The sequence below is a fragment of the Bicyclus anynana genome, chromosome 17, assembly GCF_947172395.1.
Source record: "Bicyclus anynana chromosome 17, ilBicAnyn1.1, whole genome shotgun sequence".
Lineage (NCBI taxonomy): Eukaryota > Metazoa > Arthropoda > Insecta > Lepidoptera > Nymphalidae > Bicyclus > Bicyclus anynana.
The window spans coordinates 9,971,295-10,043,383 of record NC_069099.1 but is presented as its reverse complement, the minus strand read 5'-3'; the positions used below and the strand labels follow the sequence as shown (position 1 = coordinate 10,043,383).

The following is a 72,089-nucleotide window of genomic DNA, read 5'->3' as shown; positions in this document are numbered from 1 at the left end:
AGTCCACTACACTGGCCCAATGCGGATTGGCAGACTTCACACACAGAGAATTAATAGCTCACCGTTTGAGACACGTGATATTTAATTTCTTAAAATGCACACAGCTGGAAAGTTGGAGGTGCATGCCCCGAACCGGACCTACACCCTCCGGAATCGAAGGCACAGGTCATATCCACTGGGCTATCACGATATACTCAAATCCATACCCTCTCAGTATTAAGTCTGTTCCTATAACCGCGGAGGCTTTCTGGGTAATCTAAAGTGTACGTATCTTATTTTACAACCACACAATGATTATATTTTGTTATCAAAAAACACAAATGGACTTTATTTTACTTAATATTGACGTAAACAGTTAACTTCAGTAGCAACAAAGCATATTATGAAAAGTAAGATGAACAGTTTTCTCCTTGATAAAAGAGTGTAAAGCGACGCTCCAGCCGCGAGAAATCCCTAATGTCTGAAGTTTGGTAGGTGAAAAGTTTAAGAACCTGCCTGATCAGGGAGATTGAGACTCGTTTGAGGTAAAATATTTTGGCTTCACCTTTTTACTTTTACAAAAGATTAAATGTTTAGGGCTGTTTCAAAGTCATTTTAATTTTTTTGCGAGTTTTCTAAATCTCTTCAATAGGATACAAATGGTTAACTTATTTTGAAATCTGTGGTAGTATTTCCATGACTTATTGTAGAGCTCCTCTTTTGGAGAGGAGATTTGACCCACCACACTACTCCAATGCTGTTAGCTTTGGGTGATAATGGGTGATAAAATCGATATTCCTTTTTTTATATAATTTACAAGTTAGCCCTTGATTACAATCTCACCTGATGGTAAGGGATAATGCAATCTAAGATGGAAGCGGGCTAACTTATTAGGAGGAGAATGAATATCCACACCCCTTTCGGTTTCTACACGACATCGTACAGGAACGCTAAATCGTTTGGCGGTACGTCTTTTTCGGTAGGGTGGTAACTAGCCACGGCCAAAGCCTCCCACCAACCAGACCTGGACCAATTAAGAAAACCTCAATCAGCCCAGTTGGGGATCGAACCCAGGACCTCCGTCTTGTAAATCCACCGCGCACACCACTGTGCCACGGAGGCCGTCAATAGTCGGCCCGTCAAATCGAGGATTATTATCCATGCATTTCGAGGCAAGGGTGTAGCAACATTACCTTCAATCATTTAGGCTGCTACTAATACCTTCATTAACAACCCATATTCGACTCACTGTTGGGCACCAGTCTCCTCTCAGAGTGATAGGAGTTAGGTTAGTCCACTACGCTAGTCCAATGCGGATACAGCATTAGCAATAGCATAATTCACACACGTAGAGAGTTAAGAAAATTCTTAGATATGCAGGTTTCCTCAGAATGTTTTCCTTTACCGTTTGAGACACGTGATATTTAATTTCTCAAATGCGCAACTGAAAAGTCTGAGGTGCATGCCCCGAAACGGATTAGAATCTACGTCTTCCGAAATCTGAATCGAAGGCAGAAGTTATATCCACTGGGCGCTGGCTATCAATCAAAAAATTACTCATCTTACTAATATTATAAACGCGAAAGTTTGTATGGATGTTTGGATGTTTGTTAGGTACTCCTTAACGCCGCAACTACTGAACCGATTTGGATGAAATTTGGAATAGAGATTTTACTTTGGATTAACTTAAAGGCTTAATCCATGGTTTCCGAGGGATTTGTGAAAAACTAAATTTCACGCAGACGAAGTTGCGGGCATCCGCTATTTAATTCATAGTCCAATCCAAGGAATAAGACCTCTTGCCACGAAATCTTATAGGCTAATTGATCAACGAAGCAGTTGCTATTGAATAAACTGATTTATTTTCCTTTAAATTACAAACATTAATTAGCGTCCGCAGTAGTTAGGTCTCTAGAGAATAAAACAACAATTAATTTTGTTTGAGAGTTGTTGTTACGAAAATTCAATATAAATTAGAACTTGTTAAACGGACCAATGTACCTCGTATATACTCATAGTTTGATGTTAAACTTGCTTCATGAATATTAATAGCTCACTTTGTGGACATAACAGACAATTATAAAACACTTCAACCGAATTGTAATGAATAAAGCATTGGAACTCCATTTTCATAAGTTTCTTGGGCGTATTCTCTTGGTGATTTCATAGCTACATTATAATAATAATGGCTAGTAGAAGCACTCTGCGGCTAAAATATTATAATCGTTATTGTCAATCATCAATCATTTAATCAACCCATATTTGGCTCACTGCTGAGCTCAAGTCTCCTCTCAGAATGAGAAGGGTTAGGCCAATAGTCCACCACGCTGGCCCAATGGGGGTTGGCAGTCTTCACACACGCAGAGAATTAAGAAAATTCTCTGGTATGTAATTCCTATCACTTTCTGCGGTAATTTTGTTGGCACGTAACATGTCTATAGTATAAAATATCCTTAGCCTGTAACACTCACAATTATGGTGGCTTTCCATGGGTAAAAGAATATTTAAAATCAGGTTAGTAGATCCAGAGAGTGAGATTACCCACTACAACCTTACAAAATCATAAGCGCATAAAGTTTGCCTCTTTGTAATAATATTATAGAGCACAGATTATAAATGCAATAGTGTGTTTGCAAAAAAACAAAAGCTCAATTATTATTAGTAAGTAACACAGACGAAAGTTAGTGAGCAAATGTTTTATAGTCCTTCACACCGGAACTACTTGACCGATTTATAATGGAGAACACATTTTATCTGGGCAGATTGAGATTTTCTTAATTGGTCCAGGTCTGGCTAGTAGGAGGCTTCGGTTCTACCACCCTACCGGCAAAGACGTACCGAAAAAGCGATTTAGCGTTCCGGTATGATGTCATGTAGAAACCGAAAGGAGTTTGGTTTTTCATCCTCCTTCTAAGTTAGCCCGCTTCCACCTTAGACTGCGTCATCACTTACCATCAGGTGAGATTTTAATCAAGGGCTAACTTGTAAAGAATAAAAAAAAATCTTGTAAGATTTGTGCAATACAGCATTTCACGCGAACGGAGTCGAAGGCGTCCTATAGTTAAATAATATAAACTCCCGCATCTAAAGACGAACATACATTTTAAATGACTTTCTTATTCGCGCCCTGAATACGTTATCAGAGATCAGTCGTTTCGCGTATTATGCGAATAGAGATGATGTTTTATTTCACCCTCTTCATCACATACTAAATTGGCGTATGTAAAAAGATCCCCAAAAGACTAGCCATGCTGTCTTTTGACGTCCTTTTTATATTCTAATCTTTTAGAAATTACCAATATCTGGATGCAGGCGGCTCGTATCGTGATGTTTGGAAGTCCCTACAAAAGCCCTATATCTTGCAGTGAACGTCATCATCATCATCATGTCGGCTGACATGATGTTGATGATGATGATGATGATGACAAGCGGACGCCTGCGACTTCGTCCGCGTGGAAATTAATGTAAACTTTAAACCATTTTAGGCTTGAATTTTAAAAATTCCTGAATATTTTTTTTTTAAGATTTATGAACACATTTTCAAAACTGTAACTATAAAACTGAAAGACTTTCCATACCAACTTCTAAACCCATATTTCACCCCTTCTGTTTTTATTTTAGGGTCAAAAAGTACCTTTATGTATTTATTTACTTAGTTTTTTAATTATATATTTACTTTATTAATGTAATTAAATCTTAAAAAGTAGGAGCTCTGAAATTCGGGAAAAGCTCGGCAAGAACTGCGCGATTCGATTCCTGAACTACATATTTATAACTAGCGGACGCCCGCGACTTCGTCTGCCCTTAGACCTCCTTAATGCGGCCCTTTTGCTATATCCGTGCCGTAAATAAATAGTATACGTCTACTAACTATAAAATACCTCCCTGCCAAATTTGAACTTTATACATCAATCGATTTTCGATCTTTCGCTTTTATAAATAAAGATGATGTTACATACGGAACCCTCGGGAGAGTCTGACTCACTCTTTACCAGTTTTTATCATAGCTATTTTTAGTTTTTAATAATGAACGTATGATTGATCGTTTATTTATAATCTTAATATTACTATAGTATGTATTTATAATATATTATTTACACGTGGTTACACTGTGTTCGTAAGTGCCATAAAAAAGACGATGACAAAAATATTGTATCAACACAATTTCTAATAAATCAAAGTTTATGTATGATTTTCAAAGTTTTGAATTTCGAAAGGTTTACGACTACTGGCGAAACATATTTTACGAGCGCAGTAAATCATGAGGTATATTTCCTCTTATAGACATATAAACACGGTGACGCGTAGTTGAATAGAAATGACGAACTACGATCAAAAAGTCCGTCCATATCAATACACTAGTAGATGCCGTGCGGTTTCACTCGCGTAGTTCCCATTCTCGTAAGAATACGGGGGTAATATATAGCTTATAGCCGTCCTCGATAAATGGACTATCTAACAGTGAAAGAATTATTCAAATCGGGCCAGTAGTTCCTGAGATTAGCGCGTTCAAACAAACAAACAAACTCTTCAGCTTTATAATATTAATACAGATATAAATAGAATTGAAGTGTATGTCTGTGATTTCATAATAACTATGTTTTCTCAAGTGCTTATAGTTATTTACACGGTACCAAACAACAAACAAGCATTTTAAATTTTTGTTTGATGCAAGTTGCATGCATTTTTAATTTTTGTTGTTTGGAACGGCTGGGCCGTGAATGGGATATTTAACTGGACGATAGAGGAGGTCATTGTATAACATACAAGAGTACTTTTTATCCCTGAAAAAACAATGGTTCCCGAGGGATAGAAGATAGGAAGAAGAGGTAGAGTTTGTAAGGTTGTAGGGGGAATGAGTAATCTCTATCTAGTATCCACAGGAACTAGGCGTGTGAAACCGCGGGGCTTCTGCTGTATTTCAATATTTTCACATTTATTTTTGTATTTGTGGGAGCTTTATGGTGAGAGTAACTGATGGGCGTCGATCGCTCAATAGATAATACTCACTTTACTATCCTATGTTAAATCTTACTTAGCATTTTTACTGATTAAGGATTTTCAAGGATCTCCAATTTTTATTAATCTCACTTTATGGTAAAACTAACAGACGCCGCGCGGTTTCACTCGTGTGGTTACCGTTCCCGTAGGAATACGAGGATAAAATATCTATAATATAAAAATTAATCGCAAAATGCGTTGGTAAGCGCATAACTCAACAACGCCTGGACCAATTTGGTCAATTCTTTTTTTAAAATGTTCTAGGATGATTTTTACGGCGAGAAAAATTCGAATAATTGCTGGAAAAAACCATAAAAATAAGCCCTTTTTTTCCCATACCATTGTTTTCTAACTAAAACGTAGTCAATTTGAGCTTTATTGTGAGGTAGGGTATGGTAGGGTAGGGTAGGGGGTAGGGTAGGGGTAGGGTAGGGGTAGTTGAAAGTTTACATCGAGTTTCACGCGGACGAAGTCGCGGGCGTCCGCTAGTAGCCTATAAAACTCGGAGATAGCGTAGCTTCCGAACAGTGAAAGAATTTTTCAAATCGGTTCAATTATTTCAGAGCCTATTTAATGCAAGCGACCAGGTCTGGACCAGGACCTGTAATAAAAAAAAAACAGTTAAGAACCAATACAGGGCCCTTGATCCCAAAATTTGTATCGTGCCGCAAGAACCAATAACTAAGGGCCGTGTGGGTTCGAAACTAGTAAGGCATATTCCTGGTATCACTTGAGTTTTAGCCGTATTTCAGAATACATTAATAAAAATAACACTCACGATAGTTTAAATTCTAAAATATGTTTTACTTTATTTATTTAGTTTTTATGGATTGACATATTAAACGGATTTTTAAATAACACCACAAAAATTCATGCATCAGGAATTCATCCAGTAGTTTCATTAAAAAAATGCTTGTATTTAATTTTTTTGTTTTTTTTTTTAATAAATTACCTATTAGTGTGATTATGTCATGAAATTGGATATTCTAAAACAAGAAATAAAACTGATACAAAGCATATTTGTTCAGTACAACAAACAAACAATAAACCTATTGGCATCATATCGAATCTTAATATGCATGATTTTCTGAGTTCAAAACTGAAAACAGAATGCTGTCCTCGAATTATGCATACTCAACACATCACAGCATCTGGTCAAGAAAGCTTAAAAATAATTAGTCTCGAATTATAATCTTTATTTATAGTTTTCTGTAAAAATATATTATACTAGGCTTAAAAAAGAACTGGAATACAGACCCGTAAATGCACCTAAGTCTGTGTATAAAAATATGCAAGCAGTCATATGTTGGTACACCAATTTATGAGATTGAAGTAAAAATAGAAAAAACGTTACGAGTTTTCTATAAAATATAAACTTCAGTGTAAGCCTCGTAAAAAATTATCATAATTTTAAATATTAAACTTTGAACCATCCTTCCGCGGTCGTAATTTTGTTACATAGTAACAAAATTACGACCGCGGAATATACGTTGGCGTAGTGAAAAGAAATTTTTAAATTTAATTTCAAAGAGCCGAATATCGTTGACGAAAATGATGAAAAATCTCTCCGGTGGGGGAACTTTTGTCTTTATACCTGTGAACGTACTTTTATGTCTTTGAACTCGGGGGAAATCTCCAACGAGTAAGCCCACGCATATTGCCGGCTGGCAGCTTAAAATGAATATTTTCAGTAACTGAAACAAAGTAAGGAAAAAATACTAATTGTACGTGGAAGATAATATTACTGAGAGATTTAAAAATACGAATCGTCATGTTTGATGTGAATTTTCATAATTTGATCGAACCTACGCCTTCGAAATCGAAGGCAGGAGTCACTAGCAATCACGACACGGAATTATTGTTAATTATTTTTTTGATGAACTGGGCAATTTTAATAAGAAATTGGTAAGAAAAACAAAGTAAGTAAAGATAATATTACTGAGAGATTTAAAAATACGAATCGCCATTTGTTTCATGTGAATTTTCAAAGTTTGATCGAACCTACGCCTTGAAATCAAAGGTAGGAGTCATATTCACTAGCCAATCACGACACGGAATTATTATTAACTAGCGGACGCCCGCGACTTCGTCCGCGTTGAATTCAGTTTTTCACAAATCCCGCAGGAACCATGGATTTTTCCGGGGTGAAAAGTAGCCTATGTGTTAATCCAGAGAAAAATCTATTTCCATTCCAAATTTAAGCCAAATCGCTTTAGTGAGTGCAGCGTAAAAGGGGAAAAAACATACTTACACACTTTCACACAAACTTTCGCCTTTATAATATTAGTGTGATTATTGTTTTTAATGAACTTGGCAATTTTAATAAGAAATTGGTAACAAAAACGAGGCAGAGATAACTGAAGATCTAACTGTAACTGTAACTTTCATTCGTTGTGGTTAAGATCTAACTTTCACCAGGTTGCTTTCTAAGTTCTACTTAATTATAAATTAAAGTACCCCGCCACGGAGAGATTGTGTTTGTTTCGGATAATCTCAAAACTATTGTATAGACTTCTTTCGGCATGAACTATTAAAAAATAGACTATCTTGGTAAATAATCACTATATTATCTGGATTAACATATAGGCTACTTTTCATCCCGGAAAAATCCATGGTTCCCGCGGGATTTGTGAAAAACTGAATTCTACGCGGACGAATTCGCTGGTGTCCGCTAGTAAGCTATCACCAACGACCTACACCATGACAAGTAAGCCTAACATGCGACTGAAAACATTTTATCGTGACTAGAAATAGACAAAATGTCAACCAACAGCGGCGGAATCGGAAATATCGCTATCTATTTCAATGCGTTGACACGAAAGAGATTGGGGCATTTTATCTATTTCTCTTCACGAAATATGTCGTTGGTCGCAAGTTAGGCCTACAATTGCGGAAAAGGCCCAGATAAAAGAAGAACAGTAAGAGAGGCAAAACATTATTCCTGTATTAACACGGGTACGAGCACCGAGTGAGTGAAACCATAGGGATCCGCTAGTATCGATGAAGAGGAAAGATTTGATTGTTTGTTTGCATTGAATGAACTCTGAAACCACTGAACCGATTTCAATAATTCTGGGAAAGCTACACTATCCCCGAAAGTTATAGGCTAAATTTTATCTCCGTATTCCTGCGGGAACGGGAACCACGAGGGTGAAACTGCGCGGCCTCTGCTAGTTATTTTATAATTTATATTTTGATTTAACTTATAAATTATACATTTTATTAATATTATATACCTATTTATTATTATAATAGCTATTATTACTTTGGATTTAGCAGATATATGGAGCAACAAAACAAACTAAATGGTTAATTATTACTGTATACTGTATATATGAGATAATGGAAGTATCAACAAACAATGTATTTGAACACAGATTAATCCAGTTTTGTTTAATTTTCATATATGGAGTGTGTTATAATAATATTGATAGTTTATTACTGTTATCATCTGAATTTTGTACATATTAATGTTTAAAATATGGATGGAATAACAAGCGTACCTGTTTTCGTTAAACATTGGTTGTATAATCGAGTTATATCTATTTTGTATGCGTTTGGAAAGCTAAATATCAAGCAATCCATTTAGCTAGATTCACACTGCATTGATCTGAAGTTTCTTTTTAAAAATACATATAAACTTATGTGCGGTGTACGTTTTTATAAGTATAGATAATTATGAAAAACTAGCGAACGCCCGCGGCTTCAGAATTCAGTTTTTCACAAATCCCGGAGGAACCATGGATTTTCCGGGATTAAAAGAAGTGTTAATCTAGAGTAAAATCTATTTCTATTCCAAATTTCAGCGAAATCGGTTCAGTAGCCGCAGCTTAAAAGAGAAACAAACATAATTCACACTTACACACAAACTTTCGCCTTTATAATATTAGTGTGATGTGATGATATTAGTGTGATATCTTCTTATAAAGAGGTACACTTTTTGGTGTTGTAGGCGGTAATCTCTGAATCTATAAAACCGATTATGAAAATGGCTATATTTTATCTCCGTATTCTCATGGAATTGAGAACAACACGAGTAAAACCGCGGGCATATTTTAACAAGTAATATTGGAATGGGTATACGTAGGTTTCTTTCTGTTCCAGTCCAGTCTACTCTTGTTACGAAATAAGTGTCCATAAAAATTCACTCCAAATCCTCTGCTATTCAGTGATTATCGAATCATCGCCTAATGACTCCTCAAAAGCAACATCGGTCTAATTGAATGGAGAAAAGAATTCTAATTCGGTTTTATATTACGAAACTTTTTAAGTGCTTGAGTATATTTTAGAATTTAAGAATTTAATCTATTTATATTAATTGATTATGAAAAACGGCTAAGACTCACGTGATATTAGGTCGGAGTATGCCCGACTAGTTTGGAACCCATACGGGCACTTATTCATGAGCTGGTTCTTGCAACGCGGCACGATCCAAACTGCAAAGCGGCGGCACAGCGCGCAGCTGCTCGCATCGCGCGCTGGGAGAGTGGTTGAGTGGTGGGGAGTGAAGGTTCCGTTACACTCTCCAATGGTCATGAATGTCATCTTGAGTATATTCTCCTCTGATATGAAATGTAGCTCAGATCGGGTGGCAGGTATTAGAACATTAAACAGATATAATATACACATGCCAGGTTAGCGACCGAAACCTCAAGCCGACCCTTAGAAGACTTATGAATACTCGTACATCAGAAAAGTTTTTAAATTATAATTAGCTTTAATAGTGAATAGACCCAAAACTCATAATGGCTTTTTTTCGTTCAGCAATACCAACCTAACATGGCTTATTCACTAATTGGGTCTTTTTAACAACCTATTAAAGTAAACATCAATTTAACTGAGAAGTACCATATACCTACTGTATGATATCCACGAAGGGCACCGCATGACATTTGTTACATAGAATTTCAATTTTGTATATGTCAACTAACAAACGTCAATGTTAGTGAATTAACCTGCAGGTCGTCAAGGCTCTTTTATTTGGTATTTCCCATTAGGTGTATTTCCATACAGTTTTCATTTCTTTGTGCAGCTTATGTTAAAGCTTTATATAAATTTGACGGTGCCCTACTTTATGAGGTGCAAGTAATACTTCTTCCCATGTCCCATAAAAAACCGAAAAGGGGTCTAGATTTCATCCTTCTCCTAACAAGTTAGCCCGCTTCCATCTTATATTGCATCATCACTTACCATCAGGTGAGATTTTAGTCAATGGCTAGCTTGTAAAGAATAAAAAAAAAAACTGCTGAGCAGCTGTTGAGTTTCTTGCCGGTTTCTTCTCAGCAGAACCTGCCTTCCAAACTGGTGGAAGAATCTATACAAATAGTCAAATGACGTGTTAAAAGTGCTAATAAACTGAGCCTTTTTTATACTTTACAAGTTTGCGCTTGACTACAATCTCACCAGATGGTAAATGATGATGCAATCTAAGGTGGAAGCGGGCTAACTTATTAGGAGGAGGATGAAACCTCACACTCCTTTCGGTTTCTACACGGCATCGTATCGATACGCTAAATCGCTTGGCGGTACGTCTTTAGCCTAATAAATGTTTTTTTTAATTTAATTTTGAAAAAAAAATTAACGGCCCACCACAGAGCCAGGCTTATTATATAAGTGAAGATATGGCCTCACCAGACTATTGTAATGCGGGCTAGCGGTCTATGACAATAGGAGTGTGTATTTGTGGTATAACCAAAGTACAATTACGATATTGTCCAAAAGGGGAATTGTCTGCTTTGAGTGCATTAATGCAATAAGTACGCACGACCGCTGACAGTTCGTGCCGATGCGCCGCAACTAGCCGTAACGATTGTTGCAGTCATGACAGACCAACTTTTATACAGCTACGTCAAAAACACGTGCTGTTAGTTTTGACCTTTTTGCATCTATAGGGGGATAGTTTTTTAAATTTAGTATACATTAGGAGTATGCAATTTGTAGAAGTAAAGGGTCAATTTTACGGTGCTGCCATGAATCGCTAAAAACGCTCCATTCTAAATGACACGAAAGACTTACTGGACATATAACAAGCTTAAGCTTTATGTTTATATATAATGAAAAATGGCACATTGATACATTCAATGTGACATTTTTTATATGCAGATAAAAATGTAAGAATTTTCATCTAATTATACATTAAAAGATTTTTAAATTTTGTATTCTTATTTATTTTATAAATATTTGGATGTATTAATTTGTTAATATTATTATACCTTATATACTTAGTCATAATTCCTACTGTGGATGCAGTTTTCTAAATCTTGTCATAAAGAGTGAGGCTTTTAGCTTACTACGAGTATCATAATAATAGGATGTCCAGCGCCGGACCGAGGTAAATTTTAGAATGGAGCGAGATCCAATTATGGCGCCTTTCCTGTTTGCTCCTAACATTATATACTAGGGACGTTTGAAAAGTTCGTAGCCATACATACATACATTTTTAACCGACTTCAAAAAAAGGAGGAGGTTTCTCAATTCGACTGTTCGATTTCGATTCGATTTAAGCCGTTTAAATCATAAAGATTTTAATTGGATTTTCAGACACTTCTTTCAGATACGGCTTCAATTAACACAGCACTAACTTGGTACCGCCTTTAAACTGATCAGAAGATAGCACATACGATGTTATGTTTCGCTTTTAATTTAATGAAAACTTTTTTATGATATAGTAGTATATTATAAAGTGCGCGGCCGAAGGTCGCGCGTTTTTTGCGCTTAGGTAAAGTGCCCAGCCATAGTCACAGTCGGAAGCCCTATTACAAACCCCCGGCCGAAGACCGGGGCAGAATAAAGTTCGCGGCCCAAGGCCGCGCGTTTTTTGCGCTTGGGTAAAATACCCAGCCATAGCCACGGTCGAAAGCCCTATTACAAACCCCCCGCCGAAGGCCGGTGTATAATAAAGTTCGCGTTTTTTGCTATATATCCGATCTTAATGAAACAAAGCCTATATGTTGCCCTGGACTATGCTTAATCTATTTGTGAAATCCGCATCAAAATCCGTCCAGTAGAACCAGAGAATAGCGCGAACATTCAGACAGAAGGACAGACAGACAGACAAGAAAATTAAAAAAAATGTTTTCGTATTCAATTGCTCATTTCTAATTGCCCTAACTTGATTTTAGTTAAATTTGGGGAAAGTACAGACACTCGATTTCTACTCTTTTATTATAGTATAGATAGATAGATAGATTGACTTTTAGGAAGATAGCTGACACTATTGGCATCTCAACAAAAGGCAAACATCACATAATCGCCTTGGCTTCTTTGAGTTGAACAAATACGTGATCGACTGACGAATTTTCGCAACTGCTTGGAGTTGTTTGAGGCGGATACTTTTTTGTATGTTTTGTGACCATGGTTAAAACCTGAGTATATTACTTTAACTCCAGAAACAAAAGTACAGTCTAAAAAGTGGACACGACCAGGATCCAATGTTCCAAAGTAGTACCTATAGAACCCGCGCGGCGAGTGGCGCTTGGGCGCCCCTGAGATCGCGGCACCCGGGTGTAACGCACCCCATGCACTACAGGTAAAGACTCTAGCTCACGTAGCGCCCGGGTGCAATCATCACCGTAGCGCCCCCTAGTACCTATAAAACCCGCGCGGCGAGTGGCGCTTGGGCGCCCCTGAGATCGCGACATCCGGGTGTAACGCACCCCATGCACTATAAGTAAAGACTCTCTAGCTCACGCAGCGCCCGGGTGCAATCATCACCCTAGCGCCCTCTATTACCTGTATATACCCGGGTTAAAATCAACGCACTCCCTGCACCATAGGTAAAGAAAGACGCCTCTATTAGAAGTAAATTCGCGCACGTCGCGTTCATCTCTTCGCTTTAAATATAGACGATCGAAAAGAAATAAATTTCTTTTCGATCTTGTCTTTACCATTTCGGCGCCCCCTAGGATTTGGCGCCTGGAGCGACCGCTCCGTTCGCCGTATGGACGGTCCGGCCCTGAGGATGTCCCATCTTCCAAAAAAGTCTTTCCACTAATCTTTGGTGGTGTTCAGCTAAGAAGTTTGTGAGTTTGTGAGGTAATAGGGGTAGATAATATCTTGATCTAGTAAACCGAGAGATAGTGGTTCGATCCCCGCCCGGAATATTATCGTACGTACTCCTAATACAGTATTTTCCTACTAATTTGAAGGGAACGGAACATTGGTTGCATTTAAAAGTTAAGTTATCTAGTTCAATCTGACAAGTAGGTTAGCTTACGTACTAAGTATGAATTATTTAAAAATAAACAAACAGTATGATGTATGTTCATTCTTAACGCTGTAACAGCCTGGAAATAGTAATAAATCGTGACTCGCTTCCTTTTACAATCTCACCCTTATCACAGTGTGATAAGCAGCAAATGAGGCCGAGGAAGGAAAACGCTATTACATTTATGACGTAACGCCTACCACGTACATAGTCCCGGTGGCGTTAACTTGTTTATAGCAGAACTAGCAGACACCCCGCGGTTTTACCTGCATATATCCTATTTCCATGAGAATACGGAGATAAAATATAGCTTATTTTATTATCTGAAAATGTAGTTTTCCGTTGGTAAAAGAATTTTTAAAATCGATCGAGTAGTTTTTGTTTAAATCGTAACTTGCCTATTTATAATATTAAGTTTGGTGGTAATCGTATAAACTTGAAGCACACTTTATCTAGCCATTGGCTTTATTTTTTGATATATTTTGTGAATTCTGTGCACCCAACACCCAACTTTCGTTTACGATTCCATTTACGTATGTATACACTAATTAATTATGAATAATAATTATACCTAATACATATTACGAGTACATACGAACATTACTGACCATTTCTGAAGTTTCCATGCTCTAGGCTTTTTTTATAAATCGAAATTAAAGTAAAAATAGCCGATAAAACCAAAACTAACTTCGTTCGATCGGAAGCGAAGATAAACACTGTGCTTTTTTCTTTCTTTCTTTTAAGTTGTTTCTTTTTTTATTTTTGTTTTAAAACCACCACTTCAGTTAGAGGAAAAATGAATATGTATATATTTTTTTAAATAATTAAAAAAAAATTGCCTTGAAGTCTGTTTTTAATTTTATCTCCCAGGAACCATGCATTTTTCCGGGATTTATTTATTTTATTTATTTATTTTTTTTTTAGAAAAATCAATAGCGTTACCAAGAATACAATTATACAATATTTCCTGTATGTTACAGCCAATTACAGATTTTCCATAGTTACAAAGTATACAAAGGGATACAAAGTATCTAGTAGCCTATGTTATGTTCCAAGGTTCAATTAATATTTATCAAATTTCATTCATATTGGTTCTGTGGTTGGTATTTAGCCGTGAAAATGTAACAGACAGACAGACTTACCTACTCTCGCATTTATAATATTAGTATGGATAAATTTCCAAAGACGATTCTTCTCATGTTGCTAATTTAGTCGATTAAAGTCAATGTCAATCGATTTGGTCAGTAACACAAATATTATGTATCATCCACCCACTTTTTTTCATTTTTATTCTTTATAAGTTAGCCTTTAGTTAGACTACAATCTCCTGATGGTAAATGACGATGCAATCTAAGATGGAAGCGGGCTAACTTGGTGCACGAAAATACACACCTCTTTCGTTTCTACACGATATCGTACCCGAACGCTAAATTGCTTGGCGGTACGTGTTTATCAATAGGGTGGTAACTAGTCACAGACGAAGCCTCCTACCAGCCAGACCTGGACCAATTAACAAAACCTCAATCGGCCCAGCCGGGGATTGAACCCAGGACCTCCGTCTTGTAAATCGACCGCGCATTCCACTGCGCCACGGAGGCCGTCAAATCTATACTAATATTATGAAATGAAATGAAATGAAAATTTATTGTTTTATCAAGTTTACATAGCTGATTGGGCTGGGACCTTCTATTAAGTACTAGACCTGTATCAGAAAGCCCCGCTCTTCCTTAACTATAATATTATTATAATTATAAAACAAAAACAATAATTTTAACATAAATCAAATAATACATAATTTTCTTACAATTCTAACATGCAAAATAAGTGAGAAATAAGAATAAAATTGTTTGCATGAGCATGCGTACAAGTGCGTGTGTGCGTGTATGTGCGTGTGAGTGTGTGTGTGTGTGTGTGTGTGTGTGTGTGTGTGTGTGTGTGTGTGTGTGTGAGTAATTGAAACTGAAATGGAATGTGTATCCAATCTAATTTCCTGTTTATTGTTTTGTCTTAACTAACTCGGAATTTATTTAATAACGTTTAACAGATCTTCGGTTTCATCATAGGTAAGGGCTTGTAACCATGGAGAGAGCTTCCCCTTGCAGTCAAAGTAGTTTAAGGGGTAAATACCCAAAAGTTTATTAAGTCTATTATATAACATACTTGATCGTTTTTTATATTGCATAGCTGCAAAAAATATTATAAATATTATAAATTATTAAAATATTATAAAGTTGAAGAGTTTGTTTGTTTGATTGAACGCGGTAATCTCAGGAACTACTGGTCCGATTTGAAAAATTCTTTCAGTGTTCGATAGCCCGTTTATCGAGGAAGGCTATAGGCTATATATTATCCCCGTATTCCTACCGGAACGGGAACCACGCAAGTGAAACCGCGCGGCGTCAGCTAGTTCAAGAATATTTACGGTTTCCAGGCGACCACTCCGTTTCGCCGACCGTTTTGTGTAGAATAATAAAATATTTTCCATGTCAACCGTACCCCACATGTTGCCTGCGTGCAGTGGGCGTGAAGCTGAATTGATGGCTTACTGCCCCGCCGGTGAAATGGTGCTTCAAAATTAACAGCCTTTGGTCGCAAAACGTTCACGTATGATTAATATCCACTTAGTGAAACAGTGAGGAAGAAAGAAATGACGATTTCATTCACCATCATAATTTCCTCTCCTTTTTTTTTTTTTTTAACGTGGGGAAATCTTCATGGATACCTTCTCGCCACGGGGAAGCAATAAGGTTATGTCAGACTTCAACCGATTAAAACCCCACGGTGATAATCTTCTTCTAACATATTATATTCGGACTAATTTGAGAGGAATTGAAACATTGGTTATATATATGAGATTTGGCAAAATTTCTTAAAATAATATTTATTATAAAATATAATTTGGCAAATTCTTTAAAAAAATAACATAGACTATAGATATATGTATATTATAGCGAACTCACGATTGAAACTTTGCAGCTTACGTCATCATCATCATTATCAACCCATATTCAGCTCACTGTTGAGCACGTGTCTCCTCTCAGGATGACAGGGATTAGGCCTTGGCCCTATGCGAATTGGGCTTCACAAACGTAGAGAATTAAGAAAATTCTCAAGTATGCAGGTTTCCTTACAATATTTTCCTTCACCGTTTTAGATACGTGATATTTAATTTCTTAAAAAGCACATAACTGAAAAGTTGGATTTGTATGCCCCAGACCGGATTCGAACATACGCCCTCCGAATCGAAGGCAGAGGTCATATCCACGTCTCTAAGACGATTTCTTTATATTTTAGTAATCGCTTATTGATGCAAATATATCGAATTTCAATGGTATAAGAGAAAGAGCACAATAAGAAACTCAAGTTAACTTATCCTAATAACTATAAAAATGCCCACGTGGAATGGTAGCAAGAATAGTTACTGCATATCCGCGTTGGAGGGTTAAGCTATTGTCGGCCTCCATGGCGCAGTGGTATGCGCGGTGGATATACAAAACGGAGGTCCTGGGTCCGATCCCCGGCTGGGCTGATTGAGCTTTTCTTAATTGGTCCAGGTTTGGCTGGTGGGAGGCTTCGGCCGTGGCAAGTTACCACCCGACCGGTAAAGACGTATCGCTAAGCGATTTATGATGCCGATGCCGTGTAGAAACCGAAAGGAATGTGGATTTTCATCCTCCTCCTAACAAGTTAGCCCGCTTCCATCTTAGATTGCATCATTACTTACCATCAGGTGAGAGGGCCAACTTGTAAAGAATAAAAAATAAAAAAGGCTGATCCTCTTCGCAAAAAAGAAAGTCCTTCTGTGTACAGTCGAGACAATTAAATCTAATAAAGAAGAAATATTTCTATTTTTACAGTCAAAGCGCTACTGCTGTACAGCTTGTATTTGAATAAACATAATTAGTAGGTCCACTGTAAGAAGGCCGGATTGAAAACCGAGACGTTATGGTTGGACCCCCCCTTCCCCTCTGGATTCTTGTCGTACCCATTCCTATAGTTTTCTCCGACTGGTCAAAGGGAAATATTGTCAAATCAAAAATCATTTATTTCAAGTAGGCTCAGTTTACAAGCATTTTTGACACGTCAGTTGACTATTTGTAAAGATTCTACCACCGGTTCGGAAGGCAGGTTCTGCTGAGAAGAAACCGGCAAAAAAACTCAACAGTTGGTCTTTTAAAAAAATCATACAATAATATTATAATTACAATTGATGACAACATTACAATTTCTTATAGTTTTACTTCCTGTGTGAAGGGGAAGCTGATCCAATGGCCTCCAAGCAACTTTATCATTAAGGAACTCATCAATGGTGTAGTAACTTCGAATAAGCAAATGTTTTTTAACACATTGCTTAAAGCTATGCATTGGCAGGTCCATCACAGTCTTGGGGATCTTATTATAGAAGAGTACACCCAAACCTACAAAAGATTTTTTTACTCTTTGGAGACGATATGCAGAAATAACTAACTTATGCCCGTGTCTAGTAAGACGTGGGTTTAAATCTCCTTTTCTATTTGTATTTGATATATATATACTCTTTGTTATTTGGGAGTAATTAGCGAGTAACACGGTAGCTACTGTTAGGATTTTTTATATAACAATATATTTTTTCTTTTGTTTCGTTTCTATTATTCGAAACACGTTTAACTGAAGTCCCACACAATGATATTGCTCTTTCGTCGACAAGAAATTGCTCTCTTTACGGCATCATGGCGAAGATTTTATATCTTTTCCTAAGTAGCATTGACTTTCGAGGTCGAAAATTCTTTGTATTCGGATTACATTCTCTTGAAAGATATATTCTCAGGAGTGAGTGATATTTTTTACAAAAGCCGATTCGGAGGCAATGAATTTTGTTACGACACAAATCTTGTGAAATCTAATAACATTATCGTCTTATCTGTAAATCTTAATATATAAATGCGAAAGGTATAATCACGAAATTTCGTAAACTGCTTGATGTACAAAGCTGAAATTTGGCAGGGAGGTAGTTTATAGTTAGTAGGTATTCACTAAGAACGAATTTTGCAATAGCTGGATTAAAGAGGTCTAAGGGCGGACGAAGTCGCGAGCGTCTGCTAGTTAGATACATAAAAATCTAATTCAGTATCTGATAACGATCTCCAAGGCACGCGTTAAATTTACTTTAAGTTACTAACGTGACATTACGGTAAGTTAGTTAAGTAACTTTAATAAGTTTATATAAATGACGGCGGGGCATAATAAATACTACTTCTGATAACGGAGAAGCCGTAGTCTAAGAGCAGGTTCTAAGTTTTACGTGTCAAGGATGGCAGATACACAAAGTAACACTATCAATCATCACCGAATCGATCATTTGACTTACTACTACAGTTCTACCCTCTAACTACAATATTGATCAAGTACAGCGCCAACACTATCACATGTAAACCAGGGTTATCTATCATAGGGCAGGTAGTCAAACGCGAGCAGATCTCAGACTTACAATGGATGGCAGTTGGATTGAGGGGCCCCTTTACGATTAGTCAATGCTCTCCATCTCCGCTCGCGTTGGCTCCCAGCTAAGTAACTAACAATGCAATACTATAATATATATACTATAAAATAATTTAAAATTCATTTACATGAAAACCTGATTCTAATATTATCGCCATAATTAACGTAGATTTTGCTAACCGATCAAATAACTCCCTAGCCGATGTATATTTTTTACTTTTACTACTAATCTACTTTATAAATGTAAATATTTATTAATAACAGTTTTCATAAAACGCTCTCCATTCGAAATGAATCGTTCAAATTCCCATTTGAATAAGTTTCCCTTCGCTGTTACTTGCTGATGCATCCATTACAGAAAGGAAATTGAAAACACAATTTGATAACTTTGTCTATTTCTAATTCTACCGCCGACCCTGACTTCGAAATTATTTGTTCGACATTTTTGACAGCAATTTCCTAAATTTTCCAGATGTTCTGTTGGTTATTTTCAGCCAGCCATTTAATATATAATTTTCAGCCAGCATTTGAGAAGTTGGTAGTGTTACATTCCGTGCCTGGGAAAACTCGTCAATTAATATTAATTCAGACTACAATTTTTCTATGCTGAAAATAACTTAATAATTAAAATCTATTATAGGTGAGTTTATGTGGCACGTGACACACTTTTTTTGAATTAAATGAAAAGTTAGCTCTTGCCTGCGATCTCACCTGACGGTAAGTAACAATATGACCTAAGATGGTAGCGGCACAGTAGATATAACAAGCAGTATAATAACTCGGCCGTATTTTTGAAATAAATACCTACAGCCGCGCGCTCCGTAAGCATGTGATAGGGCTGCCCGCCTCCAGCATTTTAATTACATTTGCCAACTTTGTGTTTCCATTTAGTTATGTGATTGTAAATATACTTTTTTTAAATAAACAAATAAAATACTTAGTAAATTGTAGTAAAATAGGAAGTGATCAATAAAATGCGTGTTGTTTTTTGATTGGTAGATTTAAATAAGGCTGATACTAATCAATGATCTTGAAGGACCTTCATATATTTATTTTGGTGATGCCATCTAGGTATTACCACCACACTAGGTGACCAAATAATAAAAAATCGGTCAAGTGCGTGTCGGGCCACGCGCAGTGTAGGGTTCCGTAGATTATGTTAGCACTTTAATCCCTTATGTAATGCACAAAAATACCGATAACGATACCCCCACACTATAGAATAGACGATAAAAAATTTATCCTGACTTGGCATGTAGGGAAGGAACTACAAAAACAAATTGAGATTGACCGGGTTCGCTAGTAGTTTAATAAAAAAATCTGGATAGGTATATTAATATCAGCTGGCAGCTTTACTCTTTTTATTCAAATACATTAAAGTATGAGCAACACAATAATGTTGTTAAATTCAAACAACTTCTTTACTTAACTTCTTTATTACATTAAAATACAGGTATACAAAACATACATGTCATAAGATTTAAATCTATGTATTACATAATAATCAAAGAAAACAACCTAAATGAAGAAGTTAATAAATAATTATTTAATATTTATTACCGTTTACGTCATTTACCTATTTACACAATTTTATCATTTAAGCATTTATTTATATATATATATGTTTATATATATTTCAAATTATGCCTTTAGAATACAAAATATTAATCAAACTTTATAAAAATAATAACTTTTTTCCTAGTCGTCATAATTAAAAAATCCAATACACTGCGTTCGTCACCGCGGCACAGTCGCAACGGTCTTAACCCTACGATCACCCCACGTACGAGGTGCCTAGGTATAGCTCGCGTTTCGACCTTTAGTATGAAGTCAACCTACTGGTTATACTGTGGTAGCGGGCTTACTTGAAAGAGGCAGAATCAACTGCGCCAGCAGTCAATGCCTAACGGCATTACTTTTTTTATGAATTATTATTATTATATTATAAAACCGCGACCTCGTTCGCGTGAAATTCAGTTTTTCACAAATCCCGCAAGAACCATAGATTTTTCCGGGATGAAAAGTAGCCTATGTATTAATCCAGAATAAAATCTATTTCCATTCCAAATTTCAGCCAAATACACACACACTTTTGCCTTTTGCACAATTTTATTTTATTCAGTCCATCTGTATATAGATAGATTGTGATGTGTATTGTTTAAGTATATTTATATTTATATTTATTTATTTATATTGGTTTTTAATGTGGATTATCAGGCGTACTAGAAGCATTCGGGATTCGGATCTGTTTAGACTTAGGTAGAACAAGCCCACGTACAGAAGATTTATATAAAATAATGTATAAGAATTTGCTTTTCGTCTCGCGATAAGCTGGGGTACATTAAAAGTGACTCAAAAAACGCCACCCCTTTATCCTGTCATACCGCCGAGCCTACAGTAGAGTCATCACTGTAATCTCTTCTTATCAACCCGCCAGAGTGACTACAAGGGGCTAATGTTTTCCTTATTGTTGGTTGTAAGCCTTGTGAATAATTGCCCGATAGAAGCGAGCGTACAGAGATTGCTTCCATTAATTTGGTCACTATCGAGTAGGAGTAGTTCAGATTTTAGTAGTACATACTATCTAATGTACAAAATATCATAGTAAATGAGCCGTGGTAGCCCAGATACGACCTCCGCCTCCGATTCCGGAGGGTGTGGGTTCGCATTCAGTCCGGGGCATGCACCTTCAATTAAATATCACGTGTCTCAAACGGTGAAGGAAAAACATGGTGAGGAAACCTGCATACCAGAGAATTAATTCCTAATTCTCTGCGTGTGTGAAGTCTGCCAATCCGCATTGGGCCAGCGTGGTGGACTATTGGCCTAACATCTTTCATTCGGAGAGGAGACTTGAGCTCAGCATTGAGCTGAATATGAGTTGCTATTGATGATGGTGATAAGTATTTGTGTCTAGTGTAGGAAATAGTAGTCTCAGATGATGATTGATTGGATGGATTGATTGATTTGATGGATTCGATCGTATTCTCACGAGAACTACGCGAATGAAACCACGAGCGTCGGTTTTATATAATCTGGATATCAATATCATGTTTACGATTTACATATTAGCACGAAAGTTTTACCCATTGGGTGGATCTTAGTGCAACTGGACCAGAACTTGCAACAAACACTGGCAGCTCGCCAGGCGACCAACTAAACCACAACTTCACTGCTCAGCTCTAAGCTGTTTCTAGTGAATTGGGGTCTTAATCCTCTGGCGTAAATTTAATTTCTGGTGTTAAATTGTACAATATTATAGTAATGTTTGTTCTCCGAATTCTTGGCGCCAGCGACTCTTCTAACTACAAATATTTATAACCTAAATGCTTATAGGCCAAAAAGGAGCGGTCGGTAATTCAGCGATGTATATAATTTTTAGTTTTCTAGCAACGTTTGCAGCTAAGGGAAACACCCAACAATTAGCTGCTTTGTGCTTGTCAGCCTAATGTAGTTAAAGTAAGTGATATGAACTTGTAACTATTTCGACAACACTACCCTGTAAATCGGTTATCGGAACATGATAATGTTGCATATCAACTTGAATAACCAGGTTCGTCCAGGGTTTAATAGTACACTGCTCCACAAAATTCAGTAAACAGCTCGCAAAATGCAAAAAAATTACCCATTTACATTTCACAAAATTAATCAACTTCGAACTCACAACATAGTAATATCTATTCACTATATTAAAGCACAGGTTTTCTAGAAAAAATCAATATATTACAACTTATAGAACTCCTTGATTGTTTATCGCGGTAACGTTCAGATACTACAGAATCGATTTTATAAATTGTTTCACAAATGGAAAACTACATTACCAGCGTGTAACATGTTACTAAGGGAACGGGAACTACGTAGTTGAAACCGTGGGCTGACTACTAGTTGAAAACTCGCGAAATGCAAAAAAAAATACCCATTTAATTTCACAAAATTAATCAACTTCGAACACACAACATAGAAATATCTAAGGACCATATTAAAGCACGGGTTTTCTAAAAAAATTCAATATATTACAACTTATAAAACTCCTTGTTTATCGCGGTAACGTTCCAAAATTACAGCACCGATTTTAAAAATTCTTTCACCAATGGAAAGCCACATCATCAGCAAGTAACATTGGCTATATTTTAATCATGTGTTCCCAAAGGAATGGGAACTACGCAGGTGAAACCGTGGGCCGACTGCTAGTTGAAAATAAATTGGTGTCAGTAGGAAATCCATCACACAAGTGTTGTCAAAAACTTGTTATTCAAATACACTGAACTGCACTTCAGTGTTGCGTATACAAAAGAATGGCGTGAAATAAAATTCAGGTGGAACGCGAATTCCAAAGCAGACGTTCCTTAAAATATCTGCCTTGGACGACGTTGCATTTACAATTGCATTTACGGAAACTTCGAATGCACCATTATACAATATTGTAACGTTATTCCTGAAGCCCGATTTCATAGAAATATTTTGTGCTGTGCCTTGGAAACTCGTAATGGGGTGTTCTATTATAGCCTATAAACTTTTCATAACGAAGCTATAAACCTTAGGTACTTCATAAGAATAACTAACTCAAAGTAGATTCGTTGTTACTATTTAGTTGCGAGTGTTTGAATAAATTTTTGACTGGTGGGAAGCCGTGGCTAGTTATCACCCTACCGACAAAGACGTACCGCCGTCAGCGATTTAGCGTTCCGGTTCGATGTCGTGTAGAAACCGAAAGGGGTGTGGATTTTCATCCACCTCCTAACAAGTTGGCCCGCTTCCGTCTTAGATTGCATCATCACTTACCAGCAGGTGAGATTGTAGTCTAGTGTTAACTTGTAAAGAATAAAATAAAAATACCTAAAAGAGTTACTGATATGTCAATTAATATAACATTTTCATACTGTACTTAACTTTGAAGTTATTTAGACTATCAAACAGTCTTCATTTAACATGTCGATCATAATGCTAAGAAAACTTGGTTTCTTTGGAAAAGTGTTGAGAGGAACCCAGTTTTCATATCCAAGACTAATATTGAAAGGGAAAATACTGGGCTAAAGAGCTCCGGGTCCTTAAGAAGACGATGGTTGGATTATACATGAAAGTAGACTGGGCTAGGCAGTTAAAAGAAGCGGCTAAAAATAGTAAAGGTTTTATAAGCGGACCTTAACTTTAACTTCGGTTGGAGGATGGCATAAGATGACGATGATCATTTTAGGTTATTTAAAACCGATAAGTTTTTTAAGGCCTAGCCGACGCCTCGCGGTTTCACCCACGTAATTCTCGTTCCCTTAGTAACACGGGATTAAAATATAGCTTATGTTACACGCTGATAATGTAGCTTTCCGTTAGTGAAAGAATTTTTAAAATCGATACTGTAGTTTCGGAACGTTACCACGATAAACAAACAAGTAAATAATCAAACCTTATATGCAACATTGTCGTGTTCCGATGACCGATTTACAGAGAGGGTATTGTTGTCCAAAAAAATTTCAAGTTCATAACGCTTATTTTAACTACATAAGGCTGTCAGGCAGCAAATTGTTGGGTGTTTCCCATATTTGCGATAGAATACAGGGATAAAATATAGCCTATGCCACTTTACCATCTTGTGGTTATCTAGTGGTAAAAGAATTTTCAAAATCGGTTCAATAGATCTAGTACAATACCACAAACTTTACCTCTTTACAAAGACGTGATGATGACTAGTAAGTATGGTAGAGGTTATGTACATTAAAGCAGGCAAACTGAAAAGCCTAACCACTATCCCAAAGGATACAGCGTACCCAATTTAAATGCGTGTTGTACGCTTTCCCGCAGCCATGTTACACAACATAGCCATGCTCACCGACTCCGTTCAGAGCATATAAATTGTCATTTTGCGGCGACAGTACATTTGTTCAACACGAAATGACGAACGGCCGGAAGAAAAACCAGTAGATTAAAAAAGCCGAGCACAAACCTCGCCGTTTATTAACGTAGCCGCAAAGAAAACAGTCGCCCGAGGATATTTACATTTTAATGTATACTTAAGATTGAAATATTATGTTGAATTGCCTTTTCATATTATCCATTTAGAAAATGAGCTCTCACTAAAGTTTAGAACACTTACTAGCTGAGGTGACATTTTTGTTTAAAACTTCAATAAGATGTGAAACTTTTGCTGGTAACCGGGACAAAATAAAATGATTTTATCAACTTTTATTATATATGTGAACTTAAACTCGCATTTGGTTTTAATTGGGCTTTTAATATTTACAATATTGGGCAAAAGAATTGTAAAGAGGTAAGCGAGTATTAGGTTGATTTAAGTTGCCTCGACTGGTGACTGAAGGGATGGCTCATTTTTTGCGCAAAGGATCAGCCTGGCTGTCCAGCGCGGAAATGCAGCCAATATTCTTGCCATCATTCCACGTGGCCATGATTTGTATAGTTATTAGGATAAGTTACCTTAAGTTCCATATTGTATTCTTTCTCAGAGTATCTTTTAAAATCTGACCAATATTTCTATCCAATCAGTTGGAAATGACTGTGATAGAGAAGACAACAATAGTTCAGCAGGTAGGGAACGACGTTCTCCTTATGATCAGTCCTGCCGGTGAGCTATTGAAGCTTCGAATTTTTACTGAACTTGCTCTTTTTATAATCTTTTTAACATATTACAGTTATTTTGATTTTAACACAAATTTATTACTGAACCGATTTTCATGAAAATGCAGTGAGACCAATCTGGAAGTATACTCTTTCAAACAAAATGGAAATTTCAAAATTGGTTAATACATGACGAAGTTATGAGGTAACAAATATAAAAAAAAATACGCGTCAAATTGAGACCCTTTTCCTTTATTTGAGTTTGGTTAAAAATACACTCATGCAGTCATGCTTACGAAAATTCTTTGTTTTAATTCTAATTTACACAAAAATATAATGAAAAACATCTAAAATTCTAAGCCTTTACTTGAAGTTCGTTAAACATTACAACAAAATTGATATTAAAAGTACAAATGTTTAATTAATTTTCATAATATTTTGGAATATCGGTGTGCGGATCGTAAGAGTAAATATTCGACCCGTCCCGTATGTAAAGCTCTTTGTTTTACTTTTGTTTAACGCAACTTATTTCGTTCAAAGTTGAAATTTTATTTCGGGGTCCTGTTTGAACAAAGACCTTCGTAATCACGGCTCGTAATTATACTGTTTATTTTGATAAAGTTCACCGAGTAAAATAGATTTTTGATTTAAAAATGTTTAAATCTGTTACACTGACGTTTTTAACTCTAGGATTATTACAGATTAAGTTTGTTTTGTTTACACCTTCTATAATTAATTATAATAAAAAATTGTATGTATATTTGTAAAACAGTAAATTAGAAATGTTAAGGAATTACAAATTGAGTCTCTATGTAAATTAATAGAGGGATAGGCTGGAGTTTAAACGCATCACGCTGCTCCGATGAGGGTTGGTGGGCTTAGGTTGTTAATGTTAAATTTTTTAACAACCTAGTGGTTGTTAAAGATCAGATGTAAATTATAATAATGATCGACTTTTCAGTTGTGTGCATTTTAAGAAATTAAATATCACGTGTCTCAATCGGTGAAGGAAAACATCGTGAGGAAACCTGCATACCAGAGAATTATCTTAATTCTCCGCGTGTGTGAAGTCTGCCAATCCGCATTGGGCCAGCGTGGTGGACTATTGGCCTGACCCCTCTCATTCTTAGAAGAGACTCGAGCTCAGCAGTGAGCCGAATATGAGTTGATGACGACGACGATCGACTTTTTATCCCGGAAATGCCCATGGTTCTCGAGGGATTTGTGAAAAACTAAATTTCACTCGGACGAAGTCGCGGGCTACTGCTAGTTTTTCCATATTACGGACAATTTCGTACATAAGGACCCATCAATATTATTGTTTAGTAACTTTCTTTTCAAAGGCTTTTATTGCTATTAAGTACGGTAAACTTCCCGTGGAAGGATTAAGAAGTTATCTTAATACAAGTTATCTTAAGAACAAGTTTCTTTTCTTATACAACTTTTAATTGATTAGTTTGGTTAACTTTTAGTTACAAACATGTGTTTCTCTATTAAGTTTCGCTTTTCTTTTCTTCTTTCTTATGTATAAATGTGTATGATATAACATTGTACTGGTAGTAATATTGTTTCCACAATAGTTTATTTTTATTATTCTTTAGAAGTTAGCCCTTGACCACAATCTTGTCTGATGGTAAGTGATGATGCAATCTAAGATGGAAGCGGGCTAACTTGTTAGTAGGAGGATGAAAATCCACACTCTTTTCGCTTTCTACACGGCATCGTTCGAACGCTAAATCGCTTGGCGGCACGTCTTTGCCGGTAGGGTGGTAACTAGCCACGGCCGAAGCCTCCCACAGCCAGACCTGGACCTCTTAAGAAAAATTCAATCGACCCAGCCGGGGATCGAATCCAGGACTTCCGTCTAGTAAATCCACCGCGCATACCACTGCGCCACGGAGGCCGTCCAACTTATTAATAGAAGCATGTGTTTTGATGTATATTATGTATTGTATGCTCGTAATTAAGATAGTAGTAGCTCTTTGTGATCTGAGATGAATTTTTTATAATAGAAATCTATGGTCAAGGCAACTTGTACATAGTTAGTTGGTTTTTTTTATTAAAGCTAGACTTTAAGACAAAATTGTAAGTTAAAAAATAATTAATAAAGGTTTTTTTGATTATTTTTTGAGCCGTGAAAGTGCATTAGAAATGAATTTTGCCGCCGATTCCGGAGGGTGTGGGTTCGAATCCGGTCCGGGGGATTTTTTTTTTAGTCTCTCATTATTCCTGCAATCTGTCGTATGACAGATATCGTTTGGTGATAACGTGATTCAAGAATTTTTAAAATTCAACCAATAAAGTGGTGAAATAGAGGTTGACAGTTTACATTGACTTCCACGCGGACGAAGTCGCGGGCGTCCGCTAGTAATATATAAAAATAGAAATATTAAAATATGATACAATATAAGAGAATTGACCAGACCAGACCAGATTAAATCTGCTGTAGGCGGTCCCTTGCATGAATGTACGCGACTCACTACACAAAGGGAGAAGTGGCGAATGCTCGTGAGGCGTATTACATCTGCCTCCAACACGTCCTAAAGACCACGACCGCTCTGTCAAGAGCGCAGCGACAAAGAAGAAGAAGAGAATATAATTATTTCGAGCTATTTGAATAACCAATCAACTATAATGACTCCTTTATTTAGAAGTATTTTTAATAAAATAAACATAAAGCATCTGTATTTACTAATGGATGGAACTCCCTGTCCAATTCATCAGAGGTATAATTTAGAGGTCGAAATCCCATTTGCAATTCAAAGACGCGCTGCCATTCAAATTCATGATATTCCTTCTATTATATTTATTTGTATTGTATAAATCATAGCATCCGTCTAATTTTGTTATTATTGAATAAATAAGTGATCAAAAATACAATTTATTATGCTTAGTAAATTTTAAAATATGATTTATGCTCTAATAAGTTTATTTTATTTGAAAGAAATTATTTTGTATGAAGTGGATCTTTAGAATCAAATTCTGCATCTTTAATACTGTACTTATGTGTGTAAATGATACGAAGCAAATGAACAAAGCAGATTAGTTAATGGTCAAATTGATATTTATAGAGATACAGGTGGAGACGCGTGACATCGAAGCCCGTTTGCAAAAAAAACTTCTACTGTTCCACACACACACACACATAAAGTCTGAACACCTTACCTCATTACATTAAGTACTCATCACAAGTAGATATATTACAAACTCCGTATTTTGTTTTTCATCATCATTATCATATCAGCCGATGGACGTCAGACGTTCAGCTTCGCGACTCGTAGAGCTATATCAGTAACTTTGGTTCTTCTTCGGATCTCCTCATTTTTGATTTAATCACGCAGAGACACTCTAAGCATAGCTCGTTCCTTCGCCCGCTGTGTGACTCTGAGCCTTGTTATGAGGCCCATAGTTAGTGACCAAGTCATTTTACAGATTTTATAACATTACTTAGGATTGTATTGACTACAAAGTTTTTCTGAAATCTTTACAAAGCGTCGATGATGCTTCTTCAATCAGTTATCTTTTTGTGGTATATTTCTCACCTTCAAAAACTCGCGTTCTGATGAAAACACAGCTGTTATAGGTTCATCTGGCAACGGAAGTGACAGGTAAAGTATATCAGTGACAACTATCTGGGAAACTTCGCACATTGCTATCTTTGTAGAACTTAGCGAAAACTTCTGAGCACTGCTGGCGGTCTGTCAGTCGACAAACTTGCAAACGACGACGGTGTTTGAGTCTGTGGCAATGTTTTACAGAAACTGATTTAAATTAAACATTGAATTCCTTATCAGAATCTCAGACTTTTAAATTTTCCTCGAAAATTTGGTTCATAAAATTGTAACGTAAACTAACGAAGAACACCATTATTCGTTAGTGACGTGCGAGCACGGAACCCAAAGCATAGCCCGACACGTACTTGGCCAGTTTTTATTCATTTTGTGGAAAAACGTATACCTGACACTGACTGGCGGATGTTTGGCGAACGAAAGCCTTAAAGCTGCACAAAATAAATTTTCAAGTTTTACAAATTAAATTTTTGAATGAAAACTGTGTTCTGAACAAAGAGGGTGCAAATATTTTTTTTAAATTTGCATGGGATAAGTAATATTAAACTAGAGACCGTTTTGACTCCGTTCGCATGAGTTTCTGTTTATCATAAAACCTCGCAAAAACATGGAACTTCTCGGAACAAAAGGTAGTCATGTTATGTATGGTAAAATGTTCTGCCTGCAGATACCATTTACCACTGTCCTAAAATCATCTAAGTTTTTTTATTCTTTACAAGTTAGCCTACTATTTACTATCTATACCACCTGGTGCTAAGTGATGATGCAATCTAAGATGGAAGCGGGCTAACTTGTTAGGAGGATGAAAATCCACACTCCTTTCGGTTTCTACACGATATCTTACTGGAACGCTAAATCGGTTGGTATGTTTTTGCCGGTAGGGTGGTAACTAGCCACGATCGAAGCCTCCCACCCACCCGACCTTGACAAATTAGAAAACCTTGATCGGCCCAGCCGTCTTGTATATCCACCGCGCATACTACTAGACCGTCAGAAGTAGTTTACCCTCGAAAAGGTGACAGACAGACAGACTTACTTTCGCATTTATAATATAAGTTTGGATTAATTTAATATTAAACATGATAATTTTTAAAACTTAGTTTATTATTTGTGCCAGTGTTATTCTGGGTCAAATACGTAGGCGCAATAAGTTATAAAATCTAATCGAAGGTGATTTCTCACAGAAAGCAGGGTTTCGTTTTGAAGGGCCGTTTCATTGGCAATAGAGTGAACCATCAATTTTATTTTACGCCGAGTGCACGCGGTCAACAGGCCTGAGGACGACGTATAAAATGTTTTATTACGGTTCACTAAAAAACACTCTGTTACGCTCTACTTGGCTTTGCCGAAATAGAAAATCCGAAATATAATGTACATGGACAAACAGGTTTAAAAACATGAAAATTTGTAGGATTTTCCAAAATTTATTCCGAGCTTATTTGCCTAAAATTATAAATTAATGAAAAATATATTTGGACACTAGAAATATCGCTATCAAATTTTTTTTTTTAATTTCTATAGTAGCAAGAAAACCACTAGATGTTAAGTGAGTTAGCTTAGCTTGTGTTCTTGGCCGTCAAATATAAAACTTCTTTTTTACTAGCGGAGGCCCGCGACTTAATCCGCGTGGAATTTAGTTCTTCACAAATCCCTCGGGAACCATGGATTTTCCGGGATGAAAAGTAGCCTATGTGTTAATCCAGAGTAAAATATATTTCCATTCCAAATTTCAGCTAAATCGCTTCAATAGTAGCGGCGTTATAGAGTAACAAACATCCAAACATCCAAACATCCATACAAACTTTCGCGTTTATAATATTAGTAGGAAGTAGGATGTGTACCACACTAATATTATAAGGCGAAATTTGTGTGTATAAGTGTGTATGTTTGTTTCAATTTTGACCTGCGGCTTCTAAAGCAATTTGGCTGTAATTTGGAATGAAAATAGATTTTACTCTGGATTAACACATAGGCTACTTTTCATCCCGGAAATATCCAAGGTTCCCGCGGGATTTGTGAAAAACTAAATTCCATGCGCACGAAGTCGCGGGCGTCCGCTAGTTAGAAATATTTCAGCTTTCTCCAAGTCTATAAACATATATAGAATAACTAGGAAAAATTAGCAATAAGATTCTGATTTATCTTGGATGGGTTTTAAATTACAATTAAATCCCTTAAATACGAAATAATAACCGTCGTAACTCGTAATATTTGAAACTTACAATTTAGTTACATTCTTATGAGAATAAGTAAAGTCTTTGGAAATGGATGGAAAGGAAATTAAATGTTGTAAGCGTTAGCTTACAATGATATCCGAATACAACACCTGAGACGACAATGTTGCATGTTTACTGGAAAATGCATATTAAATTACGACTAACAAGGGACTTGTATGAATTAATATCAAGTTTATTATATTCGTAAGTGCATTTGTAATTAGAATTGTTTCCATCAAATAAAAAAAAAATGTAAATTGTCATTGTTTCAGTTGGACAATGATTTTGCATTCCTTTGAGTAAAATTCATTACACTGTGACAAGCAAGTTTTTAATAAGGATTAAGCACTAACTTGACATAAATCTTATTATGATAATATTGATATTTGACAATGACATATCATTCATTGATTGACTTTGACATTGACAGCCCGCGTTTACAAAGATAACTAACAATCAGTGAAATATGCACCAAAGATGATATATAAATCACTACGATCGGTGTGAAAATAATGAAATCAGCTTATTTTCGTGTTAGCGAACATTATTTAATTTAAGATTGTTATGGAGTAATATCTAGTAAAAATTTTAATAAAAAAATTCAACCGACTTCCAACTCTAAAATTAACCTAAACTAAAAAGCAAAAAATAACATCTTACCTATGTGCTACCTTCTGATCAGTTTGAAGGCGGTGCCAAGCCAGTGATGTTTTAATTCAAGCCATTTAAATTACACAATTTCTGTGGTTCTTTTAGAAACGGCTTTAATTAAAACATGACACTGGATTGGCACCGCCTTCAAACTGATCAGAAGGTAGCACATAGGTAAGATGTTATTTTTTGCTTTTTAGTTTAGGTTAATTTTTGAGTTGGAAGTCGGTTGAATTTTTTTTAATAAAATTTTTATTTTTTAATTTTTAGTGTTAGCACACCTAACTGAGTGTGAACAAAAATTAATGAGCAATTAGTTGAAACGTTATTTTCTTATGATAAGTATCTAAGTCCTACAATACCAATTTTAAAAATACTACCTTAACTCATATACAAAATTTCACTCCCCCTTTATCCACATGTAATATAAATATTCAGAAAAACGTGAAAGGTGACTGTCCTCCGTCTTCATCACCAGACCCCCTATGCAGTCACAATCCATATGGGTGGAAAGTTCTCATCAATATAAAATTGATCAAGTCCAAACACAAGGTAGCTACTGTGAACCGTCGAGGAGTTCACTTAACTCTCCTTCATCTTCATCACTAGACCTTTAATACAGTCACTACCTATCCAGGTGGAAAGTTCTCATCAATACAAAATTATCAAGTCAAAACACAAGGTAGCTACTGTGAACCGTCGAGGAGTTCCCTTAACTATTCTTCGTCTTCATCACCAGACCCCTAATATAGTCATAACCCATCTAGGTGGAAAGTTCTCATCAATACAAATTTTTCAAGTCCAAACACAAGGTAGCTACTGTGAACCGTCGAGGAGTTCTCTTCACTGTCCTTTGTCTTCATCATCAGACCCTTAATACAGTCACAACCCATCTAGGTGGAAAGTTCTCATCAATACAAATAAATCAAGCCCAAACAAAAAGTACCTGCTGTAAATCGTTGACGAGTTCCATCGTCTGTGTATCAGCTCCATCATCAGACCAACTCCAGACCTTCATAAAATTGTAGTGGTTTAAAATACCTTATAGAAACACTAACAAACGCACTAGCCGTCTCTACGATTTTCGAAAGTTCCTCTCGATTTCTCCAGGATGCCATCATCAGATCCTGACATGAAAAAAATGGGACCACCCTGGAATCAAACCCTTCAAAACAAAAAAAGAATTTTCAAAATCGGTCCACAAATGACGGAATTATCGCTGGACATACATAAAAAAAAAGAAAAAAAAAACATACATACAGTCGAACGTAGAACCTCCTCCTTTTTGGAAGTCGGTTAAAAATATAAAAAATCTTTAGTACATTTTTTATTTTTGTATCCTTCTGAAAAGTGTCCCCAATTTCGTCTCCTTTGAAAAATGGCATCGTATCTTAATTTCGCTCTTTAGTATTACGTATATCTGTATTTTTATGAAATCTGTTGATTTTAAAAGTTTTTAGTTAGGGTTCCGAACGTACGTAGTATTATAGTAATAGTTTACAAAGTAAGCGTAGCTTGTGTTCTATTCTACTAAGATAGGGGATATTATATAATATACATTACACATGTATAATTTTAATATAAATAAATGTATTAACACACCCAGACACTGGAAGACCTTTACGTTCATCAAACAAACATTTTCCGGTTGTGGAAAACGAACCCACGGTCTCGGATGGAAAAGGCAGGGTTGCTACCCACTGCGTCACTCGGCAGTCAAATAGTTCAATTTCCATAAATAAAAGAGATGTTACAGAAAACATTTAGTATGAACTTCTCAGGCAACTTTTCGACCACGGCGCCCAGCATTATGTTGTGATTAACCAAAATAAAAAAAAGATTTACCATACGCAGGAGATTCCAAACCGGTGGTAGAATCTTTACAAACAGTCAACTTAGCTTTCAAAAGTGCTTGTAAACCGACTTTTTTCGAGATATTATAGTGCACAAGTGTGTGCGCAAGCACAGGTGCACTCTCTATTCCCTCACTCTCATAGTTCAATGGGACGGCAGACACGACCGGTGAAAGATCAGGCGCAGGAAGGAAAAGGCCTGCGCTCTCCCAAACCCCCCCGGTGACGCCGCTGAGGTCCCATAAGGAGCCTAAGGCACTTACACAATCAGAAAAAAAAAAGGAAAAGTTACAGGAATGGCTTTACTTCTCCGAGGCTTAAGGATGTTCTAACACCGCCAACTACCTAAATCAAGGCTGCAAATAAGATTTTTCTTATAAGAGATTGGAACCCTGGACTTCATTGCCGGTACCACGGAACCAATGAGGCAGCGTTAAGTATTAGTTATTGACCATATTCAGAAGCAACAGATTTAAGATTCAATTTAGCAAATCTTCCTCTCCAATATACGCACAATATTTACTAAGAATTTAATCTTAATAATTCATTGGTGTTTAGGGTACTTTCGAACTCGTGATAAGCAAGTTGCAATATCCATGAATTACCAAGTTCGGAAGTTGCGGCTATTTGGGCTAGATTGCTTAGGCGGGTCAACCCGGTTAATGACTTCTTTGACAAACTGTTCTGGTGTAATATCTTGTTGTATTGGTCTCGATAGGACGGTTATTAATTTTGTTGGATTATTCAAATTGAAATCTATTATTAATCAAACTTAAGGCTACTACTAATGGCAAGGACCTTGAACAATAATCTATACTAATATTATAAAGCTGAAGAGTTTGTTTGTTTGTTTGATTGAACGCGCTAATCTCATTAACTACTGGTCCGATTTGAAAAATTCTTTCAGTGTTAGATAGTCCATTTGTCAAGGTAGGCTATAGGCTTTATTTTATCCCTGTATTTGTATGGGAACGGGAACCACGCGGGTAAAACCGCGCGGTATTACTAGTAACTATATATTTTGACAGAAGTATTGCGTATCGTGTATTGCAATTGTCTCTATTTTAGCCGTTTTTTTTAATAAGTTTTTCTTAAAAAAATATGTAAATAACGCAAGAATCAATAACATAATATATTATTATTAATTACATTTTCAATTACTAAACTAATGATAAAAATATATTGCATTAGGTACCTAATAATTTCATTTTATTATCTATACCAACCTATTCAAATGCGATCACGTATATTTCTTATGTTTTTGTTATTGTGGTGTACAAATAAAATATATAAATATTAAATCCTCCTTATCAGCCTAAACGGTCCACTAAAGGACCAGGCCTTCTTAATCTAAATAATCTCTTATAATATAGGAGAAGGGATATGGAGCTAGACCTACCACGCTGCGCCAATGAGGGCTGGCGGGCTTACGATGATAATGTTAAATTCATTGACGACCACTATCGGAATTAATTACCGGAATCGACGGCTTAACGTGCTCTCCAAGGCGTAGGTGAGTAATAAATACCACCAACTTTCTTATCCTGGAGTTGGAATTCCGGGATGAGAATTGTAAGTGAAAATTACTTAGAAGGAAGAAATACAGATTTTCATATAGCCCGGCCCAGGATTCGAACCTAGTACCTCGTGATCCAAAACCACATAGGCTAACTACTGGACCAACGAGGTAGTCAATAATTTTTTTTTTTATAAATATATCATTCTTCATTAATACACTGATTCCCAAAATTTTTAATCTTCAGAAGATCGCTAACGTATTAAGGCCCTGACTAAGATTCTATGAAACATCTAATACACAATAGACATAACAGTTTTACCCATATCGGTTGGCATCGTATTCAAATAAGTTAAACCCTTGTTAAATGCAGGCAAATGCCAGGATGTTAGGTCACAGAAGAAGGTCAATAAGGGAGCATCGCCATAATTCAGTGCAGGACATATCATTCGTCTAAGAAAATCCCTACATTCTTATCTAAGCTAAAAATAAAACAGAGATGAAATGGAAGGCTTTTCAGGTGAATCCCTGGGCGCGCAGCGTAAGCTTTGAAATATCGCCGGCCACATACCGATCCTTTCAAATGCCAAATCGGGGCTCAGGTATAAATTGATCCTTATAAACTCCTGAAATACTACTCCTGTTGTATGATTTATAGTAAACTAATATTCGTATTTTCGCAGTGATTTTTCTATACGCAAAAATTTTTGTATACTATCAAAGGGTTTGCTGATTGGTCAATTGAATATTTAGCCCTACTGTTATGTAAGAAAAGTCTCGTTCAATCATTTTGTACAAGCATTTTTATATTTATACCGCTTGACCATGTAATAAAAAGAGATGTAATGTTAAAAGGATTAGCACACCCCCCGCTGTTTCACCCGCGTAATTCCCATACCCGTGGGAATCGGGGGATAAAATATAGCTTATCATCATCATCATCATCATCATCATCATCATCATCATCATCATCATCATCAAACCATAATCGGCTCACTGCTGAGCTCTAGTCACCTCTCAGAATGAGAGGGGCTAGGCCAATAGTCCACCACGCTGGCCGAATGCGGATTGGTAAACTTCACACACGCAGAGAATTAAGAAAATTCTCTGGTACGCAGGTTTCCTCACGATGTTTTTCCTTCACCGACACGTGATATTTAATTTCTTAAAATGCACACAACTAAAAAGTTGGAGGTGCATGCCCCGGACCGGATTCGACCCCACACCCTCCTGAATCGGAGGCAAACGCTCCACTAGGCTATCACGGCTCCATAATATAGCTTATATTACGCTGATAATGTAGCTTTCCATTGTTGAAAGATTTAAGTCATTTAGTTAAAATTGGTCCAGAAGTTTTGGAGCCTATTCGTAACAAATCAAATCTTACCTCTTTAAAAAATATTTTTTTTAAACATTTTATTTGTTTACAAAAGGAGAAAACAAACAATATAACAAACAAATAGAAAAAGGAGGCCTTATCGCTTCATAGCAATCCAAGCAACCTTAGGCTTAGGAAAATATTATTATCTAATAAATAGAGGTAAAGTTTTTGGTATTGTAGTCTCCAGATCTGCCGGACAGATTCTGAAAATTCTTTTATGAAAACGCGGGGCTACTAAAAAATATAATTTAGATAAGGAAGATCGATTAAGAGTAGGTATATAATTATAGTTATAGTATCTGTTTTGTAGAATGTATAGTACTCGTACAAATGCAGTTTGATTTAAACTTTGCTAATGCTATAAAGGAACCATATCGAGTGTGCAGTTATGCCGATCTCAAACTTTAACGTTCCTATGTAAACTATTAAGTTACCTATATTATATAGCATAAGCTAGGTTGCTTATAAGTCGGTAGCAAGACGGATTTAATAGTAACACGTTTTATGATATACTAGAAGTTCCGTATTAGAAACGGCCTTCACCCATCTGTTTAATATAATGGATGAAAACTGTTTTGTATGAAATTTGATTTAAAATATTTTTCATCCATCAAACAGATGGGTGAAGGTCTTTTCTAATACGAATCTTAGACTAATAGCAGTGATATTATGGCATTTTAAACACATTTTTTTTATTGAATTACCATGGGCTTACAAAATTGATATTTTCAATCTGAATTTATTGTAGAGTTTTTTTAGACCTGCTCACAGTTTTATGCTTTATTTATTAACACAATTATTTTGAAATCACAGACAAACACTTCAGTTTTATTTTTAGCCGATGCCCTGTGGTTTCAATCGCGTAGTTTCTGGTCCTGTGAGAATACGTAAATAAAATATAGCCTATGAGATTCACAATTAACGTGGCTTTCTAATTATAAAAAAATCATCAAAATCGGTAGTTCCAGAGATTACCCTACAATACCACAAACTTTACCTCTTTATAATAATATTATCGAAGTATTCATTCAATTGATGTATTGATATACCTAAGTACTCGTAAGCATCAATAGCTGCGCTGTTGAGGCGTTATGGGTGTGTTTTAATACAAAAGGGTGCCCTTTTCGCTCGGTGTAATGTGATAGGCGCCACTATGTCGCACCGAGACATGGCGCTCATAACTTTAATTTCAAGTTTTCGACCAATTATCATCACCATTATCTAATAATATTATTAACTGACGTTTTGAAAGTGCTTGTAAAGTAAGCCTAATTGAAATAACCTAAATGAACATTTTATTGTGGAGTCCCGCACCCGTGAACCCTGTGTGTAGGGTCAAAGGCGCCCTTGATAGTTAACCAACACTTCCCGCCCTCCACTCAAGTCACTCTCCCCGTCTACCCCAAGCAACCCATAAATAACTTCACATCAAGAAACGTGGACGGCTCGAACGCCACGAGTACACTGTAGCCGACCGCACGACGAGCGCCTTATATCGCAAATCGTTGCCGATTGTTACCCCTCTCTTACTCCCCACTCTTTATGGAAACCAGTCGCGCCACCTGATGTCATATCCGTCTCAGACTACTATTTCCTACCCTAGAATGATTTACAGACGATTTAAATCTTGAAATCCTATTATGAGCATCATGATATTATAAATGCCACTATAGTTAGTAGACTCGACCCAAAAGGCAGGTACGAGCTTATAGATTCCCAAATATTCTTCAATCGATGTCCTACAAATTTTGTTGTTGTGGATATTAAATACCGAAACCTTTTCTTGCCTTTGGGGATTCTTGAAAAATGTCTTTAACTTGAACCTTTTTTCCCTCTAGGGTCAAGGGTTCATACTTTGGTATACAATGGATATTTGGAACGCATAGGAATTTATCTCATGACTTATATTTAAGCACAGTCAGACTAACTATGTAATTCTCAAGTAATTTAAGTATCTTAAAGTAGTTGGTCAGCTCTGTGAGCAGTTTGTACTTTCTTCTTTTTTTTGTCAAAATAAAGGATTTTATTATTGTACGAGCTATAGAACATCGGCCATGATGCCTGGCCGTGGGTCATTCATATTTACATAAAATATCAAATGTCTTTGCAGACATTTAAATTTTAAAGGAGATGGTTCAAAATTGTATTGAGCCCAGGATCAGTCATTGTGCCCTGGCGGAAATAAAAGAACATGAAATTTTTAACTATTTCCGATTATAAAAATCTACGAATTTACTTTAATTCTTTCGAAATAATATTAACTCTCTCCCAAAAAATGCAAGGCTAATATGGCTAATAATGGCGGATTAATTACGTTTTCAACGCAGTAGTCGTTTTGACGTTTGCTGTCAATCGTCATGTCATAGTTGCTTTAGAGGCGCCATCTTGATATAACTCAAAATATTGGGTTTTAATATTATTTATTTCTTTTTATTTAGTTAGATTCATTCACTTATTTACATTTTAATAAAATCCTTGTATTTTTTAAATTTTAATGATACGGGGTACAAGTACAAGAGTGGATCTGAAATGGACCATCTCTTTTGGAACACAAAAAGTTAACGGGAAATGTTATAAAAAAAATCAGTTACGCCATTGAAAGTTGTGCTCGTTAAACCGCTCTGAGGTCTCATCCGACGAGCCCCCGAGCATAACAACCACTTCCTGGAAGCGAGGCGAATTGGCTGACTCTGGTTAGCTGTTAGCACGACAATATTCCTTTGTTAAACCCGTGCAACTTTCACAACGAAAACGACACTCATTCGCAACACTTTTTCATCTCTTTATATTACTTGTTTTTTTTTAATTTTATTAACCCCCAACGCAAGAGTGGTGTTATAAGTGTGACGTCGATATCTGTCTGTGACGTCGTAGCTCTCTAGCGTATAGACTGTTGCAATTATTTTAATTTGAAAGCCAGTTTACTTGCGGTAGTTTTTAGGTATGTTTGGTTAATTTGGTCCAGCAGAGTAAGAGTATCAGCTCTTTACCGAAATGATATAAGGCAACAAAAAGAGAGGTGTTATAAGTTTGATGTCGATGTCTGTCTGTCTTCGTGTCTGTCTGTCTATGGCATTGTAGTTTTCTAACGGATGGAGCCAGATTTGAAAGCCAGTAAGTAAATAATTTTCTTTGCTCCAGCTCACATATTGCAACACCATTTAAACTTTTTTGTTAGGATAGAAAGAATTTCTGGCACGAAAGTCGTTGTTAATTTCATGACCACCAGAGGAAATATTTTTTTTTTTACTTGTTTTAGAATAATTGGCGGACCGAATATATGCGTGATTGTCTTGGTTTATCGATCGTCAGTTCATACGATTAAGGATTGATCCTAGATTCTAATTTGTACTATGTAAATCTGTCCATTCAGCGGAGACCTAAAATGACCGATTTATATCCGTTAGGCTATTTATAAATGATAGTATTTTAGCAAAGCTTTTGTTTACATAAAGCATTGAAAAATAATTGAATCTCAAATAAACATTTCCTAGTACATTCAATGTATTTGTTTATAATATATGAATTCTTGTAACCGCTACCTTTTGTATAAATAACCATGGGGATTTAGCGATACCGCAGTGTATGTAAAATTATAAACGTTATCAAAATAGAAGCTTAATTAATTAAGCAGTGGCATTGTTTCATTTTGCTTAGTCTTAACATAATTAATTAAATGGAAACATAATATGAAGATGCTTTATAACAATTTTGGGCTACAGTGTTGGTTTCCTGACAATAATATGTGTGTGTGGTTAACCAATATAACAAACTAACTAATAAAACAATATTATACCCTTTATAATACAATTTAGTTTGAATTGACGCTATCCAAAACCAAGTGGATAAAATTAGTGGTTGTTTGCACGTGATTGATGCGGTTATCCGTTGGTTAAGACTTTAGAATGATTATAAATTCCATTAGGTACACATTTTGCAATGGTAACAAAATATGTTTACTGATTTTTTCCGAGGTACTAATACGAGTACCTAACTACATACATACTCGTAACTACACAATAGATCATATCAATAATATAGATTAAGAATAAGGGATTTCTTATGAAACTTAAAAAAAATCATCTATTGTTTCAAAATTTCCAAACATCAAAAACACAGTCCATTTTGTGACGTCACAATGTTACTGGATGTACTAAACGTCAAACTAATTTTGTTAACTAAGGATTTATTCAAATGCTCCGTTTGTAAGGGATTTGTTATAGTGACGTCATGAAATAGTTGAAATATAGTTAAAACTGAAATATAGTTACAAAATCTAGTAACAACAATTACGTAAATTAATATAATAATTAATAAAACAATACTCCATTATTTATTTAGTTTTGTTGAACAGTTTTTAAAATATTGAAAAACATAAGCCGCCATTTTTTTTAGTAATATTGAAAAATACTGATGCGACGCTTCGTATCGTACTGACTCGAGAATGTATTAGTTTTTGAATTTTGTATTTATCACGGGTACGACGTTTGTGTTCGATGCGCTCCATCTGCATATTATTGATTAATCTGTAAAAAATCGTGGGTTCGATGCCGCCCGCTTGGGATATTGTCGTAACCAGAATCGCTCGTGCTTGTAACAGAGTTTTCCGACTAATCGTATGGAAATATTAATGTTGGTAATATAGAAAGATATGGCACATATTAAAAATAAAACTTAGTTGTGGCATTTCTGATTAAAAAGTCTTTGTTGCAAGCTTTATAATAAGCTATTCCAAAACTTAGTTGGATCAAGTTATGTTCATGCAGATGGTATGCAAATCTTATAAGAAAATCGTTAGGAACATCGGAAGTACTGTATGCCATATTAAGAGAACAAGAGACGGAATTAAATGCTGCACTTACATTTAGGAGCCGTCAGCGCTAATATGCATAAGTGAATGCATTTTAGCAAAGGGGAAGTTACTCACTAAAATGTAGCAGTAATTACTTTAATCATTACTGTTATAATAGTCATACATTTATTTGTTTTACGTAAGTTACTAAAGCAAGTCAGAGCCGTGATGGCCCAGTGGATATGATCTCTGTCTCCGATTCCGGAGGGTGTAGGTTTGAATCCGGTCCGGGCCATGCACCTACAAGTTGTCAGTTGTGGTGCATTTTAGGAAATTAAACATCACGTGTCTCAAACGGTGAAGGAAAAACATCGTGAGTAAACCTGCATACCAGAGTATTTTCTTGATTCTCTGCGTGTGTGAAGCCAGCCAAACCGCATTGGGCCAGCGTAGTGATCTATTGGCCTAACCACTTTCATTCTGAGAGGAGAATCGAGCTCAGAAGTGAGCCGAATATGGGTTGATAATGACTAAAGGAAGTATTTTCTAGTTTTGATTATTTTGTGTGTCGCTGTCGTCATTTTGTGACGTCACTAACGCACTTGATGTACTAACACAAGTACAAACAAATTGTTAATTAATATTTTTATCAAAATCTTTGTCTGTAAGGGATTTGTTATAGTGAAGTCACGAAACAGTTGAAATATAGACCGTCATGGCCGACAGGCGTTTTCGCTCGTATTATCAAAAACATATTTTAAAACTAAAATTTTCATGTTTTCTATCTATACTATCGCCGCGTTGCAATGACTTGCGGTACGGACGGCTTCAGTGTGCCCGTGGCGTTCGAGCCGTCCACATCTCTTGTTGTGTGATTCTTTATGGGTTACTTGGGATAGGCGGAGAGAGTGACTTGAGTGGAAAAGGGGTTTGTTAACAGTCAAAGGCGCCTTTAAACCTACACACAACGCTCACAAGTGCGTGACTTCCAAATAGGAGGAGGTTCTACGTTCGGCTGTATGTATGTTTTTTGTAATCACTTTTGAGTCTGCTAAAATCTAGTAGAACGATAATTTAAGAACATTTAAAAAAATGTGTCAACTACCCTATTGTTAGATATAAAAAAAATTAGAGCAAAGTTTCCTCGTGTATGGTACCTTAAGGCTAGCGGAGTTACAAAAAAAGTTGGTATCTGCAGTTCTCTTTTTGAACTGTAAGCACTCGAAAATTCCAGCTTCATACTAATTGCACATGTTATGTCTCACTTCATTACACAATGCACATTTTTAACCTAAATTACGTTGTAGTATACTTTATTACAGTGCGCATACAGCCTTGTTATGTGCTTTTCGTTTTGCGTTTGCGGTTAGGTGTTCTTGAAATGCATTAAACAATTTCAGCGACAATTGTGTGGGCTTAATTTACTTCAAAATTAATGAAGTATAAATGTAATGTATGTGATTTTGGTTTTGCATTTAAAATTACTGACTTTTTGGTTTCTGATGCGTATTTTATTAACAAAGTAGCGCTTTACGACAATTTTGCCTAATGTTGCTCAATGCATTTTATTTAGCTAATACCTCTTTTACATGCCGTCATACCCCAGTGAATATGACCTCTGCCTCCAATTCCAGAGGACGTAGGTTCAAATCCGGTCCGGTGCATGCACCTCCAACTTTTCAGTTATGTGCATTTTAAGAAATTAAATATCACGTGTCTCAAACGGTTAAGGAAAAACATCGTGAGGAAATCGGCATACCTGAGAATTTTCTTAATTCTCTACGTGTGTGAAATCTGCCAATCCGCAATCCACCTAAACTCTCATTCTGAGAGAAGACTCGTGCGCAACAGTGAGCTGATAATGATGATGATGATAAATACTTCTTTCCGGTTTTAATCATCTTACTGCAACATTAAATAGTTTGGTGTTTTGTAAGCAGGTAGGTAGTCACGGCCGAAACCTACCAGTAGATCAGACTTGAGCTGATTAAGGATAAATAGATTGCAAAGTAAATACAATTAGACGAAAGAATTGATTACAGAGTGGTAGAGATTTAACCACTGTACCCGATCTATCAAAAAAACTATGTAATCAAAGTGAACCTATATAGTTTACCATATAAGATCTGGGTTTCATAGCTGCACCAAGTTGTTGGCATATTGTAAAGAACGAAAAGAGTATCTATGTACCTATTATTCATTCAACAACTTGACATTCATTAGAACTCAATTATATTCGTAAGATCAACAGCAAAGTTGTTGGTTCTCCGTGCCAGGATATAATGTATCTCCATTAAAAAATTCAGTTAAATCCTTTATAGTAGTTTTACTGTGAAAGAGTAAGGAACATCCATACAATTGACGGCCTCCGTGGCGCACTGGTATTCGCGGTGGATTTACAAAACGGAGGTCCTGGGTTCGATCCCCGGCTGGGCAGATTGAGATTTTCTTAATTGGTCCAGGTCTGGCTGGTGGGAGGCTTCGGCCGTGGCTAGTTACCACCCTACCGGCAAAGACGTACCGCCAAGCGATTTAGCGTTCCGGTACGATGCCGTGTAGAAACCGGAAGGTGTGTGGATTTTCATCCTCCTCCTAACAAGTTAATCCGCTTCTATCTTAGACTGCATCATCACTTACCATCCAGTGAGATTGTAGTCAAGGGCAAACTTATAAAAGAATAAAAAAAAGTAAGATTTTTTTGTTTTAGTCGATAAGTTCAAGGGAGTGCTTCACAAAAAGAATTCAAGCTTAAATGTTAGTATCTACAGAAGTCAGCAAAGAATGTGAGGTCCTTATCTTTTCAGTAAGACAAAAGAAAAGTTTATTTGGCGCGAGTCCAAGATAAATTGAATTACTTCCAAATCCCACAGGCTGTTCTACTGTCGACACCACTTATGGTATACGAGCAAACAATTTGTTTTATAAGAAATAAATAATTACTGGGATTGCTAAAAGTAATACAAGTGATACTAATAAATTAGTTTTATTATAAGAATATTGTTCAGTAATAAAATCAATTAAGGCGGAGGTATACGTCAATTCGGCGTCAATATGGGTACATTTGACGGCCGCGTGGCGCAGTGGGTAGTGACCCTGCTTTCTGCATCCACGGTCGTGGGTTCGATTCTCACAACTGGAAAATATTTGTGTGATGAGCATGGGTGTTTTCCAGTGTCTGTGTGTATTTATACATTATATAAGTATTTATATGTAGTATATAAATGTATATGAATATTATAATATCAACTATCTTAGTACTCATAACACAAGTTATTCCGTATGCTTACCTTGGGGCTAGATAGTGATGTGTATTGTTTAAGTATATTTATTTATTATTATTATTATTATTTTTCTTTGTAAACTTAATCAAAAAAAATATGAAAAAAATATATGTTGATCTACACAATATAATCCATGTCTTTGTGGTTTTCAACAATGATAATTTAATTAATAAAAAAATATCTAATATAAATTCGCAAATTAGCCTCTGTTTTTGTGGCTTGTATCGGTTATATTGAAACTATGACTCTTGAGTACTTTTTCGTTTCTTTATTCATATGTAAGAACACAAAACTAATGGATTAATGCTATTATTAATGTAAATAACGTTCTTAATAATTTATAATGATTTTATTTCATAATTAATACTATCAAAACGCCTGGGCAACCCCGCCTTGTGAAGTCAGTGCAGGACGAGACACCGCACTGAATGGACGGACGTATGAGTCTAAGAAGATGCGAGATATTTCACTATCCTGCTCATTCACTCAAGGTCGTTGACGTATATTTGCCTCATAAAATAATTTAATAAGTATGTATAGGTACAAATAAGTATATATATAGGTACAAATAAGTATATCCTACTAATTTTATAAACACGAAGGTTTGTATGGATGTAGGTTTTGCTCTTTGTTACTCTTTAATGCTGCAACTAGTGAACGAATTTGGCTGAAATTTAAAACAAAGACAGATATCCATAATACCTTGGATTAACACATAGGCCAGTGGATATGACCTCTGCCTCCGATTCCGGAGGGTGTAGGTTCGCATTCGGTCCCGGGCATGCACCTCCAACTTTTCAGTGTGCATTTTAAGAAATTAAATATCACGTGTCTCAAACGGTGAATGAAAACATCGTGAGTAAACCTGCATACCAGAGAATTTTCTTAATTCTCTGCGTGTGTGAAGTCTGCCAATCGGCATTGGGCCAGCGTGGTGGAAGGCCTAATCCCTCTCATTCTGAGAGGAGACTCGAGCTCAGCAGTGAGCCGAATATGGGTTGATAACGACGACGAACACATAGGCACATATTCTGAAAAATATCGGGATTCCTACGAGATTTCTGATAAACGCGAACGTAGTCGCGGGCGTCCGCTAGTTTTAAATTTAATGTGAACGGAATAAATTTTACAGTTAATTTGTATTTTTTTTTAATTTATGTCTTTTCATAGAACTTGTAATTTCGTAACAACTTCTACTACTCGTATCACAATAATAGGATCTCAAATTGTCTTTTCCCTGATTTGAGAAATTCAAAATGAGAAAATTGAGGTTTTCAATTTGGTTTTCTTTTCTTAGTTTCATATAGTCGATACCTATACTGTTTATTTTGCTGGCGAGCTGCCAAACATCGCAAGAAACTTTCAATAAGTCTTACAAGGTAAGCTTTAGAGAGCTTATTTGGTTTTCTTGATAGCACAAAATATAAATTATTTTATTGAACTCTTTTATTATTTAATTGTTTTTTATTTTATGTCTTCTTACTTGAAAAGAAACTTCTGATTTTGTTTAATTATGATTATGTTTTTTTTAATTATGATTATTATTTTTTTTCTTTTATTTGGTTTTCTTGATTGCACAAAATATAAATTATTTTATTGAACTCTTTTATTATTTAATTGTTTTTTATTTTATGTCTTCTTACTTGAAAAGAAACTTCTGATTTTGTTTAATTATGATTATGTTTTTTTTAATTATGATTATTATTTTTTTTCTTTTTTTTTATTCTTTACAAGTTAGCCCTTGACTGCAATCCCACCTGATGGTAAGTGATGATGCAATCTAAGATGGAAGCGGGCTTACTTATTAGGAGGAGGATGAAAATCCACACCCCTTTCGGTTTCTACACGGCATCGTACCGGAACGCTAAATCGCTTGGCGGTACGTCTTTGCCTTTGCCGAAGCCTCCCACCAGCCAGACCTGGACAAATTAAGAAAATCTCGATCTGCCCAGCTGGGGATCGAACCCAGGACCTCCGTTTTGTAAATCCACCGCGCGTGGTATGCGCGATGGATTTACAAAACGGAGGTCAACTAAATATATATATATTAATGTAAAACAGATTCAAACACACACACTTCTATATTTCTGATTGAATTATATTACTTGCATAACAACGAACAAAAAACTTGTATAAGTTATAGTATAAATAATTGGAAGTAAATCAGACTCCTAATGACAGTCACAACCCATCTTGGTACAAAATTCTCAGCAAAACAAATTAATCAAGCCCAAGCACAAGGTAGTTACCGTAAACCGTTAAGGGGTTCCCTTAATTGACCTTGGTCTTCATCATCAGATCCCTAATAACAGACACCACTCATCTAGGTAGAAAGTTCTCAGCAATACGAATTAATCAAGGCCAAACACGAGGTAGTTACTGTAAACTGTTAAGGAGTTCCCTTAATTGTCCTTGGTCTTCATCACCAAACCCCTAAATGACAGTCACAACCTATCTATGTGGAAAGGTAACTGCTGTAAATCGCCGAGGAGTTCCCTCGTCTGTTTTATGGCTCCATCATCAGATCGATTTTAAACCTTCATGAAATTGTAGTGCTTAAAAGTACTAAATGGAAAAGTTTACGAACACACTAGACACCCATATAATTTTTTAAAAGTTCCCCTCAATTTCTCCAGGATTGCATCATCAGATCTTGACATGATGGCAATGGGGCCAAATGGGGACTATACCGTTTCAAACAAAAAAGAATTTTTGAAATCGGTCCAAGCGTCTTTGAGTAATCGGTGTACATACATAAAAAAAAAAATACCGACCGAATTGAGAATCTCCTCCTTTTTGAAGTCGGTTAAAAAAGAATGAAATTCCTTTTTACATACAAAACCATGCCTTGGATTAACAAAAAGGATAAATTTACAGTGGCTAATTAAGTTCCTTGCAAAATAGAATCTCGCACGGAAAAAGGGTAAGCGAAAAGTAAGGGTCATAAAACCATAGTATTTCCGTAAAATATTACGCAGGTAAACATACCTTAATGAAAACCTTAATCGCTATAACCACTCTAAATGAACATTGTTTAATATTCATGTTGTTATGCTTGCATCTTAGGTCTTAGTTGCTCCAGTACTTAGGATTGCCTCGGTTAGGATAATTTGCTGTCTTCATTTATTATACTTGCATTCATTTTCATTAGGGTATGCAAACGTTTGCTCTAAAGCAAAACATCTGCATTGCGTCTGGAAAATTGAATTTATTTGCAAAGTAACAGGTACCCTGTATACTAACAGTACAAACTTAATTACTGTACAAGATCATACATTCAATATTCAAGATGATCAATAACTTAGAGATGGTAAAAAGTGACCCCAATCAATATGAAAAGCAATTGTCATTTCTGTATCTTTTGAGAGCTTCATAGTCAACAAGGAATTTTCATATTTTCGCTATGTCCGTCTGTCCATGTCTGCGGTATAGTTCAAAACTATTGGTACTAGAAAACTGTAATTTAGCATAAATTTGTACTTACATTAAGCAGAAAAAATTAAAACTTGAAAATTAGTCATCATCATCATAATCATCATCATCATCATCATCATCATCATCAACCCCTATAATCGTTGCTGAGCTCGAGTCTCCTCTCAGAATGAGAGGGGTTAGGCCAATTATAGTCCGCCACGCTGACCCGATGCGGATAGGCAGACTTCATACGCAAAATTGAGAAAATCTCTAGTATGCAGGTTTCCTCACAATGTTTGAGACACGATTTTATACTATTATACATAAATATTTACTTATTTATTAATTCATTTATTTGTTGAGAATACACACAGTATAATTATGCATTCGACCATTTCTGGCGTACAACAATTTAAAAAGACACTAATTAAATAGTGTCTACAATGTCAAGTTGTGTGTTTAGGAAGTATAAAAACTTTATATAAAATTATATTTAAACATACAATGTAAGTAAACACAAAATTGTGCATATATGTGCGATGTGTAACTAAATTCGGATCACTTTTGCAGTTTATTTTGTACATAAAATATCGTTATCTTAGTCCATGTTATGTTAGACGTAGTCGTTATTTGATAGCTTTGTGCCCTAGTATAGTTTCCTTTGATCCAATTTAGTTAATTACTGGGACGCAAAAAGGACGATCTGTCTCAGAACAAAAAACTGCCGGCACTCGACCCTACCGTCCATCTGTCCAAGGACCTACATCAAAATGTAAGCCGGAAATATATTTTTATAAATGTCATGTTGATGCTAAAATATGCAAATATATAAAGACATACTTATCTATATAAATAAAGTTGTTCGTAAATTTTCCTAATGGAATTCGTAATTCGAAATTTCCTTGATCTGGGTGGGTACTTTCGTCACCGATTTTGAGGGTATTCGAACAAACTGCTTCACCGTGCTCAAGCTGGGAGCGTCCGCCATTGTGCGTTCGTAGTCCGCCGCGACTCGTGGTACGCTTCCCGTTTATCTCGAGACGGGCGCCACACAAACCAAGTGAATGCCGTCACAATTTAAAATTAAGACTTTGTTGTAAATAAATTAATTAAACAAATAAAAAAACCCGACTGCATATAGTATAATAAAACTGAAAAGAAAAAAAACAAGCTCAGTCCAGAAGTGTAGAAAGCAATTAGAAAACAGTCGGGACCTTAGATATTGCATAGAATGATTTTCTTCTACATTATTTAATAGGTCCCGACTGTTTTCTAATTGCTTTCTAGACTTCTGGACTGAGTTTGTTTTTTTTTCTTTTCAGTTTTATTATACTTTATGCAGTCGGGTTTTTTCATTTGTTTAATTAATTTATTTATTTCACACTTTTTAGTTAAGATACATGGTTAATTTCGAATTTATTTATTAAGTTTATTACCAAGTACCTACGATAATTTATACGTCCAACCGAGGTTAAGCAAATATTCAAAAAATTCTACGGAACACTCGGAATCTCGGGCGAATCCGACTCGCACTTAGCCGATTTTTATAATCAATATATTTAATTTAGTCTATTTTATAACTTCACTCCACAAACCTGCTCGCACGTATAGTCATCCGCATCGCATATTTTGTATAGACAACTAATAAATAAAGTTTTTCTAATTGTAGTTTTTTTTAGAAAAAAAAAAAATTTTTTCACCTCGAGTCTATAGCGTCTCACAGTCGTCTTGTAATTTTTTTTTTAGTTTCACCTATCTAAGAACACTTGGGTTATTGAGACAAATCTAACGATATCCTAATTACGTAAATCCGTTCAGTGGTTTGAAAGATATGAGGTAATAAAGAATATTACATACATACATACATACAAACATACATACAAGATACGCGCGAAAAACATAACCCTTCTTGCAGTCGGGTAAAAAGACAATAAGGGTGTGTAACAAGGCCGCGGCCAAGTGTGTGTCACCGAACGCCGCGCGTATCGACGTGTTGGCGTGGAAGCTGGTCTCCAGCTGGGTGGATGAACATCATCGTGGTAGAAACCTACTCTAGCCACTGAATTACCACAATTTGAAAAAAAAAATCATTACACAAATACTGACAGCGGGTATGCCTTAGTCACTGCAACAAAATATCACTATTACGGATGACGCAATTGCACTAAAATAATGATCAAGATTGACCGTGTTCTTCATTCAAATCCTGTGGAAATTTAACAAAGGTTGTAACTAAATAAACTTGTTCATTCTAAAGTAGACTCTGTTATATTCAAAATAAGGTTTTAAGTCAATTGGGGAGTAGGCGTTTAGGCGCGGCGCGGCGCTCACGTGCAAGTTACCGTGACGTAAGTGGCGGCGCCGAAGCGTCGCGTAGAAAGCAAGGAGCTAGAGGAAATATGTTATACCCACAGCCCACCAATAATTAATTCGTTGGAATCTTCCCCGCAAAAGTCTTTGTATGATTGACTGTTTAATTATTTATTAAATTACTTGCTGTATTTATATATTATTCTGATATTTAAATGTTTTAAATTGTTAATAATATTGACTCCCCATGTTAGAATTGGAAATGTTGAACTAAATGTCGTGTAGAATCCGAAAAGCGTGTAGATTTTCATCCTTTGCCCTATGCCTAACAAGTTAGCCCGCTTCCATCTTAGATTGCATCATCACTTACCATCAGGTGTGATCGCAGTCAAGGGCTAACTTGTATTGAATAAAAAAAATATTGTCAAAGGTGAACAAGGCAATATACTCTAGTACAAGCGATGTAATAATAGTCAACAGTCAATAAAATATTTACCTACCCCTTTTTTGCGAGTCATAAAATATTTACCTACCCCTTTTTTGTGAGCCATAAATTTTTTTTTACAGCCAAGGTGAACTTTTATACACTGATTTCGAAATTCAAATACGTCAAAGGAATTCACGACATCAACAGGACGAGTTTGCAGTTTTAGAAAATCCGTTGCTTGCCGTTTGCATAAAGTGCGATATTATGATTTTTGCTATAGATACTTATTTTTTATTTATCATCATAGTTAGAGTTCCGTACCCAAAGGGTACAGGAGACTGTTAGTAAAGGTGGTAGCTCATTAGAGCCACCCGGGACCCGACCCGCACCGCCTCGTCTTGAGTGGTTAGCATTCTTTGTATGGATTGGTATGGGAATGCGCTCACTACATTAACCCCGTACTGTCACCGGATCGCCTCGCTCGCGAGGTGTCCACGCGCTGACTGCGATTGGAATACCCGATGATAGCTCGCTGACACACGTGCAGACCTAGGGCCAAACGCTGGTAGACTACTCGGAAATTTGTTGACCACGCTAGGTTTACTGGCCTATTCACTATTATGGTCTTTATTAGCAACCTATTAAAATAAACATCAAATCAAACAAAATGTCATTTACCTACTGTGTGATATTCACCAGGAAACACCGAATACAAATTTACATAGAACCTCAATTTCGTATATGTCAACTAGCATTCAAAGACGGTGAATAAGCCTGCAGACTCTATAGTCAAACGGTTGACTCAACATTCATCATTAACGCTATAATCTGTTGTCGCAAATAAAAAAAAAAACTGAAGCGCTCGTCGTTTTCTGGAAATTAATTTAGACGATAATGATGTTTGAACATAGTGATTATAAAAGCAATAGAAGCTCACAGATTGTTAAAGCTTCAGAGTTTCTTTATCAAGCTCTTGGCTCCGCTTGAGATCGGAGAGAGTGGAGCACCAAAGTGTTTTTAATTATAAAATGTTGGATGACATGTTTTAAACACTTATTTTTCATATAATTTTATAAAGTGTTTTTATTACGCTCGTTATTTTTAATATTAATTAATTTAAACCTGTTCCGTGGTCTTTCTAATTCATCACAAGTATCGGCAAATTGTATAGAGTATTAGACATAAATCAGGAAAGGAGATGGTCCAAAATTGTATGGAGCCCAGGTCCAGTCATTGTACCCTAGCGGAAATAAAATAAAGAATTTTTTTAACTATTTTTGATTATACAAATCTACGAATTTACTTTATTCTTTCGAAATAATATTAATTATCTCCCAAGAAATGCAACACTATGGGCAATAATGACGTTTTCAATGCAGTAATCAATTTGACGTTTGCTGTCAATCGTTATGTCATAGTTGCTTTAAGGGCGCCATTTTGATATACCTCAAAAACTTGGGTTTTAATTTTATTTATTTCTTTTTATTTAGTTACATTTATTCACTTTAATAAATTTTAATAAGATTTTTGTATTTTTTAAAATTTGAATGATACCGGGGTACAAGAGTGGACCTGAAATGGACCATCTCCTTTGTTAAGACGTCAGCTGTCAGCTGTCAATTGTCACTTGTCAGTCAACACAAGTAGGACCAAGAGCCTATTCTACTTCAAACGCTCAAAACGACTAGTCTGTGTTCTTCATATCATTACATTCTCATACGAGCAGTGAATCAAGCATCCCACCCATACAATCAATCGTGTCAAGTTGCCAGCTAATATTTAAAAGTCCCAGACCTGCAGCTACCTAAAGACGACATCTTTCCTGGTTTCTCCTACAAAACCCGACTAGTTTCGAATGCATACGGAGCCTTTAGTCATGAGCTAGTTCTTGCATCGCAGTACGATCCAAACTCAGTCAGTTTGGATTAGATTGGACTTAGTGACGTTTAGCCGTGTTTAATATTAAATTGATTTATATGAATTAACTTCTATTTTTTCTCCGTTAAAGAATTGTTACTGCTAAATAAATAACACAGAAATTTACGTGATTTCGGGTTCCGTTTTATTCGCACTTTGAATAGGGTATTGTCTACTTCGGTATTCCTTTTGATTGTGTATAGTAAATGGATGATTTGAAAGCTTTTACGTTGATAAGATAAAGGGTGCCTGAGGGACAACAAAAATTCTTTATTGTGTTTCGATAAACCAAATGATTTCTATTTATTTTATATGAATATGAATTCTTCTACTGCATTAGATGTTAAAAATTTTCGTTTGTGTAAATATTTTACCCGATAATTATCAACATTGTCAAAACTTTACTTTGCCGTGTATTTTATAACTGCAAAACAATTTGCAAATGGAGTCGTTTTTCGCTAAATGAGTTAGCAGAGCACTTTATACTTTACAATTCTCTCCGCTGGCTACAAAACCTACATTAATTAAGCGATTAAAACAAAATGAAATTAATCTAAAAGTTTGTTATTTTTCTGATAGCCCAGTGGATATGACCTCTGCCTCCGATTCCGGAGGGTATGGGTTCGAATCCGGTCCGGGGCATGCACCTCCAACTTTTCAGTTATGTGCATTTTAAGAAATTAAATATTACGTGTCTCAACCGGTGAAGGAATAACATCGTGAGGAAACCTGCAAACCAGAGAATATTCTTAAATCTCTGCGTGAAGTCTGCCAATCCGCATTGGGCCAGCGTGGTAAACTATTGGTCTAACCCCTCTCATTCTGGGAGGAGACCCGGATTCAGCAGTGAGCTGAATATGGGTTGATGAATGAGGTATAAATCGCCATATTCACAATAATATTCTAGTATGCTAGTTCGTAAATATGTATTGATATCTCAAATAAATTAAAATTTCATTGGTTTAGTGTCTAATCGATACATGATGCCATGTTTATGACAAAATTTTTAGAAAAAGCTTGATTATTTTGAATTGAAATAATTCAAATAGTGGTTATTTTTTTATAACTCCACCCTTGATTTAAAAATGAACAATGTCTTTGACTACTTGCAATAAGCTATGGCCTTTTTCATCAAAGCTCCTTCGGCAAGGTCGGCTAATCAGATATTAGCTATACATACGAGTAGGTACATTTAATTTTCAATTTAATTCCGCTTATTATTTCACATTTTATATTATAACATTTTCATTCTTAGCAAACCAGAAAAAACACTAGTTACTTTAAAAAAAACCAGTTATAAAAAATTTTCAAAAACATCAGATTAAATAAGTAATTTCGTATTCCATTCAGTATTTTTAGACATTTTAAAAACATTTTCTGTTGTACATTGTGTAGGAAACAAGCCCGGCACAATCTGGTGCTACTATAAAATCTGAAACAATTTCAATTTTAGCCCGGGAAGTGCGGGGACTACGTCAACGTCAATTTACTTTAAAATAAACTCGACATTTCCGCTTGCTCTTATATTTTTATAGAATAATTAATTTTCACGTCTTTTCCTGTTTAAAATAAAAAGATTACTTATATAATATTTTTTTATAACTAAGCTGTTTACTATGCTATCCGCGTGGATTAAGGGTTTAACCCAGACGAAAGTTTTAATAACCTCGTTATTAATACTAGTTAGGATATTCCATACAATTACTGTGATGGTGTGCTAACTTGTGCCCTATGTAGTCGAACTTTTAAGGCCAAAATAGGGTACATTAGTCACTGGAAAGCACACCAGAGAACTATACATCCGAGTTCCATACCCAGAAGCGTCGCTGTAGCCGAAATCGGCTTTGAGGCATCATTAGTTAGGAGGAGATTAGTTTAGAAAGTTGTTACTAATCACATGTTTTATATAATGATATGGGGCTAGTTACCACCCTACCGACAAAGACATACCGCCAAGCGATTTAGTGTTCCGGTACGACGTCGTGTAAAATCTTAAAGGGGTGTGGATTTTCCTCCTCCTAACAAGTTAGCCCGCTTCCAATTTAGATTGCATCATCACTTACCATCAGATGAGATTGTAATGAAGGACTAACTTCTAAAGAATAAAAAAAAACACAAACGAAATAATCCGTGATTTATTGCAAATTCTGATTAATTCTAAAAAGTTTGTCTGCCAAAATAACATGTAAACACTACCCAATACAAAACGTCGCCATATTATTTTAAAAGCGCAAAGACAGAAACTATTGGTTTTAAATTTCGTTAAGACCATCCATAGGGAATTCTAAAGGTAATCAGTTCTTAGCTGGGTAATTAAGATCGAAATGGACTCGATTGCATTTTGTAAGAAAACCAGCTGAGGTTTCATTACTACCAATTTTCTTTAGTGCAATGCGAATATCCAGAATTAAAACTTTTAATATCACTTTTACGACTACTCTCCTACGTGGGACATTTAGTAGAAATTTACGAGATACCAATTTTGATTACAGCTGCGACGTTATCCGCGAAAAATAATAATGTACCTACACGTAATTTATTTTTCTGGAAAAAAAAGTAGCCTATGTGTTAATTTATATTATTATCTATCTCCATTCCAAATTTCAGCTAATTCGGTCCAGTAGTCGCGGCATAATAGTAACAAACATCTATACAAACTTACGCGTTTATAATATTAGTAGAATTTTCTTTACGTTCGATTTCAATGAAATAAAGCCTGTTAGAAGCTTTGATTGTTATTTTTCTTGCATTTTAAAATCAGTCTAGTATTTTATGAAGGTTGTTTGATGAAAAATAAACACACCACATTTCAAAACTTAATTTTTTACACAAAGACATTTTCATATAAAAATAAAACCTTATATAGAAAATAGATATTTAAGTTGTACCTATACGTAATTTACCGTCGGCTCGAGACCGTTTTGTTTGGCAGTCCGAGCAAGAGGCCTATGTTCAGCAGTGGACGTCTATTGGCTGATAATGATGATGATGATGATGATGGTGATGATGATGATGATGATGATGATGATGATGAAGATGATGATGATTTAAGTTGTAATTTGTGTAATGTACAGAATTTATTATTTGTGCAATCAGAATCAACTAAAATATTTGACAGATTTTGAACTATGATATTTATAAAAATTTCAATTACCTATCTGCATGCTAATTTACTATCTTTGACCTATGCTGGTTAAGATATATGAAATTAAGATTCTATTTAACAAATGTCATCTAGTGCCTATCTTTTAGATCTTTTAGTAGGTAGATGACATTTAGAGAATTGATTTGATGTTTATTTCAATAGGTTGATAATAAAACCAAATTAGTGAATAGGCCAGCTGGTTTTGTACGATACAGTGCCAAATATTACTTACTAATTGTAGTATTTAGTTACACTAATTCAAAGGGCTACCAACGAAATATTCCGTGAGACATATTATTGTAGACACGTAACGATTTACATTGTCAAAGCATGTTGTAAAGGTACAGTCACATTCACTATTCCGTCTAGAGGGCATGAATATCAAATATAGGGTCATTCAACTCTTTACATGAAACGGCACATTGTCGTTTACATGCATGTTACGAATACGTTTACTTGGTAGTGCGTTTCGCAACAATACATATTGGCAACAATTGGTACGGCAACTTGTTTGACGTTGTTCATGAATTATTTATCTATGAAGTTGGTTGAAAATCGGGCTCATTTGGCTTGCGTGCAGCCACGCGTAGACCGTGTTACTAATTCTCTGTGATGAAGTATTTCGTTACTTTGTTTGTTCTGCGAAGGTATTACTCCACAACAAAGGATAATTTTCATAGTAGGTTATGAAGGTGTTATTTTTTTACCCGGTGGATAATTTCAATATTATACAATACAAACCGACGCCCCGCGGTTTCACCCGCTTAATTCTCGTTCTAGTGAGAATATGGAGATAAAATATAGATTATGATACTTACAAATGACGTGGCTTTCGAGTGGTAAAAGAATTTTTAAAATCGGTTCTGTAGATCGAGAGCACCCGAAAAACATTACTTCTTAATATTAGTGCACCTAGTTAAATAGTTACTTAATATACTTCGAGGTTTGGCTAAAAATTACTTTTTCCAATCCCTCGGGAAAAGTACTATTTCTTGGAGGGAAATAATTTTGTTCTTTCTGGAGTCTCTGATTTTCTTCCAAACATGGTCATTAGTTAAGTAATTATAGCGTAAAAATGTAATAAACAAATAACATATTTGTATCATTAGTTAAGGTTTGGGAGACCTGCATAGACCTTGATGTATAGGTTAGTAAAAGTGTAAAAAACAAAAAACATTTTTTTATCTTTTTATTTGTAGTTAAGGTTAGGGAGACGTGCATAGACCTTGATGTATAGGTTATGTCATAATCATCATCATCATCATCATCATCATATCAGCCGATGGACGTCCACTGCAGGACATAGGTCTTTTGTAGGGACTTCCATACATCACGACACTGAGCCACAAAAGTTATGTGCTCAAATCAAATTAAATTAAATCAAAATTGATTTATTACAATTAGGCTTAGTTTAGCACTTTTGAAACGTCAAGATAAGACATGATTTAATGGTGATAATTAAAGTCGAAAGCTTAAAAATCGCTTCCAAATGCGTTTCAGTCCGAGAAGAGCCCATAACAAACTTAGGTAAGGTTAATTTTTTTTTACTATACAGACTATCATCTAATCATCGGTACAGAGGAACATCATGCTTTAGCTACCTAAAAGCTCTGGTTGATTGAAGATTTCTAAATTGGCTTTGTTCTGGCATGATGTGCGCTTTGGCAGTAAGAGTAAGCTATCATCCTATCGGTAAAACCGTATAGCCAAGGGATTTAGCTTTCAGGTACGAAGCTTTGTAGGAACTAGTCGGGATATTTGCTAAATAAACCGTACTCGTCCTAAATTGGAAAGCTACCATACACTAGCGTTACTTAGCCGTAACATCAGGCGAGATCACAATCAAGTCTGCAGCCATAGTTTATATAGCGGACGCCCGCGACTTCGTCCGCTTGAAAAGCAATGTAAACTTTCAAGCCCCATTTTACCACTTTAGAGTTTGAATTTTATTGTAATTCGTATTTTTTTTATGATTTATGAACAAATTTTTAAAATTGTAACTCTAAAAATTAAGGACTTCCCATACAAACTTTCAACCCCTATTTCACCCCCTTCTTATTTTATTATGGTCTTAAACCTTGCCAAGTTTGATTTGAATTCATTTAGTAGTTTCAGGGTGATGCCCGAATAAAAAAAACACGGACAGACAGACAGACAGCTGTTTGTGATAGAGCATGTCTGTGGAAGTGTTATCGCCATGCTTATTTATATTACAAAGCAGCGTTGCTGTGTTCCGGTATGAAGGGCATGGTTGCCGGTTTAACCCGTTGGTTGGTTGACCAAAAAAATATTGGGCATTTTCAGCAGATAAGTACCTTGAACCATGTGACTTCACGGAAATGCGTATGCGTATGCGAAATTCGCGTTTACGTTAACGCGATAGTGACAGTATCAAACTGCCACTAGGCCCTCAGTTAGTTAACAAATACGAGTAGATATTGTCAATTAATTTGTAGTTTTAACACGTGACTTCATCGCATTATCAACGAAAATAAATTAAATAAATCAATCAATTGTATATTCAATTACTCAATCGACTTAACAATCCAATTGATGCGCATTCCGAACGTAAACATCAAATTAGTGTGGATCGGCAAACCTTGTGACCCTACGGATTAGTCTACGCGTATTGTAAATATGCTTCCACTAACAAAACAAACAGTAGACATAAAGGGTTCGCTCGTAAATGGGTTCCGTCCCCGGCGACAGGTGTATCGCATTAACCTCATGCCTCATACACTCAATAAATTTTGTTTTGAATTAATATTACCTGAACGTATGGAAAGTTTCTAGGGGTTAAATATATCAACGTGATAGCCCAGTGGACATTTTTTTTTATTCTTTACAAGTTAGCCCTTGATTATAAGGTCACCTGATGGTAAGTGATGATGCAGTCTAAGATGGAAGCGGGCTAACTTTGTTAAGAGGAGGATGAAAATCTACACCCCTTTCGGTTTCTACACGACATCGTATTGGAATGCTAAATCAAACACCAAAATATATATATGGATATGACCTCTGCCTTCGATTAAGAGGGTGTAGACTACAAATTCGGTCTGGGGCATGCACCTCTAACTTTTCGGTTATGTGTATTTTAAGGGATTAAATATCTATAACTGAGAAAAAACATCTTGGGGAAACCTGCTTACCTCAGAATTTAATTCTCTACGTGTGTATTCTGTACTTGTGAAGTCTGCCAATCCGGGTTTGGCCATTTGGAGAGGAGAATCGTGCTCAACAGTGAGCCGAATAAGGGTTGTTAATGATCGTTTGTCCAGTGGTTAATATAGATTAACCACTGGACAAACGACAAATGGTTTGGTCGTGATCGTCTCATCGAGATGAAGTTACTCACGAAAAATTAGCTTGATAGTAATTGGTTGTAATAAATGTTCTACGGATCCCGGACTATAACACTAACACATTCATTCTGTAGAAACTCGGAGTGGTGGGCTTAAGCTGCATAATTATCACCTTTCCCTTATGGAGAACTGGCCTTGTAGTAGGTCGTTAAAATAAGCTGATAATGAAGTGTGGATGTGTGTAAAAATATTATACTTGCTAGGTCTCCGAATAAAGCTCATAGTACACATATCAAATCGGAAAGGGATCACCACCGTATTAACTCGAGAAACTCCATGCATTTTGATTTTAATGATTTTTTTTCTTTTTGTTGTTGGTTTTTTAGTTTTTAATATTGTATAATTGTAATAACTAGTGCAAAGTAAAACCAACTGTAGTTTATGTTGCACTATGACTTAATTTCGTTGTAGAGTAATAAATAAATAGAAATAAAATAATTCTTAATGAAATTCTTAACGACGAGGCGATACGTGGAAGGAGTGAGAAGAGCTCGTTTCAGGGCGAGGCGATTACTTTACTATACTGGTCCGGTAATACTGGTGGTAACGATTCGAAAATTCAAAAATGTATGGCATTGACTTTTCACTATAGACAGGTCACGTGATCAAATTGTTGATGGGATCTGTCATCTGTCAGCGTTAGCATTTGTAAAAAAACAATGGACGTGCACATGATTACAGGCCTAGATTACTAATTAGTGTGCGTTGAAGTAACAAATTTGATACAAATAATACAGGAGTTTCTCGAGTTGATACGGTGCCGATCCTTTTCCGAGTTGATATGTGTGCTATGACCTTTTTACATTACGTAATTCTTTTCACGTGTCGATCGGAGCGTGTTGGCCGCGTGCGGCCGGCGTGAAGCTGAATTGATGGTTCACTCCATCGCCGGTGAAATGGTGCTTCAAAACGAACGACCTTCGGCCACGAGAACTTTACGCTTGATTAACTTTTACCTAGCAATATATCAAAGATTTCGACAAGGCGTGTTAATGGTACGCTGGAAAACAAGGAAAAGTCAGAAAAGCAGGAAAATTTAAGCTTTATTAGTATAGTATACTCTATTGTTTATGGTACCTTATACAATACAGTATACGTTGTAAAGCATTTGTTTCTATAAACATAAAACATAGAACAATAAAATAAAACAAAGTCGAGTTTGTTACATTGTTTACATACTAATTATGTAATGTTGTGAATTTATTATGAATTAAAATTTAATTATTAAAAATGTAAAAAAATATTAAATATTGATATGGTCACTATAAGATGTTGTTAGGTTAGCTAATTACGCAATAACTTGAGACAGAAGATTTCTTATTTACAGACTGAATAAAGTAGTCGAGTTGATATTACATGGAATAACTAAGTTGCGAGAATACCTATATTTTACAAGTGTTGTTTTTCATGGCATAGCTTTTTGTTTTCTTTTAGTTTTGTGTACTACTTTTCTTCCACGCAAAGAAACCATAAAACGTCGACGAGTTCGGTATCGACATAAAACCTTTTAAAATTGAAATGAAAACGTTATATAGTTTTAAGTATACCTATACCATAAAAATGTCGCAAAAATACTGCTCCGGGTGAGGATCGAACTCACGACCTTAAGATTATGAGACTTACGCGCTGCCTACTGCGCCACCGAAGCTTGCATATGATTACGGAAAATTTAGATGCCTAGTAAAAATGCTCTTGTCAGTAGAAGATAATAATAATAATAAAAACATTTATACAGCCAAAAAAACATAACATACATAACAAAAAAAAACATTAGAATTAATACTAACTTAATACTAAGGCTTCGGCTGAATGGGCGCTGCCTCAGCTCTATGCTACAGCTAAGTAACTGTAGCGGTGATTTTCAGGTGAGCTCACGGACTGATCGGGAAAGCGTTGCGTCGTTTATTGGTTCCAAATTTAAAATAGATAAATAATATACACATATCTATAGTAAGTAAAATTAGATTGGAGCGAAGGACGAACATTAATATTATATGCAAAAAAATAAATAAAAAATAAAATAAGATCACCAAACAGCTACAATAAGGACTAAAAATAAATAAAAAGAAAAACAACTGTCCTGCAAAATATTTGGATATTGTTTCTGTAGAACTATGAGATGTTCTTTAATTAATTTTATGTAAACAGTAAACGATTTAGCTAGTCTAATTGATGTTTTTATGATGTCTGCATGACTACCCTAAGAAGAAAATCAAGGACATGTCCTTTGCCTTGCTACTTGAAAATTTAAACCAGGCTAGTTGGCTACCATACACTTCACAAATAAAGCGATGTTTTTAAGCGGCAAAAATAAGAAGAATGGCAGTAGAATAGACGAGTTGTGTCCCAAAAAGCTCCAAGCTACTACTATGATATTTTATAGCAAAATATTTATTTATTCATAGCTAAATAGACAATCCGTGAGCTGTGATAGCCCAGTTGATATGACCCCTGCTTCCGATTCAGAGGGTGCGGGTTCGGATCCGGAAAATGCACACAACTGAAAAGCTGGAGCTACATGCTGGTAGCTCCAGCTTTTCAGTTGTGTGCATTTTAAGAAATTAGATATCACGTGTCTCAAACGGTGAAGGAAAACATCGTGAGGAAACCTGCATACCAGAGAATTTCCTTAATTCTCTACGTGTGTGAAGTCTGCCAATCCGCATAGGGCCAGTGTGGTGGACTATTGGCCTAACCCCTCTCATTCTGAGAGGAGACTCGAGCTCAGCAGTGAGCCGAATAATTACATATCGTTTTATCCTAATCCAACTGCAGTTAGTATTTGTCATTGTTCTGAAAACTATTTCGCTTTAACTTATGATCTCAATAAAATTGTTTGATTTCAATGAAGCGTTCTAAACCTAATATATTTTCATCCGACTTGGTAAATCTCTATTGTAAATAACGATTCAATACTGAAGCCCTGCAGGATTATTGCACGATTTGCTATTATTAGATTTGATGTTACTAGTATGAAATTTAAATGTAAGTTATAAAATACGAGTACCTATATGGATTCAACGCAATGAAGATCAATGAGCCATTTTTTATTTATTTATTATTATTTAACAAACAACACATTGAAATTAAGCCTAACCATAGTGCAACACAAACCACAGTTAGTTTTACTGTGCACTGGTTATTATTGCATACAATAAATACAATATTTAGGAACAAACAGAACATTATTAACAAACAGAAGAGGATAAATAAACAGATTAACAAACAGAAGAGGATAAATACCAAGAATAATCATTATAGGGTAGTTAAAAAAAAAAAAAAAAAAGTGTGAGTGAACCGGTGCTGCGACGCTACACAGGCTGTGGCGGATTTCGTTTTGTAATATTTTTACCACATTTCTCACACTTATTCATAATTAAATAATTTAAATTTTTATCTGGCCGTTAAAATACGTGTTCCTCTAATGATTGACAGCTGACGTGTCCATTGGACCATTATTTATCATCATCATCATCATCATCACCATCATCATCATATGCAGGTTCACCTTATCTGAAAGTTGAAGGTGCAAGCCCCGGACCGGATTCGAACCTACGCCCTCTGAACCCCTACCTACGGCAGAGGTCGTATCCACCTAGCTCTAGTATTTTTTTTTATTATTCTTTTACAAGTCAGCCCTTGACTACAATCTCACCTGATGGTAAGTGATGATGCAGTCTAAGATGGAAGCGGGCTAACTTGTTAGGAGGAGGATGAAAATCCACACCTCTTTTCGGTTTCAACACGAAATCGTACCGGAACGCTAAATCGTTTGGCGGTACGTCTTTGTCGGTAGGGTGGTAACTAGCCACGGCCGAAGCCTCCCACCAGTCAATATACCTCTAGTATAGTTTAGTTCCACAATTATTTTTAAAGTATTTCAGTAATGGATAATAAAAATGCGAATGGTAAAGCCTATTATTTGGATATACGTACAAAGTTTTAGACGTGTTAAAATATAAACAAATTACTTTTAATGTAGTTACCTACTACATTCACAGTAAATTATTTACTTAGGTAGAAACGTAAGTTAAAGGTAAAAAATCTTTTGTACGAGTCGACCGTTGTTGACCTGACACTGTAAATTTGCACGAATTTTATTTTTTTGTGCAGAAATTGTTTATTACCGGACTCACGGCTGTCAGAAAGGAACAATAAAATATTCATTTCATTTATAACAGTACTTTGTTTAAGTCTTTTATATCTCTGAGCAAGTTAGCTCGTGTTGTCATGTATTTCATGTACAAATCTGTATTTTAATATTATCATCATCATTATCAACCCATATTTATATCACTGCTGAGCTCGAGTCTCCTCTCAGAATGAGATGGGTTAGACAAATAGTTTACAACGCTGGCTCAATGCGGATTGGTAGACTTCACACACGTAGAGAATTAAAAAATTCTCTGGTATGCAGGTTTACTCACGATGTTTTTCCTTCACCGTTTGAGACACGTGATATTTCATCATCATCATCATTATATCAGCCGATGGACGTCCACTGCAGGACATAGGCCTTTTGTAGGGACTTCTAAACATCACGATACTGAGCCACCTACATGCAGCGAATCCCTGCTACTCGCTTGATGTCGTCAGTCCACCTGGTGGGGGGTCGACGAACACCGCGAGTTGCTAAGCTGAAGTGGCGATGGGCGGGGCACACAGTTCGAAGAGCCGATGGACGTTGGGGTCCCAAAGTGCTGCAATGGCGACCCCTACACTAGTAAACGTGATATTTGATTTCTTAAAATGCACAAAGCTGAAAAGTTGGAGGTGCACGCCCCGGACTGGATTCGTACCTACATCCTCCGGAATTGGAGGCAGAGGCCATATTCACTGGGTTATCACGGCTCTTCAATTATTTAATATATCTAACCTTAATTATCTGGCATTTAGGCAGCGTTAGTCCGCATTGTAGTAAGCAATTAAATAGGCATGGTGAGTAAAGTAAGCTCTTTATCCTCTCCTATATAAGGAGAGGGACCTGTGTAATGTAATGTGCCATTAAAATAGGCTGAACATGATGAAACTTGATTATATCATAAAAGATAACTAGATAGCCTTATGGAGCGAGCTATGCTTGGAGTTTCTCTGCGTGATCGAATCAGGAATGAGGAGATCCGCAGACGAACCAAAGTCACTGACATAGCTCAGTGAGTGCCTTAAGTAAGTTAATTAGTAATTTAGAGAAGCCATTGAAATTCGAAAATACAATAATTTCGATCGGGAAGATGGTTTCAAACTAGCCAGCGAGTGGAACCCGGTGGTAGAATTGTGCAAACCAAGAGGGCGCCGCGAAACGCCTAATAACAAAAGCGATGTCGTGAGTGTGGTTTGCCTAAACAGTCAAAAATGCGATGCGATGCGAGGTTGTTGAAAAAAGAAAAAGAACTAGAAAGAGGGTAGAGCGATTCTGCATCTAACAGCTGATGTCAACTTCGCATCTTGCAACTTCAGTCCCGTCGTGACCACGATCCATGCAACTGGGTCGAAATATCGACATTAAAAATCTCGTCGTTATGTCGTGGTTGGTACCCGTTTAAATAATATTCATAATAAACAACCACGAAATAAGTTTAAAAACAATAGCTCAGCGAGTCGCGGAGCTGAAGTGGCAATGGGCAGGCCACATAGTTTGATTCATCGTTACACACCCTTCGGCTAGCGCGGACCATCAGAAGTGTTACGAACGAACTTGCCAAACGATTTTAAGCATACGAGTATTGCGCTAGAGAGGTTATTAATGTGAATCATCGTATATCTGCTTTGTGCCTAAAATAGGCAAATTGAAACGGTACACTTTATTGATCATTTATATTCTAGGAAAATTAATAAAGCAAGGCTTCTCAAGTAAGCTTTAACATTAAGTAAGTGCTGTATTAAATTAAAACTTTGCTTTCTGAGAGTTTGCAAATTAATCTAGGCGTGCTCGGCTCGACACGGCATCGCTCTTTATAATTTTTATAATAAATAAGAAGCTTTTATCTTTCTTAAATCTTTATTATCTTGTTGTCTTAAATATTTTTTTTATTCTAAATTAATCTTAATTAAGTTTGTTTACTCAATCGCAGGTGGTTTACCTAGAAAACCGTTGTAATATTATTTTTTCGTTTATTTTTCAAGTATCTGTCGGTAGGTATATACATCTCTATCATAAATTATGAGTCTATTTTAGCAGCCCATTACAGGGCCTTTCTTGTAGATCCACAAAGCTGTTCCAATGCCAGAATATACCTACTATCATTTCAAGTATTATAAGTAGGTATAAATTAACTATTTTTTTTTTATTCTTTTACAAGTTAGCCCTTGACTACAATCCTACCTGATGGTAAGTGATGATGCAATCTAAGATGGAAGCGGGCTAACTTGTTAGGAGGAGGGTGAACACACCTCATTCGGTTTCTACACGACATCATACCGGAACGCTAAATCGCTTGGCGGTACGTTTTTGTCGGTAGGGTAGTAACTAGCCACGGCCGAAGCCTCCCAATATTAATAATTTAAAGTCAATTTGCAAACAATATAAAGTAGATACTCTGTTTGGAACTTGTATTCGTAAGTACTCATAAGAAACTAAAAACTTTACCAGTATCAGTTTTTATCTTTTATAGAAAATGCATCCCACATGCAAAGAGTTTGAACGGGTAAAGTCTTGAGAAACATTCTCGATACTTTCTTATTTCTTTCGCTTTGCCGATACATTTTTTTCTTTAAATTAAAATACCAAGAATGTTTGGTGCTATATTTTTATGTAATTTGTAATAATGCCAATATTTTTTTTAATGTAAGATTAAATATCAGTTTTATTAGTGTGCTATTATTTGGTTAGTCTTTGTTTTAATTTTTTTTATTAAAACTGTTTCTGAAGGAACCACAGGATAGAATTGTCTTTAAATCTTAAAGTTAATGACTTAATCGGCTTTACTTAATGCATCAGTGTGTTGGCACCGCCTTCAAAGTGATCAGAAGGTAGCACATACGATGTTATTTTTCGCTTTTAGTTTATTTTGTGATTTTGAAGTCGGTATAATTTTTTTGTTAAAAATATTTTATAATGACTTAAGTTTCAATACAAAGTCGTCAACTGTAGCAAATTTTATAAACCCAAGCTGAGGCTTTATACCTAAGTTACGAGACATTTAAGTGCGCTGTGTGCAAACAGAGGTGCACTCTTAACTTTCTCACTTTACTAATCCTATGGGAACTCAGAGCGACAATGTAACTTAATGTAGAGGGAGATCAAGTACATACTCTCACAGGTTTCTTGAAGTTGCATAAAACATTCCGAAATTCTAAGCTGCTGCTGAACATTTCTTCAAAGTAAGATCAAATAATCTATTGTGTTAATAAAATTTATCGTATTTTGCATTAAGGTGCTGATAGACTTGAGCATTCACTTGTAACCGAACATCGAGCTTTCGCCGTTTTTATATTTGTCCGAACTGAACAACGAGCCGCGCCAAATATTGCTACGAACATCTAAAGAATTCTAGCGAACGCTCTATTTGATGCTCGTCGAAAGATATTCTTCATGAAGATGTCAGACTTGACGGTCGCGTATTTCCTGTGATGTAGCATTCACACGAAAGTTCATTACAAGTGAATGCTCAAGTTTATCAGCACCTTAACGTATTCCATTTTTAGAAAACCATTTTGCCATTTATGTAAAAATAAAATTGTGGATATGAATGTAAAATAGTTGGGTAAGCCTATTTACATAACATTCAAGCGGAGATATAATTTGCATATGCCCTGCAAGAGGCTGAGTAAATTTCGACAAGGATTATTTGCGTTGTAGAATGTACTTACTTGTGTTGTGTGCAAAGCTATTCCTTATACCACAAATACTTTACGTTTATATTTCTAATAATAATAATAATGCTAATTCCCGTGGGAATTTGGGTATACACTGGTACAAAATTGGGCATATGTGACTCGTTGACAATGTAGCTATCCATCGGTCCATCCATAAGAATTTTCACGTCAACTTTCAAACACAAGAGAGCCAGATTAGTTTAAACTTATAAAACCCATCTTTGTTAAGTCACAGCTTATAAAGGTATTAAAAATATTCAATAGGTGGTGATATTTTTATAAAAAGAATTTCTTGGGAAATAGAAAAAAAAAGGATATGTACTCCCTAATTTATGTTTATTATCAGCTTTCGTTTTCCTCCAAAAATATACTCCTTCAATGCCATGGTCTCATAAATTAATCTACGTAATAGATTGGTTCTTTATTGATTTCGATAGAACCGATTTAGATCGACAATCCTCTAGGGGTTTCTTAGATGGTACGAAAGAGCAAAATAATAAATAAAAGGCTATCTCACATTGAAGCTAGACCCAAGGTCCATAAATAAAACTCATAAGTAGGTACTACTTTACTCCTTGCTAAGAGCCGTGATAGCCCAGTGGAAGAGCCGTGATAGCCCAGTGGATATGACCTCTGCCTCCGATTCTGGAGGGTGTGGGTTCGAATCCGGTCCGGGGCATGCACCTCCAACTTTTCAGTTGTGTGCATTTTAAGAAATTAAATATCATGTGTCTCAATCGGTGAAGGAAAACATCGTGAGGAAACCTGCATACCAGAGAATTATCTTAATTCTCTGCGTGTGTGAAGTCTACCAATCCGCATTGGGCCAGCGTGGTAGACTATTGGCCTAACCCCTCTCATTCTGAGAGGAGACTCGAGCTCAGCAGTGAGCCGAATATGGGTTGATGACGACGACTTTACTCCTTATTATGAACAGTTTTTTTTTATTTTTTATAAGTTAGCCCTTGACTACAATCTCACATGATAGTAAGTGATAATGCAATCTAAAATGGAAGCGGGCTAACTAACGGGATGAAAATCCACCCCTTTCGGTTTCTACACGACATCGTACCGGAACGGTAAATCGCTTGGCGGTACGTCTTTGTCGGTGGGGTAGTAACTAGCCACGGTCGAAGCCTCCCACCAGCCAAATCTGGACCAATTAAGAAATCCTCAATCGGCCCAGCCGGGCATTGAACCCAGGACCTTGTAACCCAACTTGTAACCCAACTTGTATAGGTACAGTGTATTTATCAAAGAAACTATCTAAGAAAACTGTATATTTTTTACGGTTACTTACCATTAAAAACAAATATTTATCAAATTAGCTACAAAGACAAATGATATGTATCTCATCCCATTTTCATATTTTATTGAAAGTACCTACCAGTAGCGAAGGCTGAAATTTTGTAATAGGTAACCCAATAATGGGCGTTTTTAGTCATGCGCGCAGGCGTTTATTGTAAACATTGTAGAAATGCTGTGGTAATATTATACGGATATAATTATTTCGAGCGTATAAAATAAATTACAATAATGAATATGTACGAGTATTATGGACTTTTAAAAGGTAAGCCACTAGGAATCGGGTTGTTTAGACTCCTCCCCGCTGGTACTTACTTATGTATAGCAAATCTTTGTGGATATATTTTATTGTATAACTAATATAGATGCTTTTATGATAAAAGCTAACAATGTAATAATTCTACGTATTGATGGTTCGCCAGAAACAAATCTTTTCTTCTTTTCGTCGAATACTTTATTTACGACAAAAGCTTAGGAGATTTTTATAGCAAAAGAGATATAAATGGAAATTGCGATTTGGATAAGAAATTACGCGGCTCAAAACGGAAATAATATACTTCGATGTGGTTTGTAAAGAACCAAAATGTTACTTTATTGTTGCTTCTCAAAATGTAGGCCGAAAAAAAAAAATTACTTCGAAAAAAAATATGTAACGCTGATGTTACGTTACGCATTTTTTCGAAGTATCCTTGCTACGTGTGTCTGTATTGTTAAAATGACTGTGTTATAGTGTATATAGTTAAAGTATGTATATTATAAGTGTTTATAGTTGTTATTTACATGATATTAAAACACAAACGAACTTTTTTTTTAATCTTTATCTATATATCTATATGTCTGTCTATTTTTCCGTTCGCTGGACTTTAATAGGGCCTTTCACTGGAAGATAGAGTGCGCGACTTAGTCGTTTTTGACATTTTAATATGCAGTTTTGGGACAGTTAAGTTCGTAAAATCATAAGTAGTTGCATATTATACGGGAAAAGCGGTACCTCGCAAACAGAATTATCTATACTTAATATTATAAACGCGAAAGTAGGTCTGTCTGTCTCTCTGTTACTTTTTCACGGCCAAACGGCTAAACCGATCAAAATTAATTTTGGTATAATGGTAAGCGGGACCTTGGAGCAAAACATAGGGTACTTTTTGACCCTAAAATAAAAATAGAAGGGGTTGAAAGTTTGTATGAAAAGTCCTTCATTTTAAGAGTTACGGATTTAAAATTTTGTTCATAAAACATATAAAATATATGAAATATAATACAATTTAAGAAATTTTAAAATTCAACCCATACAGAGGTAAAATAGGGGTTGAAAGTTTACATTAATTTACACGCGTACCAAGTCGCGGACGCCCGCTTGTACATATTTATAAACTGCGTATAGATACATTTATTATGTAAAAATACACCCATAAACTTGAAAACACCAATGCTCACCACACAATATTTTCCAGTGTTATCGAACTCACGGCCGTGGATGCAGAAAGCAGGGTCACTACCCACTGCGCTACGCAGATTTAAGTAGTAAGCATCTACTAGTATACTAATCACTTTTCAAGACCTTTCATCATTATCAACCCTGCTAACCTCGAGTCTCCTCTCAGAATGAGAGAGGCTAGGCCAATAGTCCACCACGCTGGTCCAATGCGGATTAGCAGACTTCACACATGCAGAGAATTAAAAAAAATCTCTAGTGTGCAGGTTTCCTCAATATCTTTTTCCTTCACCGTTTGAGACAAGTGATATTTAATTTCTTAAAATGAACCCCACTGAAAAGTTGGAGGTGCAAGCCCCGGAACGGATTCGAAACCACACCCTCCGGAATCGGAGGCAGAGGTCATATCCACTGGGCTATCACGGCTCTTTTGAGATCTTTAACTGTTATTTATTACTGTATCTTTGGGTTGAATTACTTTCTTGTACGTTGTTTCACCATTCCAACATGTTACCTAATTATTTCGTTTGGTGATCAATCTTGTCGATAAGTTTTCTCGGTCTTGTAATAATATTATTACACGCTCCATTGATTGATCCAAATAACAAAACTGACATGAAAATAAATGATCTTTGACTAGGTAGGTACTTAATTAGTTTTTAGAAGTATGGTGTTGTGACTGATTTTGATCTTTTGACGGCCTCCGTGGCGCAGTGGTATGCGCGGTCGATTTACAAAGAGGTCCTGGATTCGATCCTCGGCTGGCTCGATTGAGGTTTTCATAATTGGTACAGGTCTGGCTGATGGGAGGCTTAGATCGTGGCTAGTTACTTTTAAGTTACGTTTACGAGCGATTTAGCGCTCCGGCACGATGTCGTGTTGAAACTGGAAGGGGCGTGGATTTTCATCCTACTCCTAACAAGTTGGCCTCCTTCCACCTTAGATTGCATTATCACTTTCCATCAGGTGAGATTTAGTCAAGGGCTAACTTGATAAGAATAATAAAAAAAAAAGATCTTGTCTTAAGTTCTACCATGCTACGTTCTTTCATTACACAACATTGCTGTATTCAGATCTGAAGGGTATGTCACGGGCACATCAGGCTTAACACCAATGCCTCTGGCCTCAGAATGCCACTTTAGATTATATTCACTTTTGATCAGCTTCAGAATGTCCTCATATGTGTAACTGAAAAAAATGCGATGTACTTTTTTTTTTTGATGTGATTTTTTTTTTTTGACTTTGACCGATGATGCAGTCTAAGATGGAAGCAGGCTTTCTTGGAAGAGGTACAACCGTAACTCCGACGGATGCTAAGCAACGTAGGACCGGGACGCTAAATTGCTTGGCGGTACGTCTTTGCTACTAGGGGTGAACTAGCCACAGCCTAATTCCTACAACCAGACTAACCCTGAGCCAATTTAGAATTTACAAAATCCTAGACTGACCCGCACTGGGAATCGAACCCGGACCTTTCTGTTAAAAACAACATTATTGTACCAACTGCGCCAGAATGCCACCAAAACAACCGGGACTTGTATCCCACTGAGGCTATACGGCTTCACCGTAATTTATAATAATTATAATTATATGCAAAGGATTTGGGACAAAGGAGGCATTAATTATCACATTGAATCAGCTTGTCAGCGATAAATCATCACGGTTCCTAATTACGATATCATTGATATGCCAAAATTTCAATTTAACTGATGTAATATTGGTTTTATAATTATAAGAACATAGAGGTAGATATATAATACATTAATAGCCTCAATAGCTCACCGGTAAGAGCGGTCGGGCTCATAACCGAGGGGTGGTGGTTCGATCCCCACCCTGTTGGTCTATTGTCGTACCTACTCCTAATACAGTCTTTCCCGACTAGTTGGAGGGGAATGGGAATATTGGTCATATTTAAAAAGATATGGCAAATATTCTTTTTTTTTTTAAATAATAATTGATAACCTATTAATACTTTGTGGAAGATTCTAGTACTGATCATTTTTACAATTGATCCATATCAAGCTAGTAATTATACATTCTTGATTGACATGTTTCCTTCCTTCAAAAATGTAATGATCAAAAAGAACATCATTATCAGAAATTGTCATTTTCTCTGGACTATTCTATTAAGCGTTAAGTTAGGTCAGGTGAAAGGTGAAGGATTTGGCATCAATTGGTTGCCCAAGAATTTTTCAATAGAATTCAGCTATAGAATTTTCAAAAGGATCGTCAAGTATCTGGACTCTTACATAGTCAATATTTCTTGGACGTAACTTAGAACAAAACGTCCTTGATACTCGATTTTGATTCTTATTAAAGTTACAGAAAAAAAAAAAATTTGATACGAAAGTTCGGTAGCTCGAACAGTATTGTTTTCTTTAGTTATTCAATAAAAAAACACGACTTTTAAAAATAAGGGCTAATCCTGTCACTACTCTCACAGCTAAATATACAAAGCCTGTTTACATT

The 72,089-nt window shown here is 36.0% G+C and overlaps 1 non-coding gene across 1 annotated transcript; it reads right to left on the bottom strand.

Moving 5' to 3' along the window:
• Positions 1-60,640: 60,640 nt before the first annotated feature.
• Positions 60,641-60,713, bottom strand: Trnam-cau (transfer RNA methionine (anticodon CAU)). The gene has a single exon. It is a non-coding gene; the product is annotated as a tRNA-Met (tRNA).
• Positions 60,714-72,089: the final 11,376 nt, after the last annotated feature.